Below are 72,089 nucleotides of genomic sequence, written 5' to 3' on the forward strand. Positions count from 1 at the left end.
CGCAGCCTTGAACAACAAATTTTCTTATCTGCGAAGAGAAACAGCAGTATTTTACATTGACGTTTGAGAAGAGTGTATCCTGATTTGTTGCGCAGAATTTGCTGTTTATGATTGGATTTCCCACAAGCTTGAACGGGAAAATGTTTGCTTTGGCTATTTCATTCATTTGGTATATTTCAGTGCATGTTCCTCAGTCTGTTGGGCCAGAGACAGCTTCATAGATATGAACAACGAATGTGGTTCCTAATTAGTTTCCTTGAAGCAATTGCACGTGTTATTAGATTAACAATAAGTATTCTTAATTGAACGAAAAGAAAAGACGTGATTATTCATTATTAAAATGAGTAAAAGGGATGCATAATGAACACTCAATTTCACGAAAGCACGAGATAAATTAGAAACCTTTTTCCAGGCAATAATCTATACTAAAAAATAACGTTATCTGATAATCCAACTAGCCTTTGCTCTTCGATGTGTTAGCTATAAACTTCAGCAGTTAAATCTGGCGAGCAATTACATTTTGTTTCGAAGTTATTAGGTCCAAAGTTGGTCGTCGAATTTTGCCGCAATGACCTAGGTCAGGTTACCGTAAAACAACTCCAACTCTCGGATCATTATGAAAACCATTAGTGGAGCTGCGCTATTAAACTGGATTAAACTTCAGCCATTACCGTCAGCATATCCATGCTTCATTACCATTCTATCCCTTGCCTTATCCACCTGCCAATTAAGTCTCTGCTACAGGACAGTAGAAAATGATACTCTCACGGTGGTGCTACTTTTCTCTCACCAGCGGCTGCCAAGACCTCCTCGGTCTGTCGATGCAGGAGTCGAATTTCCAATTGTCTTTCTGGTTAAATGTTTACTGTTAAGTCGATACTTATATAATATAAATAATTCAGAAGTAATTAAGATCAGTTAATAAGTTAAGGAAATATTAATTATGTGACTTTCGTGCGTAGAAAATTATAAATTCATTGTTAACTTGCTGTTCACTTGCTCTGAAATCAATAGTTGTGCAAAAATTTAAATTTTTTGAAAGCAGAATTTATTAGGCTTTCTTCAAATTCGAAAACAATCATTTGAAAATATTTTCAACGAATACGTGTATGGAATATCCTCTTCCATTCAAAACTCTCGTTATATTGGATCAATAGTTTTGAAACTTTCATGCAATTGGATCAAGAGTTTCAAAGCTTTCATGCCATTGTAAAATTGCAATAAATCCCAGCCGTTATACTACCACGGAGCAACGCAATCTCCTTTGAGATTCCGGCAAAAGGTTTGTGCTTCGAGCCACGATCTGAAATAAAGCCTGGGAATAGGGAAGCCAATGAAGCATAGGCCGTAAAAAGCTGCGCAGCTTGGGCTAGAGTGCTGTGTGAGGTGCAGAATAAGCGCTGTCGTTCCTCGGCTTGCCGTCGTTCAGAGAGAAATACGAGGCGCTACCACTTGCTAGGCTTCGATTAAAATGAAGTTTATGCCCAACTCTGACGTGATACGGTAAACAGCTCTACAAACACCGTTCCAAAAATTTGTTAATTTATTGGCTATCCGCGCGAATAACATACTAACACTATATTTATGGTTAACTCGTAATATTAGATATTACCGAGAATTAATTATTTTGTTACAAACATCAGGTTGCTAGATGAATAGAAAAACAACTCATACCGTTTTTGTCTGAATTTTACGTTAATTTCTATATAACATATTTTTTGCGGAAATTCGCAAGAAGTTATTTGATAGAGAAGCGGAAATCGATGCAGGCACGCGAGCTGATAGTCAAGCTGGGACCTTATCAGCAGCGCGGGCAGGTTTTGGAGAAAATTATTGGAGGGCGAGTGCCGGCCGTTGTGTGGCCTCCTAAACGCCAGTCAAAACTTTTATCGGTAGGATACCACAAAAGTTTGGCTCATAAATACCGAACTTATACCAGACCGGAGCCATCATGATGTTGATGAGCATCTGTTCTGCCGGAGAGGCACATGACTGCACAGAATCTGTACACTGGTAGCAACACGACGCCAATTTATGATCCATCGAAGAGAATAAAATGTGCAAGCACTATTAAGACTTACGTAAGATATTGAGCGAGATATCTGAAGCTCATAAAGGCAACAATGATTTGAGTCATATTAATTAATTTGATGTGAATGTGACCGGAAAGTTTCAGAGTGAATCACTAAATCAGACCATATTCAGTAAGTTCCAGCTAATTCTATGAGAATACAATTTTTGATGTAATTGTGTCTAATAAATTGTTATATGTTTAACAATACGTTGCCAACTTAGTGAAGGTCGATAGAAATAGCTTTCTTGATCAAACGATAAACTAAATTTAAAAATTATCCCAGTCAACCAAAAATCTATAAGCAAATTTTTAATGAAAATCAAAGGTGACTTGAAATAAAACACTTGAAGACTTAAGAGAAATCAAGCAGAACTTCAGCATTTAGGTAGTTAAAAATGGTGGTCGGCCCAATAAAATCGACTCGTAAAATAATTCTCGTCGAGAACACGAACTCCTTCAATAATTGTGGCCTAGTACGACCAGGAAATAGGAACGAAAAGTTTGGGCGTTGTTCGCCTGGACATTGCAGGCCTGAGTTATCCTGCAGTGTGAGCGGTAGGCATAACATTTTTCCAGGTAAACCGTTTACTAAATTACCGGGTGTTGTCCCTGTTAAGACATGGTAATTTGAACATCAATATTCGCAAAATTTTCGAGGAAACGTGAGAAATGTGTAAATTAATAGGGACCTGGTAATGCTGTTTTCTCTCATTAATATTTTATATTTGCAGGAAAAATTGCTTTGAAATGAATTGTTTTTAATAGATTAAGGCTTTGAAAAATCTTCATGAATCAAAGAGATTTCACGAAAATTCAATTCCGTGATGCGCAAGAGAAATAATAGATTAGTAATCACTGGCAAGCCGATTCAGTTATAGGCCTATTGTTTGAACTCCATTTCCAGCTCTAATTACCATCTCTCCGGAAGAAAATCAATTCCTTGCCAGCGACCGGAAAATCAATTCCTCGACTCCTGCGGATCGCGGTGTGATGTCAACAATTTACGGAACGCCTAATTGGAATCTTCAAGACTCACTTGAACCCGCCGCTGCGCAGTGAGAGCGCAGTGTTTGGACTTATCTAACCAAGTAATTCCCTAGTGTTTGTTCACGTCTGAGTGCAAACTTGGACCAACGCCCAAAAGTGAACTCTACTACAAGAAAGAACGGACGCCAGAAAAAAATGGCCTAAATTCGAAATGAGCTCAGATCCCTGATTGCTAGCGCAACAAATTTCGAGGATATTTTTGTGCTCTATGGGAGTTACAAAAAATGAGGCATATGAGTATCAGTGATAAAAATTCTGATGTGAATTTATTACAAAAAATAACAAAAATTCCCTCATTCCAGGAGCTACATGAAGAAAACTCAGGAAGTAAGGCAACGCACTGCATCCATTCCATCACCTTAATTTATTGAGTTCCAAAACCTATTCAAGATTAACTTAAAAAATTTAATAATAGAATGAAAAAATGTGCGTGTAAGACATTCAAATCCCAATCGATTAATTATTAAACAATGTAAAATAATAGCCTTCTCGACTAGCCTTTCCATCTCTCGCACTAACTAACCCGAGTAGCGTGAACATGCTTACAAAAGAACTGAACATTTTGCGCGTCGCGTCATATTTATGATTATTTAGCTTCTAGTTCCATTATTAATTTTGCTCCTAGTTCCATAATAATTATAATTATACTGAGTTTTAAGGCGCGGTCATCAGCATGCATGCCAGCGGACCAGCTAGCAGCGGTACATGGAGATTTACTGCTGCCTCGTGACAGCCTCCCCGAGAAAGAGCGGAACACAATCCCAGTTTTTCACTGAGACTTGCCAGCCCTGAATTTGCTAATGGATGATGCCTAGTCACACCTCAGTTATTTTTTGTCATTGGCTCACTCGAAGACGATAATATTATTGACACTCCTGGGTAGGCAGTTTATGCTGCACTACACGTGTAATGCCTGGGCCATTTGTTGTGTGCTGTAATACAATAAAAATACTGTGATAATTTTCCATGCGAGCTCATTGTCGATCATCACCGAAATTTGTAGATCATTCGATTCCTTATTTTCGGTTGCTGGTTAGTCGATCAGTGTATGAACTCTGCTCTGTAATAATTCTCAAAACTCTGTTTTGAGAATTATTCTCTTGGGAATTTCTATTGAAAATTCTCAAAACTCAGTTTTGAGAATCATTTAAAATGATTGAAGGATCTCCTTCATGAACAGACACGGGCCTTCCATTACAACTAAATTTCGGCCATAAGTCAATAACTGATAACACACGAACTCTGAAAGTTGAATTTTACGCACAAACTTTGTCGTCTTGTGTTCACGGTGAAGGAATTTGCACTATGCCAGCAGCGCAGGCCTTCAACTCCGGTCATTCTCATGCTAATCTCAGGCGCCGTCGGCAAAGCTCTACACTTTCTTTTTAATTTAAGACGACCGCGACAAAAAACTAATTTCGTTCGCGACGATGAAAATTAATACCGAGAGCTCCTGCTATAATGGATATGATGATCCGCCTCATCCTTCCCTGTGACAAAACTTTCGTGACAAATATCCGTGATGTACATGAAAAAGGGAAAAAATAATGTAAAGAAGAGAACTGGTGAGTTCGATTTTAATTCTTTCAGTTGAATCACACAAACAACCTTGCCAAAACCATTCATACCACTATCATTTTAAAAATCGTCATGTTGTTCACAAACATTTGCAAGCATTAAACACCATATTTATTTGAAGTGGCAGTCAGAACATCCAAATACTTTTCTACTAACATCAACAATACATTTCCATGTAAACACCACCGCTGGGAAGTTCCGTGTTGGGATAACCGAATTCGCGGCTTGTTGGGTCGCATTAACAGCCTCTGTTGCATCCGCGAATTGGCTTTGGCGTCAGGACCCGGACGGCAGCTCCGGACGGCTGACAGTCACAGTTAAGAAAGCTGTCCTAATTTATAGTTGATATCCCGCTAGCTAATAGTTTGTGAGGGCCTTCGTTTCAAATTTATAGTTCGAAAAGTCTGTCGCGTGTTGAAAATTACTGGAACCCTGCAGTTATATTCCTTACACCGAATCTTGGGCCGTTGAAACTATGGGTTTAGTACTTTTTTGTGTATCGGTAGAATAGTCATTGCACCGCATTCCATGTCTCGAAATGAATTGAGAATCACATGTTCATAACCTTCTTGAAGACATCTATGATGCTGAAAATAAGCCAACTAAGAGTGATCATCTAAACATTTTCATTGAGTGTGTATAATCTTTTTCCTATAAAGTCATTTATTTGATCGAAGTCTGCAAGTGTTTGCAACGAAGTAGTTTTCAATGCGCTGAGGCAAGAGAGACTTGATAACATTGTCAAAGGTCGTTAAACTGCTGTTAATTTTGATGAATCGGGCAAATATCGGAAATTTTGGCCTCGTGGCCTCTTATTCTATGCATGAAAAGAAAATTTTTGTAACACTTTGTCCCAGATAAATAAATATCTTAGGACGAAGCTGCGTTACGAAATGTTGAAAACCTGGGTGTAAAAGGCCTTTACTAGTTTTAAGCCTTTACGATTTGGGTACATAGTGTGTCGCCAAAATATTCCCATGAGGGAGTCTTTTGGTATAGCGACTGTGGTGCTCATGTCAGTCATGTGTGGACAAAATGCTGCTGTGGCTTATGCGTGCTTTGCTTCCTTACTTATCATTTGCAATAACCTCTTTCCGAGGTATGGTATTTTATTTAATTAAAATTAAACTAAGCCTAATTGAAAACAAATTCCTGTCAGAGTTTGTTCATTAACTCAATTGTTAATACGAAAACTGATGATTCAGATTTTGTCCTCGCATCATCCTTGTGCTACCATATGGTACCAGCTTCTATTCCTTCTAATACAAGTCAAATATTTTTTTTTTCAAGTCCATGAACAGAGTAAATACATACCTAAGACTTACTAATAATGTCAAATTCAAATTAATCCAACAATTTTTTTCGCGGCGGCAATGGGTTAATTTAATTTATTGTGTATGGTAAGGTGTGTTGTTTCACTTGTATAATAAAAATATTGTCTCTAATAAGTTCTGAATAACTGGCACTGATCATAAAGCTCAGTCTATGTTAGTATACTTGTGGTAATGAATGTCCACAGAGCTTTTGGAGCTTGCGCCGATCATAAAACCATTAAAAAAACTCACATAACTGTATCGCAAGGGGATTTATTTTTGACCCTATTTGCACCTGTCAAATTTATATCCATATGTATAACGCAGAAGTTAGCATCTTCTCGTATTAAAAAATAACGTTTACAAAATAATTTCTTCATATGTTGATGCTTTGATAAGTCGAAACTCAGCTCTCTCAAAAAGGCAATCCTGGATGAGACGCGCCATAAAGAGAGCGATGCCCCCTGTGCACCATGGATGTAATCATCTTTCGTAGAAGCAGCGCGTTGGTTCTAAGGAAACGTCCCTAGGCTGGCAACAGTCCAAGTGGACTGCTAAGTCCTCTCGAGTCGATATGTCGACCGAGCTGAAGATCGGTCGCGCTCCTCAAACAGCGAGCTATGATCAATGGTAACGCTGAATGTAGTGTCAGCAGATTCTCAAAATAATAGCAAGCAAGGCATAGGTTACGGATTCTGTTTGTAAACATGCTTGTTCTCGAGAAAGCAGGATGGTTATTGATTGATTAATTAGCGAGTGGAATAACTGCCTCTTTTTTTATGTTCCAACCTCTAGAACTGGACAGGTTCAGTTCCACATTTTCAAACCTTAGATGTGTTGAGATCAAAAAATATCTATTGTAAAATTTTCTTACCGGATTATCGTTCATCTAACTATAGCTCATGGCCTCATAAGGATATTGCGCAGTCGAAAATTAAAATGTAGCGAGATTATAACATGAAAAAAATCAAGACTTCATTTCATTTAATCACAACACATAACCGGCGAACCTGTTGGTGCGAATCAATCGGTAATATGCCATGGAGATAAATATCAGTTGGCAGTAATTAGCTGGCACATCTATTAACATCTGTTATTGTTTACCTTGACTTAGATAATAAATGGACATATTTTAAATTAGGGATAATATACGAGTATACTATAACATTTATCGGCTCTCCTGCAGATGCTTCCTTGTCTAGTTTGTCATAACTGTACCATCGCGATCACCTGATTTTTTTCAGCGGTGTTATCTCCAGTAAGTGTTTTTTTTCAGTTAAGTTTTTGTTCAGTCAAGTGTTTTCTCGGGTAAAGTGTTTTCTTCAATAAATTGCTTTCTTCAGCAAAGTGTTTTTCTACTGTAAAGTGTTTTCTTACGTGAAGTGTTTTCTGCAGTAAAGATTTTTTTTCACCTGAGTATTTTCTTCCAGTAGAGTGTTTTTATACTGTAAAGTATTTTCTTCCGTGAAGTGTTTTTTTCGGTAAAGAGTTTTCTTCAGTCAAATGTTTTCTTCTGTCAAGTGTTTTCTTCTGTGAAATGCTTTTTATTCAGGCAAGTGTTTTCTTCAGTTAAGGGTTTTCTTCATTAAAGTGTTTTTCGTCTCTGAAATGTTTTCGTCTGTGAAAAGTTGTCTCTATCAAAGTGTCATGCCACCCCCCTAAGCAGCGCCAGATTTACGTATAGAAAGGAACAACAGTAACTCGCAAGCGAACCGCCGCGATTGCGAGGTATTTTTATCAACACTAAGCCGGCGACGGAGCTGTATAGCGACTTTGGTATCAACGGCTTGAGGAAAAGGCCGGATCAAAGCTGTTGCTCAAACTCTTTCTTAATTGATGAATAATATGCGGGAACAAAAATATTGAACTTATTCCACCAACTTCCTAACAGAAAACTCGGTAGTTTCATGACACGACTTTTCGGGGCTTTGACAGTATAGCTTAACTTAAACGTCCCAAATATGATCATACATTTGGATGCAACGACTAAATATCAATAAATTCGGATACAAAAAACATTGTCATGAGTATTACCTGCAGATTTTACGATGCAATGATGGTTTTTCAACATTTAAAACCCCTCGGTAACCTAAAAATTATTTATAAAACCCCTTGTCCGTATTGCGTTTGTGACCTATATACCTGTGGCATATTTCCTTCTGAGACTCCCGCTAGGGTAGTTGATAATTTACTAAATTAAAAACAAACAATTTTGTAAAATGTACATTTTTTTCCATGATAGGAATTTGAATGTTACAAACATGCAACAGAAATGAAGCTTTCCCATTTTCTGTTTGGCCACTGAGTTTAACGCAGCATAACCCCATATGAAGGTTTAAGCCTGGACTTAAGCTTGCAGGCGAGGTTTTATGCAAATGTTACAGGTTTTTGTAAAATTGCCATGCTCTATACTGCAAAGGTTGTATGACTGCCGGAAGATTAGAAAAATTCGAAGGTTTTGCAGTCATTCTCTGCAACATAAATGCAATAAAGAGTTTCTTACTTTAAAAATTTAATTCTTCATGCATAATATCGTGTAATTTTTGCAGGTAAATACCTTTGTTCCAGAAAATTTCATTATGTCAGTGCCGCTGAGAGCTTGAATGTTCTTCTTTAGAGCCCTTAAGGCTGAATTTTGAGTTCAATTTATTCATTAGCGTATTTATACAATCATTATTAATGAATTATTATACTTTTTCTGATTTTCTGAGGGTAAAATCTACTTGCAACCTGAGCATTATCAACAGTAAACTCATATTATCCTCAGCTCCGTTCCCCCCTTTATAATTAGTTGCAATTGTTCCGCTAATTATTAGCGATGGGCTGGAGAACTTCATGCAAGATAGTTCCAGATTCACGAACTCTGCCACTCATCTCGACTTCACCTCCAACTTATAAGCTATAACAACTGAGACTGACACGAGACGAAGATGCTCGCTGAAATGCCCTTACGAATTCTCACTAAAATGTTGCCGCGAGAACAGTGGAAAGTGATCATTCCCTTCCAGACGGTAATGGTCGAAAGAAGATCATGATCAGATTATTCATTCAGGACTAAACTCACTTATAAGCGGTTATATTTAAAAATATAAAATATAAGCAGTTATATTTTGATCATCACTCTTAATGGGCTCTCGTTCGTGAATGTATACGAGATTCCACGAATAAAAATATACTACGTATTTTTTACTACTTAAATATGGTATTCACTAAATAAAATTGCGGAACATAACAAAAACCAAATTCTAAGGAATTGTTCATTAAGTGACAAAATAGCAGGTATCTTTTATGGATAATTAGTAGGACAGCGGACCGGAGCTTACTACGTGCGTGGTATTTCTTGTGGGTTCTTAACCGTAAGATTCCATTCTCTTCTGAAGTGTCTCTCTTCAGAGCACTTCTCGACTATAATGTACGTTAAGATGTAATGCTAATTTGTTCGCCCGTTAAATAAATAGTGTTGGAACTTTTGTGATCTATTCCCCTGAGTAGGTTATGAACAGCTGACTGGAAGAACCTTATGAAGGTTATGACACAAATGTTTTATCAAAGACTAGCTTATATGAACCGAAATAGTGCAAGCTTCACTGGAAATAGTGCAAGCTTCACTGGGAATAGTAAACTCACTGGAAACAAACGCTAGTCAACCCACCATGCAAATCCCAGAGATCACGGCTTGTGGAAGCCGGAGCACACAGTGCCGCCGGAATATCCGATACGCACTCCGGCTAATAGAATCGCGAGCTGTGCAGCAGGCGACCAGAGCGGACAACTTTCACGCACCGCGGTGTTAACTATCGCCTGCACGACTCTGCGTTATATCGTGATCGTGGTTTGTTATTGTTTTGTGAGGAAGCGTCCGAAAATGCTAGTAAAAGCCAATAAAACAACAAAAAATAAAAATGGAATGAAATCAAGTAAATAGTGTGAAGAATCTCGTTCTTTCGTCCATTATAAATAATCAGGACTTCTTCATAGAGAGCCAGGAGAAAAGGCAAGCAAAGCAGCGTTTTAAGTACAGTGGCAGGAGAGCGGTTGATGATCTCGTAGCAGCGTGCGACTTTATTTGGCTTTGCTTTGGGTATACTTCCTATGTTCAGTGCAATGAAAGTCGGCACCTGCAGAGGTATGGTTCAGATAATGTTCTACTGCATATTTAATGTCCTACTGTGAGTGTTAAGGCACATAATGTATTATTGGTAATGTAGTTCTGTGGGAACGATGCCTTTTTTGTGTTATTGTTTTGTGTTACTCGTTACCTATCTTGCCGCTCCTCTGCTACAACTAATCAGATTCAACTTTGATTTTTTTTTTAGATTTGCTTTAACTGTTATACATGTTGTTCGCCTTGCTTGTTCTTCATTCTCGATTATAAATGTTAAAAAAAGTCAATTATTTAACCTCTGCACGAAAAATCGTATGATGTAAGGAGAAAGATGCGGCATTATTTTCTTCGGGTGAGTTGGAAATTTAAGTAATTATTTTGTAAAATTGTGGCGGTTGAAGATCTAAAAAATTTATATCGTAAATTATTGATAAACGCCGTTAAATAATGATTGCTGTTTTTTATCCTTTTTATATATTTATCCCCCGAATGAAGTTTTTCCATCAGTACAGGAGTCATTTGGCATAAGATCTTGGTCTACGGAGCTTGGATAGGTTGTCAACAAGTTATAAGTGTTAGACATGCCATCAGTTAAGTGGCCGCTGTGGCCACTGGCTGTGGCTGTGGCTGTGTGGCTGTCTCGTGAGCAGCATTAGAAGCGAGTCAACGATATACCAACAAGGGATATTGCAATTGAGTTGCCGCCAATGTTGACGAAGTCCTTTCGTTGTTAGAATATATTTCTCATAACTAATCGTAATAAAATGCGGTAACCTAAAAAAACTCAAAACTAACGTCACCTGTTAGAAATTCCACGTAACTAAAATCTCATCCCCAATATTTACTCAATTCCAATTACTTTATTATAATGATGTTACGATTCAGTTCAATCCTGGCAAATTTTAGAACTAGTTTAAACCATGTGCAAGTGATAGTTTATATTTGTGAGGCAAGAATACCATGTTGATTCCTTTGAATTGTCAACAACGAAGAACAGTTCTGAACAGCAGACCTCAGCATCTGCTCCAGACAGACAATATTTGTTTGGTTAAAAATCCGATAAGTTGAAGACGCGGGGCAAAGTTTAGATTAAATTCCGATGAGCTATGACCATATTATGCCAAATATATAAAGGCAGCAATAAATATTTTATCCATGACGGCAAACGGCTCGTGCATGAGGCGATAGCTTCATTAGACCCTCAACAAAAGTCCAAAATTTACTAATAAAAAAATAGGCCCGTATGAGATTGCCATGACAACGTCACGTATGGCATCTCCGAGGCCCTTGCATCAGAGGCCGCTCATTGTACGACGCCACAAAGAAGCACAAAAGATGTCGCTGCGGCGAGCCTCCTCATCTTATCCCTGAGCATCGCCTCCGAAATCTTGCATAGCAATATTCGAATAGCGACCGAATAATCTGACCCCGACCGATGCGTATCAGGTCTGTCATTGACCTTCCATGAATAGACGTGAATTGCGCTTTTTATATGAATGATTTTCTATTCAGTGTTCGAAACGTGAATAAAAACCGCAATCCCAATGGTCCGATGTAAACAACATCACGGCTAAAAAGAATATTTGGACGCGAGAATACGAAGAATCTTTCAGACCATGCGACAACCTGGAAACGAGCAGCCGGACAAATACGAACTCAAACGGGCTTAAATGATAAACTTGGTGATAATAATTCTCGATTCGATCGAAATTCCATTGTTATTTAATGTCAATTTACTTGGCGCGAATTAATGCTATAGTCATGCATGTATCACTTACCATAATCATTTCATCTCCTGCTACCGGTTCATGCACGGACAGTAGGAATATTTACAGACCAAATATTTCAGCAATTAGTCTTCTTTTTAAAAAAAAGTACCCAGAAATTATATTTCACCGAGCCTTTCCATCACTATGCATGTGGACATATATAAGGGCTTTATAAAGTGCGATGAGCTGTTGTGTGGACCAATCTTTTAAGCAAAGGCCTTATATTGTCCTAGGCAAAGATGTTCTGAAGAAGAGACATTGTCCGTAGCAAGGATATGTTAGTTTAAAAAATCGATATGGCCTTAGCAAGGATGTTTTCTGTGAAGCGACATTCCCCATTAACTCAGCTGTAATAGGAAGTAGGAAAGAAGTACGTAGTAAACTGCACCAAGATGCACTGAAAGCAGAAAAAAGCGACAGTAAAGTGAGCTAAAAATCGGAACCGTGGCAGCCCAAACCTGTTCTGAAGTTGCTTCTTAAATCATATGCAACTATATATATGAGCTCCTCAACCTCAATTGAGTTTTTTCAGTATTATGAGCGCAACTCTCGTTCTGAAAAGTAAGTTTTTTTTTCAATTTGGCAAATTTAATGAGATTTATTCTAAGATCTAATATATCAGATAAGAAATCAAATGGAAGCTATAAATTGATAATAATATAAATTACGACATTAAGGTTAACTAATCCCGTACAGAATTGTACTGGGCTGCTCGCATGGTGCAGCATAAAACCTTTCAGCAAACCTTCAAATGCTTAGAATTACAAACTGAACCATTTCCATTAACTTTCAACTTCCGACTGGAGTAAACTAATAAAATAGTTCATGAACTAATGAATTCACGAAATAATGCATTCATGAACTAATAAAAACAATCATAAAATTCTCCCAAAATGTTCTCATTCAAAGCATGCTGGAACACAACAATTCATTTTACTAGGCATCAATAGCTATTATTTACGTTCTAAAAAAAGTCTATGCCTGGTTTCAATGGAGGGAAATGGAGGGAATTTTTTTCATGCTAAAAACAGTTTATGCCTGGCTTCAATTGATGAATCATCTATGAATGATACATGAACAATTACATTAATTACTTTATACGACTGTTAAAAAATCAAAAGTTGATTTAATAAAATTCTTATGATACAGAATGTTTGATAACGAGTGATCTGCCTGTGCGGTGGAGCCTTTGTCTAGGAATTAGCCGGACAGTTTATATCGTAAATAAAACGTAATAAATACGACCAAACTGAAATGAATGTTACGTGGAATACGCTGCAGGTTCATGAGACTTCATTTGGCATTGAATAATTTAGCAATTCGTATTATGTCATTTCTTCAGTACGATTTATTCCTGTAATTAAATACTACATGTCAGTTCATATTTTTATTGAGAATCTCGATTGCCTAAAAAGCACCGTAAGTAATGAGGCATTTAGTTAAAACAAAATATTATAATTATCCGTAAATTGATCTCGTCCGCTGCTCAATCATTCCTGAATTTCAACGATTCCGCTGGTCAAAGCCGATGAATTTCGCGCTGGCAAATTAAGCGCATCATCAATTGAGAGAACGCAAAAATCAGTTTGTGATTGTTAATTAGCGATCACATTTAATTGGGGAATTCGAGAGAATCAATGGATTGATTATGCCAGCTGCCCGGGTAGTCAGACTGTAAACTTCAATTAATTAACTTAAAATTTTCCGCTAATTGATTGCGTGCAATTAATTGGGCACAGCGGCTTCTGGCCGTCGATAAATAATCACACGACGTGAGTTTCTGTTTTTCTAGTGCTAGCTTCAGTAATACTCAATTAAATTACTATCGTAAGTCTAGAGTATCGTTACACTGACACATAGATTATATCAAATCGGAGATTCAAGTGGATAGATTAGTGAACGTTTGAAAATAGATTTAACGAATTGAACGCAAATATAAGAATTTAATGTAAAAATTGCAATAAAACTCGAGCAGTACCCTTCTGAGTTATTCTGATATCCCTTCCTCGAGCCGCTTCTATTAGCCTAGCAAGTGATTGTACAGAGGGAAATGAATAACTCGTGTTTTCCTCTTTGATCCTCAAAGTTGCTTGTGTAGATGTGCATTAGAAAGATGAGTTCTTTTACAGCTCGTAGCACTGCAATATACGACCGCCATGCAGACCGCGTCGTGAAATACAACGACTATATTCGTTAAACGTACGGTTAAGAAACAGTTTTCGTTATTCTTCAACACCTTAAGAAATAAAATGAAAATCAGAAGCATTAAATCACCACTTTATTCAGACTTTTTTCTACGTGATAACACAATGAAAACTATAAACTTAGAATCTAAATATCGAACGGAAAGTGTCTTCGGCTTATGTTCTTCCAGCTGAGATAACGAAAAATTCCATATTTTTTATTCAAGGGAGCCGGTTAGAATTGAAGATGGTTCAGTGGGAGCTTAAAAGTGAAAATATCAAGAAGAAAAGACATATCCCAATACGAAATATTCATACGAGATAGGCTAGATGGCAAGAAATTAGATAGAGATACTAATAAATAACGGTATGTTTTGAAGAGACTCATTATAGGAGCTAATGAGGCGAAATTGGAAATATAAAGTTTCATGCTAAAAAAGTCTAATTAATACATATATACTAACAATGAGGTTCATGAGTTGGAAAAAATTGAAACGTATCATCAGTCCCTGTAATGTGCATCAGAAATGCAAATATTTCAAATGAATGTATGTATAAGGGTACAAATAGGGTACAAAATTGCTCTTCCTGAGTCGCTGGAAGTTTTGAATGAGTTATAAATCAAACCTAACTTATACCGATTCTCAAAATTTATCAATTGGTTAATTGTAATTGCCCCCCTCCCCCGTCACTGAATTATTTCATGCTCTACTCTTCACGTGAGCACCACACGAGCTGGCCTTTTTGTATAGTAGCATCTCTCTTGCTAGATGGCCAGGCAACGACAACTTTTCAATTTTGCAGTCTAAATTTACCTTGAAACTGGAGTAATTGTTAAAACATAAGTATGTTGAAATTGGTACTTATAGACAACAATAAAATAAGTTACGAGTTTAATTAAATGGATTAAAATTGGAATAACCCCTCCGAGAATATAAAGTGCGGCAGATTTTTTAGATTTTCCTTGAAATAAATAGATTTCAAAGTCCACCATATGAGGGCTGATCAATTTGCCTCTTCTAGGCGAGCAATTTCCTCTAAGAGATTAACTAACTTTCAGCTACCTTGACAAACTTCCGCACTGTGGAAAAATCCCTTCAAAAATTCCTCCTAAGTCGCTGGAAGTTTTGAATGAGGCCAATCATTTTTGAAGGATACATTGAGAGTGTTTTCGTCTAAATAAACTTCGACTGCCTTCGTAACTGGCGCTATTTAACTCCCAGTTTCGTAAACAGCGCAGCGTTTATCGGGAGCGGTTGCTGCAGCGCTTTCACCTTAAGAAAAATAACTGATATTGGGGCCACGGTGTACGCTGACGATCTCATGTTGTTAATTAAGAATTAGAGGAGATAAAATGTTTGTTGCGCATCTCCTTGAATATGCCTTGATTGCATATCAATTACGAAATTATTTGCATTTAGAGCATAATTAATGCTTTAGATTTAATTTGTTTCTTCAGTAGGATGTGCAATTAACGAACAAACTCGCCAGCAACACAGAAATTTATGACAATTCATCAACCATTTTCCGTGAGCTTGTAGAAGAATGATCAGGTTGAGTTCTTTGAATAAGCTTTAAGAAGGACGTGAAATTCTACCCTTTGAATATGATAGAGGCGAAAGATAAGATTATATCTTATGAATAAAGTAGCAGATGTATATGAAATTGAATCCTGCATTCTCAATAACTTAATGTTTTTTGAAACTATTTATTTTTAGCGTGACTTGGAGTCTTTGAGAGCACGTAGCAATTTCTTCGTTGGTAGCATCAAAGTTTGGTCCAAGTTGGATTTTTTCAACCGCTTTACTACCAGTGCGTGCTTAACGTCACTAGTAATGATTCTAGCAGCAAAAAAGACACATGTGTCCATTAGTTGATTACCAGTGATACTAGGCGTCTCGTATGCTTGACTAGGTCGCTCACTGGAAGCATAGATTAATTGGGCCCGTATATGCCCCACTAGTCTGTTAACAGAGAATACTAGGTGGGCCCGTATGCCCCACTAGTCTGTTAACAGAGAATACTAGGTAGGCCCGTATGCCCCACTAGTCTGTTAACAGAGAACACTAGGGGGGCCCGTCTGCTAGTCTGTTAACAAAGAACACATAGGTGGGCCCGTAAGCCTCACTAGTCCGTTAACAGAGAACACTATAGGTACGTATGTATTTATGACCAGCTAGGCTGTTAATAAAGAACACTAGGGGGGCCCGTCTGCTAGTCTGTTAACAAAGAACACTAGGTGGGCCCGTCTGCTAGTCTGTTAATAAAGAACACTAGGTGGGCCCGTATGCCCCACTAGTCTGTTAACAAAGAACACTAGGTGGGCCCGTATGCNATCAGAAGAGCTGCCGACCACGTCGAGCTCGAGTGCGTCAAGAGCTTCTCGCCCGCCACCGCAGAGCCTCTCAACAACTGCTGACAATGAAGCAATATTTGCCTCGCACCTCACAGTCATGCACATTCTCGTCTTCATAGGAATAAATAAATAAATAAACATTGTGACTCCTGCAGTCAAGTCATCGGTATTTAGGATGTCAATAGCACATGGGTAATTAATCAGTAATATTTGAGTGATAATTTTACCCTTGATATAGATTGTAAAATCATGCAATAACTTCTCATGGTTAAAAAAAGGCTCAAGGCCGGGCGATTCTTCTATAAAGGAGTAAATTATTCAAATGAGTTCTTTTTTGAACTATTTTGCCACTGACCAATTTGGGTAGAAAAATTCGCTAAATCTTATATATCGAAAAACTTAAACTTACACGCCGATGTGATATTTATTTGTTAAGGCAATTGATTCTTTTATTTGAATCGGTATAAGAGATTTATAAAAGGCTCAGGGAATAGGCTCAGACTCATCTCCACATCTTGCATCTTTCTGGTGAAATAATTCAACATAATATGGTTTTTGCATGATGCACCTCTTAATTCAAAGAAACTTTTTGTATTGGGACGCAGGCTATCAACGTGAACAGATAAACCAATTCTGCTTCTCACAATAATGAAAATTGTTTGTTGAGTTGTTCTGGTTGAGTGAAGTTCGAACACAAGTATAATTTTACTATTGTAATACACCTTCAAAATTATGTTAACAATATACGCGTAATATATAGCAATAATAATATATAATAAACTATACAAGACGTGTTTAGTCTTCGTCACAAATGAGTCGCTCGTCACGACATCTTCATTTCAGTGTGTCACTACACGCGGCTGGGAGAAGCGCGCGGTCGCGTGGATGCCTTTTGATGCCTCAACGAGGTCATGGGGGCGTCTAAGATCAATAGGCGTCAAGGCTTTCGCTGAAAACTAGTTCAGGTCGTCATGCAAACTATTGCCGGCATCAAACACGATGCCGGTTCCCTTAACAAGCAAAGGTCTTTTCTAAAAAAAGGTTTCCCACTCGTTTACCAAAGGGGGAGTATAGGAATAATATTTCGAGACGATGGACATCTGAGGGGGAGGTAACTCTGGGGGAATGCTTCAACAGGTAGTTGAATGTGTTCATATTCCTGCAGAAATATGACGTATGGCGCACTCGCTGTATGACGTGTACGTGAAGGCTTAACGTGTGCGAGGATCCGTGAGGTGTGATGGAGAGTGTGGTGATGCAGGTGCGTTCATGTGATGATTGCGCTAATGTTTGATTTTTGATCGAAAATGTGACGTGTAATAGCGTTCATGTAACGTGTGCGAGAATCTGTGATGTGAGATAGGAAGTGCGATGCAGGCGCGTTTACGTGACTGTGGCGCGAATATTCATATAAGGTCTTTTCGATTTTGATTCAATATTGATTCACAATATTGAATTTAAAAAATAAGTGCTGATAGAAACTACGAATGCAATGAGTTTCCTACTGCTTCCAGCTGCTGCCAGATGAATTTGTTACAAATTTTTTTAATATTAATTAATCTTTTGTATCACATTTGTTGAGCCGATGCCGGTGCCTTGTGGCACTGATACGCACGCGGTACCAGACGCTAGGCTTTTGAATATTTCGATCTTATAACAATTAAATAATATTAGAGAATTTAACGTTCGATTTTGTTCATAGCGATTGCAAGTGCTGCACGAATGGGTACGTTACTTCGTGAGGCGCAGTAATACGTGCCAGGCTGCAAACGCTACACGAATGCATGCGGGGCAGCGTGTGCTACACGAATGTGCTTGGAACTGCGTGCGCTCAACAAATGTGTGCGTGACTGCGTAAGGTAAACGAATAATTGCTGGGCTGGGGGCGTCGCACGAATGCGTGCGGGGCAGCGTGTGCTACACGAATGCGCTTGGAACTGCGTGCGCTCAACAAATGTGTGCGTGACTGCGTAAGGCAAACGAATAAATGCTGGGCTGCGGGCACCGCACGAATGCGTGCACGCCCGCACACGCAGGTGCGCCGTTAAAGCGGACCGTCCTGTCGGCGGAGGGAGTGGCGGAGCACCTGGCGTCTCCGGTAGACAATTATGGCAGGATTAAGGGCGGCCAACCCTCAGCCTTGACGACCAACCACTTAGTGCATACAGATATCAATACAGAGATATAAATAAAATATTTTGTTTGATATGTATACAAGATATATATTAAAGATATGAAAAATATTCTTAAGTTCGATTGCACTGGCAGTGACTCCGGGAGACAATTATGGCAGGATTAAGGACGGCCAACCTTCAGCCGACCACTTAGTGCATACGGATATCACTACAGAGATATAAATAAAATATATTCTTTGATATGTATACAAGATATATATTAATGATACGAAAAAAGATTCTTAAGTTCGATTGCACTGGCAGTGCACTGTGCAGTGACTGTTCTTCTCACAGCCGCACGGCAGTGCAGTGGCTGCCCCACCTGCCACCGCATGGCAGTGCAGTGATTGCACTGCCACTTACCTTGCCGATGAAAAATACATACTGGTCTGCCAAAAAAATCTGAATTCTGTCCTTTAAATTTTTTCATTCATAATTTTATCCGACTATTCTGTTGCAACTCGAAAGTATCATTCCATTATATAGCAACTCAACGATTATACCATCACGTTGTGAATTGAAGTCATGAAAATTATTCTCTCCTCGTTAATAGATAACTCAAGTATCGTCCAGAATTAAATATTAAACCAGACTTTGTTGTAAACTGCAAATACAGTATATGTTTACTGTAAAACTTTCTCCGAAGTATCTCATCCTCGCAGAAGCAGGAGTTAAAAAGTACACTATATAAGGAGACTGTCAAAAAGTTATTTAGTTAAGTAACTCAAAAGCTATTAGGCTGATTACACAGCACGTTTTTAACATGTGGTTACACTGAGTTATTGAAACAATTATATTGGGTTCTTTGATTGAGTCATATCATTGACTTTGATTGAGTCTATGATTGAGAAATTGAAGTCTGAAGAAGCACGGAAATTTTGTTTCCACTCAAATAATTCAACTGATGATAGATTGTCGTGACTCACGCAGAATCCAACAACAAAATTCTCCGTTGAACACGATCAGTAAGTTGTCCCATCTTTCCTGTATGTCAACTGAATGCCGAAATATAGACTATATCTGGACACTATTCGTCACACGAATAAGTTATTCAAGCTGGCGGCTAGTGAGGACGTCTCGATATCGATACTTCTCAGCACATGAATCGTGTGCATCATCAGGGGAAACAATGAAATAAAATTTAATAAGGCTAGATTTTATGTTCTACTTTGGTTATGAAGAATTTATGTTTTAATTTGTTGTTAAAATCTGTGTTTCGTATAGTAACGTCAATTCTCTCAGTCACATTAAGATTTTCAATGGGATCTTAATTTAAGGGAAGCAAAATAATATAAATTATGAAACAAATGTCACGGTTATCAAAAATGAAGTAATAACCTCATTAAGAGGTTCTATGCAAAATGTTCCAGCAACAATTCCCATCAATGTATCGTATGATTAATTTTCATGAATATTTTGTTGTAGGCTCTATGGAAACTACTTGCTATAATACATGCTATTTTTTTACTCGTTTACCATTTAATTAGTAATCCAATTTCAACATTTGGTGGTCGATGAAATTTACTAAACCAATTCCGAACTGAAAACATGAGTTGGTCTTAACACGCCGAGGAGCAACTTTCCTAACAACTTCACCTCATACGGACCGCCAGGCAACTGGTGATGGTGCCCAGCCGCTCAGGTATCGCGCTGCCTGAGTTCCTGATGTCGACAGCCCCAGCAAATTTATTATACGTATGAAGCAAAGTTTAGTAAAACATCGTGTTGAATAACAGACATTCTTTTAAATTACCTAAAATAACGTGTTTGATAGCCCTGTTCAAGTATTTAAACCGAATTTTTCAGTGATAAGAAGGCAACAAATCAAATTTGTATGTGACAGGTCGTAGAATTTCCTACGATTCTGCTTAGTGATTGAATTATACAAGAAAAGTGTGCTGAAAATTTCCTCGCGCCATCGCGGAAACCATATCACCAGGGAGCAAAATAAAATATAGTAATATTTTTTTTCTATTCCTTCTAGAAGCAGCGAGCTAGTAGCTACAAATAGAATTCTTGAATAGAATAGAAGGCACTGAAGAAATAGACCCATTGCTTGTTGCCGATTCTTGTAGTTTTCGTGACTTGATTCACGAGGGATCCGGCCTTTTGAACCCAATCTTTCCAAACTGACGATTGATTGAGATAGCTGCTGGACCTATTGCCAGGTCCCTAAGGTGCTAAGCATTTCAGGACTGAACATATGCTCCTGCATTGGCAGCATTACATTGTCTAGTCTGCTCTTGAACGCGTTCATACTCGGAGCGTCAACGATGTCATTAGGGAGGCTGTTTCACATGTCGGTGACTCGAAGCGAGAAGAAATGTCGCATTGATGTGTCACAACGCAGTTTCTTTATTAGCCGTGGTCCCTAGTGTTGGTACTTTTAATTTGACATTTTGCTAACCTATTCATCAGTTTTTTTAACACATAAGGTAAAATTTAAAATCGTATCCATCTTATGCCCTAAATTTATCGAGCGCACGGCATACTTTAATTATTTTCGAGAAACTAAAGCGGTGATAAATTTCGACAATACAAATTTTGACTAAGTAATCTTAATATAACCGTAAAATTTCATGATGACATGAATTGGATGCCTGGTTTTGACAGGAAATAAAACATCAATTCCTGATCAACTTAATAAAATTGCAAATTTTACCGCTAAATGTGTTCAACCATGGCTGAAATGTAACTTCACATTTCTTGCGGAATCCGGAACATTGTGCGCGTTGCGGCTGAAAAAGCTCTCTCCACTCTCCACGAAGTTCAAGGTGATTTGGTATCGTTTTTTTTTTAACATCAATCGTCATAAGATATCGGCTACTCTAGGAGTAATTAAAAGTCACTTTTACTATTCGAAGAAATGGCTGAAACACGGGGTCGCCGAGTTTTGCCTGAAGACCTCAGCAATGTTGAGTTTGAAACGAGTGAAGAAGTTGAAGTTGTCCCTACTTTCGATAACATGGGACTGAAACAAGATCTCATTCGAGGGATTTATGCCTATGGTAAGTTAGTAACACATAGGATTATACGAATAGATTGTAATGGAAAGTTGTGTTAGCCTAACTGTTTGATACTTTCTCATCCCTACAGGTTTTAAACAAGAATTTTATGTTGCCATTGTCAGGATTTTGTGTTGCCATTGTCTATTCATTCATCAAACCTTAACATCAGTTAAATTTGAGAGGATTAACCACCTGCCAATCTCAAAATGAAAAAAAAATAGACTAATCACTGCAGAGAGGTAGCAAATAGCTAAATCTTTTTGGCAACATATCTGTATCAAAATCCATATCAATTTGGAATGTTGGCCCGCCGCAGTGTGGAATTCCAGAGGGGTAATATATTAACTGGTAAACATAGCAAATCGGAAAGCAGGACCCAAAAATCGGGAATGTCCAGCACACTTCCACTTTCAGTCCATCATCATCACCGATGAGTCTCTGCAAGATGCCTCAGCTGTTTCATTCCATGCTAGTCTGGAAAAGTCCTATTTTTGTCTGAAATATCGCGGCTCTAATATCATATAATTTCAGTAGGTATGAAATCTCGTGGCTCGAATGTCATAAATTTTTGTTTGATTAAAAAATCGCAGTTTGCACTTCGCAAATACAAGGTTGCATGCACGTGTTATCCCAAATAACTAATTTTACCATAAAAACAGTCTGATTGTACAGCAAGTGTCAACTGAACATGCGATGATGCAGTCTGACCGCTCTAATGTGACCGCAACTACATTTTGTTTACATTTTTTGGCGGGAACTCATTGCAACTGATTTCCTGACAAGCTTTACTGCATCCTGAGCCATCCAACGTACTGGAAACCTTACTTTTTTTTAAATAGTGTGCCAAAGACTGACCCAGGGTGCAGAATATGGAAGCAGCGTTGCCAATATATGGGTTTTTAAGCCCAAAGCGTCGCCGACCATTTTTAAGATGCGTCGCCACCCGCCGGGTACTTTTTAATGAAAAGCCATTTACGCTGAGTAATGACAAACTATTTACAAGCGACGAACTTATTTACAAGGTTGCATGCACGTGATACCCCAAATAACTAATTTTACCCTAAAAACAGTCCGATTGTACAGCAAGTGTCAACTGAACATGTAATAAAGCAGTCTGACCGCTCTAATGTGACCGAAACTACGCCTNTTATGATCAGGATTACCAACTTAACGAAAAACATAAACAAAGAAGGTAGCAGGCCACAGGGACACCATCCATCAATATAGGTACTCATTTGAAAAAAATTATAGATACAAATTCTTCTATATTACAAATTTATCAGTAACTGGCATTCAACAGAATGGTTTAATAACCTTCGTGAATCGAAAATGTTATACATGCAGAATCAATCGTGTGCAACAGCCAAAGTGGCGGGAACGATGGTTAGTGTTTACTGTCTACTAGTTAGTTCTCATTAAGCAATCGGTGTGTGAGGTAACTGAATTAACTGCAGATAAAGCTACCAAACTTGGAGATGATAATTTAGTGAAAACTTTACGTGATATATTGTGAGCCTTCTAAAGTTTTAATAATGAAGAAATCACAAGGTTCACAGAATGTAAAGGTTTGAATGCTAAATTTTTGACTTTCAAGTACTCTTTTGACTATTGAGTCAATTCTAGTCAGTCAACTGTGAAGTGTCATGTTGTTTGTTGTGGCCTTTTCTTTCAGAAGTTTCTCCAACTGCCGATGAGTTTCTCCTCAATTTGAAAGCTGAGGTAACAAATAGGTGCCATAAATGTTTTTTTTATATTTAATTTGAAACTATTATGTTGAGAGTAAATAGTATTTCCTTCTGTAGATCCATCCCTCTTGCTCGTCTGTAAGTGACGCGTGCAATTAACAATCTTGCATGGGACCTTCTCCGTGTTGCCTGACTTGACGTTCATACGATCATAGCTACCATAACCCAAGCCAATTTCTGACGGCCTGCAAACCTGTTTCTAGTTGCCTGGAACGTTTTTTTTTTAAGGCAGAATGCTTTTTTTATGTGAACCACGAATTTTAGAATTCCAGCCTGACGTTGGGACTTGGGATTACAGGATGGAATTCTAATATTGACGGTTCATATATTATTCCCGATACACATACACCAGTTTTTCGATACAACATTATTTGAGGCAAAAAAATGAACTTCTTATAGGCTTAAAACACGTATGGGTATGCTAAGTTTCTATAAGGTAATTCACTTGGAAATGTTGCGTGCCAGCATCCCAGCAAGGCTGCAGGTGCAGCTTTCACTCAACAATTAAAATTATACAAAGTATTAGTTTGTTAAAGATTTGTCTCTTAATATGACTGCAAAGAACTAAACTTGATAAAGTGATTAAAGCTACTGTGAGTGACTACGCTGTAAAGTTTAAAGCAGACTTTTCCATGATGCACACACTAAACACGCAATTCATGGGAGCGAGACTAAATAGAACAACAAAAGCAGGCGCCCGGCATGCAACTACGAAAACGAATGTTGATCGCGGCAGCGGCGGCACGGTTCATAACGTTAATATACCTACTCAATGCAAGAGAATGAATAATTATGATATTCCTGATAGAGGTTTGAAATATTTTTGGAAGCCTAAAACTATAACAAATTATTTCGTTACTTTGACATGGTTGATTTCAAAATGAATATTTTAATGCGAATTCATGAAAAACATTTAAAATGAATTGAATAATGTTCATTTATATCTATAGGTGGGAGTAATTCGAGTACACAACTACGAATTGATTTATTATCCTTTAAATAAGAATCCTTGCATTGAAACTTCTGGAAGATGTGTCCACCGCAATATTTGTACAGTGGTATCAAGAGTCAGAGCCGTCAACCGATCGTTGGATGGCCGCAAATATGTCGCATCGTTCTACCTATTACAGTCAATAGAACCTAAATAAACTCTGCTCATCAAAAGGACAAAAAGCTTATGTATCAAACATACTGTACGTGGTAGTACAATAAATTTTGAGATCTCCAGTCATGAGACTTAAATTCATAATCATAGGTGATCTTGAATTTCTGCACTGCATTCAATTAAACAATTTGTAAAATCATAAATTTCAAATATGTACCACTTTTTCAATTTAATTCTGAATGAGTTGCGCCTGTTGTATTCTAATAGGGATCATTAATTTTTGCATCGTATTTCTGAAAATCAAGTATTGCATTTCTTTTAAATTAAAAGCATTCTTTTACATCAAAACGATTTTTTTCTTACAGCTTCTTTGATAATTGATGATCTCACTCATAACTTTATATTTTAAATTTAATGATTTTGGCATTTCGATGACTAAACTTTCTTTGGTTCATTAAAATAAAATAATTACTGCTTATAAACAACCAATGTTTTCTAAAAGACACAAGACGTTCGAAAACTCGCCATGGGAGACAAAATCATTCAGGATTTGAAGTGAAGTGAAGTTATTAAGACAAATTTGACATTATAGGGCAAAAACATGAATAAATTCATATTTAGAAGCGTACCGTAAACTGGGGTAACTTAGACTCCCGGGGTAACTTAGACCACTTTTGGTTTTTTTAACAAAAACCCCCAAAACTCAAAAACTATTTGACATGGAAAAATTCTGTCAATGGGCATTAAAGGCCTAATACTGAGGCTACGTAACACAATAGAAAGATTTAAAAAGTTTGCATATCTAATAGGTTAAAAAATTAAAAATAAGACCCATGAAAAAAAGCTATTTTTCAAAGCCTCTCAGAGTACCCCCTCCAATTTCTTTATTTTTTAGCAAAATAACTCCAGGTTTTGATGCATTGTAGTACAACTCTTCTAGTTACATATGGAACAAACAAATTTGAGGAAAGTCTCATAGTTTGCAAATGGGGGGCGCCGCCCCCCAATGGGGGAACTTAGACCACCTAATGTCAGCCCTGACGGGGTAACATAGACCAGCTAATGTTGCCATACGCCGTGAAAGATTAGCAGTTTATCCCATCATTCCGTGTGGATTCGAGAACTTGGTTGGTATCGGTGAAATCGTGAGAATTTTCTGCGAAAGTTTACATAATTTTTATTTTTATTTTGGAACACATCATTACAAAAATTTGTTGACACGGATACACCACTAGTGTAGGTATGTATTGGAGGGAAGAGTCGCCTACTTTTTATCGGTTTTTGAACCACACGCAAGCGAGTTAAAGGAAGTGCAGCTGTCCGGGTGTCCGCAGTTTCTGACGAGCTCAGTGTAAGAGTATATCAATTGTCACTTCGGTAGAAGGTGTAAGGTGGTAAATTTTTCGATACATTTTGTTTTGTAAACATGATAATATATTACCTATACAGAATTCCATACTGCTTGGGAAGAAATTTCCTAAAATCTTGAATTAAAACCCATCGTTTCACCTGTGATTTTAAAAAATTGCGTGTGAATATAGTATATACCTAGCTAGGCTGTTCTTCAATGAAGAAATTCAGAAATGGCCCTAACTGGAAAGTTGAGCAGAAGACACTCACAAACCAGGGTGCAGAGGGTGGATGCAGTGTTGCCAATATATGGGTTTTTACCCCCTAAGCGTCGCCGGGTAATTTTAAGATGCGTCGTTGGGTAATTTTTCATGAAAAGCCAGTTACGCTGAGTAATGAAAAACTATTTACAAGCCACAAACTTATTTACAAGGTTGCATGCATGTGTTACCCCAAATAACTAATTTTACCCTAAAAATGGTCCGATTGTACAGCAATTGTCAACTGAACATGTGATGATGCAGTCTGACCACTTTAATGTGACAACTACATTTTGTTTACATTTTTTGGCAGGAACTCATCGCAACTGATTTCCGGACAAGCTTTACTGCATCCTGATCCATCCAACGTACCGGAAACCTTACTTTTTCTTATTTAAATAGTTGGCCGAAGACTGACAAATACTTTAAATGCAAGAATTTCAATCTTAATGTGTCGGCAAGATCTTCTGAAGGCGTAAATTTTGCTACTGAAGTGTCACCAAAGATCTTGCAATATTCATGCACTCTCTGTGCAGTGGTCCTGGAGTACTGGATAAAAACACAATTAGGTCAGTCAATGTTTTTATCCACTCTTGATATGATACTAAATGGCTTGCAAAGACTCCTAAGTTAGTATATTTCTTCTATAGTAGACTGTCTTCCAATGAATGTGCAACTAAATAACAAAGACTAACCAATACTAATACAGATATATCTGATATGCTGGGGAACTGCTCCACATGGTCAGAAAGACTGCGTAGTAATATTTGATCTTGAAATAAAATATTTGATCTTCCAGGTTTTGTAATATGCCTTGAAAGTTGTAATAAAAGCCAATAGGACATTTAAAGTCTGTTTCAAGTCTATATCAGTGATAGGCCAGTCTTTGGGCCACTCTATTCTGTTACTTTTCAAACAAATGATTTTCCTATTACCAATAATTTTGAAGATAACATGAATGTCACTATTATAATAGAAAAATTCTTTCGAAATAATTCTGAAAACTGTATGCAAAGGGCGCTTGTTAAATATTGATACATGTGTATTCACTTCTTGGTTTGGTCCAGCCTAAGTATTATAGCTGTTTGGATGCACTTGCTTATTGTTGCAAAATTTGCCATAATGCTCTTATTCTGGTGACCTGGTGAGCAAACCAGCTTCTAATTTCATCAGTTACAATGTGAATACTTGGTTCTTTATCTTATCTTGAACATTTACTACTATAACAAATTCCACAAGTGCATCATCTTACTATCTTTCTTTATTAACCTTACTTTATTAACTTTACCTGCATTAAACTGCACTGAGAGGCTGTTTTGCCACTTTCTGAATACAAATATTCGAGGAGTGTAAATGCGCAATTATTCAATTTATCATGAAAGCAACTTGAATCATATTTAATTTGTCTAATATGGAATATAAATTTATTTTTACAACTCTAAAGCTAGGTTTAATAGTCAATTTATTGCTGCTTCTACACTTTGTCACTTTTAGCATATGATTCTCTAGAAGGTCTGTAAATTTACTAGGTCATGACAAAACATGTTTTTCCAAAGCTGACTCATGAACTTTCATATTTCCTTGTTATTTTATTTACTAGAGCCTACCATTTTATTACCTAGCACCTACTGGCAACTGCTGTCTGCTCACCCATCAATTTTGGTGTTCTGCTCACCAATCAATTTTACCATTTGCTCACTGATAAATGTTGGCATCCATTATCTGTATGGGTTTGCCTTGGAGTCTTTAGGTTAGATGAATGGCATCCTCAACCTGTGTTGTGCCTCACTTTACATTACAATCTTGAAAGTTTTGTCTGATTCAGTTCTGGCTTTTGCCCAATTTTTCACTTTTGTGTCTTTACTCTTTGAGAAGACCTTGTGGCTTGCTGACTTATTTGTATTTAAATACCATTTTACATGCTGTTGCCACGTGTCTCCCGCGGGTGAGGCAAACACGTTGCCTTCTTCTACTTGATAGGTTGGCAACAACCTACTTGGGGTGCGGATAATGATGAGACTAATCTTGATCTTTTATTACTGACAAATGAAACAGAATTTAGATCACATTTCAATTAAATGGCTCTTGGTTATGAAATGAACACATGTGGTGCATAACTGAGTGAAGAGTATAGCATGCTCCATGCTCCTAGTATAGGAGCATGGAACTAACAAGAATAGGAGCATGGACAATGTGCATAGGAGCATGGAAAAGATGCATATGTGATCTGCCATAGAAGAAAGTAAAACTTATTAATTTTATGCATCACAGCCTAGGACTATAAGATAAAGAATTGGATTAAATATGAACAAACAATAATTAACAAGCAGAAAAACAGTAATAATCAAGAACCTTAATAATGACTTCTTAAAGCAACTGTGTTGCTTATGGATACAGAAAAAGTAATCAAGCAAACTTATATTGCAGCAAACAGCTTAATGAAGAATTAATGAACACCAAAATATATAGCTTGCAGAATTAAAACTCACTGAATACAATTAACAGAAAATCAAAAAAACAAAGCAAAATCACAAAAATATAAGCAATTTGTAATACAACATCAATTGAGTAATAAATGAATATATGCAATAAATAATCATTCACTTCCTCTCAAGTGGTGAGTTAGCTTAGGGTCCCATACTGGTGCAGTTATTCATTGGGATTTTGCATTAGGATTATGCTTGGCTTCGGAATTTACTTTACATTAAACATTTTACATCCTTGTCTGGACTAGAGAGAAAAAACAGAAAAAGAAAAATTACTTTAACAGTTACATAATGAGAAAACACAGCACAGACATTAAATAAACGAGCATGAAAGCCAAAGGGTTGGGCTAAAAATTGTTATAGCTCCCCCTGCAACAATGCATTTTGGGCAAGGAATCTTGAAGTTTGATGTAGTTTTCTTTCTTCTGAAAACCATTCTGGAATATTGGACAGAATTTTTAGAAAATTATTAAGGGCAAACTATGTACAGTACTTGTTGAACTCACATTTTCATAATCATCCTTTTACCTTTAATCTTGCATAATATACAGAAGATCCTTATGCAAGTATATATAGTATTCTATATGTAACTTTACTCCTATTAATGCTGCAGAGGTACCATATGTGACAAAAATTATGACGAATTGGTTTTCTATAAGCCAGTGATTATGCTTGTGCAGTATTATGTGCATAAACAAATCTATTGAATGTAAGTGTACAAATTTGATACATTCTGCTTGTGTCTGCTTTATTTGTGTCTACTATATGTATATTGTGATTCATCATTTCAAGGTCTTATTATTTGGATGAATTATTGCAGGCTTAACTTTCTGCACAAATGAGGATATAAATACTGTCAGTAATCAATTTGCAGCTTAAAGCTTAATGAGCCACCTACAGCTTGATCAACTTGCAATAATGTTTTTAGCGCATTTTCTCATTTATGGAAAAAATTCACTATTGTGCTCGCCATGTCCGTCTGTCTGTCTGTCCGTCAATCCATCCGTGACCTCAAGTTTTTGTCAACGAGAAAATGCGCTCTCTGTCACTCACTGCAGTGAGTACTGAGTTATATTTTTTTAATCGCACTTACTTGGAACCTTTATAGAACATTACTCATGGTCTCTTCCTACGGAGGAAAACTTTCACAAGGTAATTTAATTAAAGCAATTTATTAACTTTTTTCAGGGTTTGAAAAGCCTTCAGCCATCCAGCAGCGTGCTATCCGCCCCATTGTGATTGGTCGAGATGTTATTGCTCAGGCTCAGTCGGGTACTGGTAAGACTGCTACGTTTGCTATTGCAATTCTTCAGGCCCTGGACATCAGTGTCCGGGAAACTCAAGTCCTCACCCTATCCCCAACAAGAGAATTGGCTGTTCAGATTCAAAAGGTCAGTGTAAATATTAAGCTCTTGCAGTGATAGAAGATGAATTTTACTGATACATAAAATAAATGTTCCAGACCTTTACATTCTTTCATTTTGTGTATGGTTTTGAATTGAAAGAAATTTTATTAATTTTTTTTTCTCATGCCCCTTAAGCATTATTGATGTCATTACAATTTTCAGGTTGTGCTGGCTCTTGGAGATTACTTGAATGTTCAGTGTCACTCATGCATTGGTGGCACAAACCTGGGAGAAGATATCCGCAAGTTGGATTTTGGTCAGCATGTGGTGTCAGGAACTCCTGGCAGGGTGTTTGACATGATCCGTCGCCGCACTCTGAGGACGCGCTCCATCAAGGTGAATACTTTCTCCCTCTCATTGATTGATATTAATGCTTCCTTATCACAACAAAATGCTGCATATGAATTAAATAATGCATATTAATTGAAGATTTAAATATTTTAACATTTCTATTTTTATTTTATATACTGTTATATATTGTTAGTTGGCCAGTTTGCCTAAAAATCACTAACTTGTTTGTTTTACAGATATTAGTGCTGGACGAGGCTGATGAGATGTTGAACAAAGGCTTCAAGGAGCAGATCTACGACGTGTACCGCTACCTGCCACCCGCCACACAAGTCGTGCTCATCTCCGCCACGTTGCCACATGAGATCCTTGAGATGACCAGCAAGTTTATGACGGATCCTGTCAGGATTTTGGTCAAGCGGTACGTGTCAACTAGGCTTCTAGCTGTGAAAAGGATTAAGTTAAGTACTTCTAAGTATAGATATAGCTGGTTGAATCATATGAAAAACATTATAATGGCCATCTAGACATTGTTTGATATAAAAGCTACTATCACTTGCGTTTGGTTACCAAGAATATGTATTTCAGTCATATGAATGTTGAATCAGTCTGTTCATTTCATGTAAAATCGGCTCGTTTTATAGAATTTTTAAGATTACTCTGGCTTAAAAATTGTTGCAATAGGGTGTCAATTTACAGTAAATATTTCCTCTAGTGATGAACTGACGCTGGAAGGCATCAAACAATTCTTTGTGGCTGTGGAGCGCGAGGAGTGGAAGTTTGATACTCTGTGTGATCTCTACGACACCCTCACCATCACGCAGGCTGTAATCTTCTGCAACACAAAGCGCAAGGTTATTCTCACCAGAAATTTTTTCTCATACATTAATTTTTTGTGTAGATATTAATATAATAAACGGTAAAAAGTATTTTCCTAATTTTCGTTCATGGAAGCAATTTCTATTAACATATTTTTTGTATCATTGGTAAGGTATTAACATTCGTACTAAAAAATTTGAAAAACAGCAGTGTAAAGTTGGGCTTCACTTCGAATGTAACTAAGGATCATATGTGATAAAACCAGATCTTCAAATAAGAAACTATGCCACCATAGCATCTTAGTGTTTGGAAGATATCGTCTTTTTATAATACCTCTGACTTCATGGTTTTAGGTTGACTGGTTAACCGAGAAAATGAGGGAAGCAAACTTCACGGTGTCATCTATGCACGGTGACATGCCGCAGAAGGAACGAGATGCCATTATGAAGGAGTTCCGCTCGGGGCAGTACAGAGTCCTGATCACCACCGATGTCTGGGCTCGAGGCATTGACGTGCAGCAGGTGAGTGGCGAAAACCTGTTATATGCACCTACTCATAGCTCTGAGCACTTATGGTCGTGAATATTGAATATTGCTCGACTTGAAGTGCCAGTAATTATGGCTTCTGAACTAAATAATGCGAATGAATGTCATGACAGCTGTGCTATGAAGTAGTGTGATATCATGTACAAGTCCTGATGAATCTCTTGAGCTAGTGATCTGGTTGCAAATTAGGTGTAGTGGCTGGTGTCATATATTTGTATTACTCCCAAGGTTATGCTTTCCATGGCCTAAATATCTATTGATGTTTTCTACACTAGTTGATAATTATCTCTGGTGTCCCTGAAATGCTTATATATATATACAGTGGGGGGAAATAAATATTCGTACACTTGAAAAATCGTATTTTAATGTATGTAAGTACACAAACTGAACAGGAGAAGTGATTTAAATTATGTATAGAGNCAGTAATTATGGCTTCTGAACTAAATAATGCGAATGAATGTCATGACAGCTGTGCTATGAAGTGGTGTGATATCATGTACAAGTCCTGATGAATCTCTTCAGCTAGTGATCTGGTTGCAAAGTGTAGTGGCTGGTGTGTCATAAATTTGTATTACTCCCAAGGCTATTATGCTCTCCATGGCTTAAATATCAATTGATGTTTCATATATTAATTGATAATTATCTCTGGTGTTCCTGAAATGCTTATGCCTTCCAGTCCAAGGATCATGCATGTTCCTGATGTCTCTTAGAAATGTAGCTTTTTATGCAAAAATTGTTGGCATTTATATTAAAATTTGATGAGAGTAGTACGGTAGTACTGATATTAAAGAAACAATCAAGAAAGTTTTGTACGGTCAACACCGTACAAAACCTTTCAGCACCAGTTCATTTCAATTCTATCCAAATTAAAATTCATGTTTGATACTTTAATATACTCTAAACCTGCCAGTCTCGTGCCTTTTTAGCAGAGCATCGATCACAAGATATGAAACATTATTAAAGTTTAGAACCCACTTGCCTCACGAGTAAACATAAATAAACAAACTAAAGTTGAATTTAATGAATTCAACGTATACTAAGAATGTTATGGCTGACTCATCATGTTCGGAATGTATCGGGATTGAAAGTCATTCAATGGCTCAATTTCAAGAATAACTTTAATCAAACGAGATAGAAAATAATTCTGTTCAGATCTGGATTATGAAAAAACATAAAAAGGCGGACCATAAAAGTCTCAAGCTTAGGCAATTTTGCACGTTTCTAAATACTGTGTGTGGTGTTCAGGTTTCACTGGTGATCAACTATGACCTGCCAAACAACCGTGAGTTGTACATCCACCGCATTGGTCGCTCAGGCCGTTTCGGACGTAAGGGTGTAGCCATCAACTTCGTCAAGAGCGACGACATCAGAATTCTTCGCGACATTGAGCAGTATTACTCTACACAGATCGACGAAATGCCCATGAATGGTGAGTCTTGCACTATAATGTCATTTTGTAATAGAAGTTTATATGAGATTAAACTCGAAAAATCTTGGTTATCATTGCCGCATTTTACAACTGTTTTTTTTTTTTTTTTTGTTCAGTGCAAGCTTTAACAGTAACTGCCCTCTCTATACATTATGGTGAACTTGTTGCCTCAGCGTGAACATTTTGGTTGTCACAAACTTATTCTTTCTATGATAATAAACTTGTTTCTGTAAATAATATTTTATTAACGATGCGTTCTTGAAAATTTAGTATTTCATGTATATTAAGCAGAAGCAAGCGAATCTCATCTCGTTTTGGCCATGAGCATGCCCTTTACTGACCTTCATTTCCTTCTTTTCCAGTGGCTGATTTGATATAAGGAGAAATATCGTCCGAAGACTTATATTTGACACGGAATCTTCACATGGCTTTTAATAGTTTGGTCTCGTGCTAAATTTTTAGTTAGCAAGGCAATATTTTCCATAATGGACACTTTTTACAATGCCGTTTCAATTTCATTCCCTGAGTGTAGTTATGACTACATTTTGTTCGTACCGTTGATCTTACGTTTGCAGTTTTGTTGTTTAGTCAACATGAAGGTCTGAAAAAATGAAATTTGATAATTAAACGCCCTGTTGGTGTTTCTATTGGTTTGATTAGAGCTTCATATTGTGTGAATAAGAACTCTTTTAGCTCCTATGTGCTAGTACAAAAATGTAAGAAATAGTTGCTTCTGCTTAGATCTGTACTTTTCTCTACAGGGATATTTTCTAATTGCCTGCGCAATCGTGATTTCTGAGTATACATTTTTGATAGGTGCTTATGTCTCTTGCCTAAGCAGTTCTGTGTTGCTACTCACATTTCTAAAAAAAAAGCACGGACGAACACGATTTTATTCATCCTATGATTCCCAGCTGGGTCCGACTAGTCATGAATAAGCAAATTTCTCTGTTCGTTTAGAGTGTTACATTTATTTAGTTTCGGAAAATCTACTTTAGTCTAAAGCTAGAGCTTTTAAATGGCTCAAAACATTACAAATACTTATTTTTTTATCTGTTGACAAATATTTTCCATGACCCTTGAAACTGTTCGAGAACAGAAGAAAAAAAACTCCTGGATTGATTTGTGAATCTGTATTAAAGTTTCAGGTTTTTTTCGATTAGGAGCATTGGAAACGAATTCATGTAGCCCCTTATAGTGGGGCTTCAGTGCAGGCACTGTAGCAATACGGGGCTTCTTTGTTTACCTGTCTCATTAAGACACAAGTGGACCAGTATAATGAATACCAGCGCTAACATCATAGGATTTTGAATGAAATCGGAAAATTAACTGGCTACTAAAAAATGTTTGTCGCTATGAATGAAAGAACGTCATGGAGAAGATCACGCCCGGGAAAATACCACGCTGGGAACGGGGAGGGTTTCTGAGGACCAACCAAACCTGGTGACGCCAACATCTGGAAGCCCTAACTGCACCTAGTGTTACCAACTACATCTGGGAGCACCAATCGGATAGAATTTTCTTATTACGATAAGAGAGCTAATCAGGGCCTATACTTTCAAAAAAAGTTGAGAGATCGTAAGTTCATCAGCCAATCATTGACGGCCTTTCAAGCAAAATTCACCAATCGTAGACAAGAAAATATATCGTAAGTATTTACGTTTACTTAACGAGTTTTGAGAGTATGGCCCCTGAGCTCAGCGGAATCAGGCTTTATTCGCAAATAGGCACCTACGCCAGCACAACACCTCGAAACGACAGCACATCACTTCTGTTGGTTCATGAATGACAATCAAGACTTGGCAGCCGGCTGCTGTTTCAGAAGCTTGGCGCATGGTTGAACTAATATAAGGTTGACCCACGGCGATGACGATTTTTCGCCGTTGTGCGCATCTCTAGAGTGACGTCACTGTGAGCACAAATGTAAATAGTTTAAATCAACACATTGTTTTTATGTCATCTATGAAAGCATTTAAAAAATTTACCTTATCGAAATGCCCCAAGAAAATTTATTTACTGCATGCAACTAGTCTTATTTTAAGCAAAATCGGTGTTACAAATCTGTTTGACGTCACAAGAGCAAAGGTGACGTTACAGTTAACAAATGACATACGCAGGGCGCAGCTGCACTATGGAAAACCTTGAATTAGTTCAACCATAGACATAGACTCCATATTTCAGCTCATTGTTACTTTTTTAAGGAACGCGTTCCTGATCGAAGCTTTCCGTGCCTCAGGAAACGGTAGCGTACTCATAAAAACAGCGCGCTTTCCAAGTAGTTCAAGATTTGTTCAGCGCGCAATACAAACGCCTGAAACGGCTCCACCGCTACCGGTACGTACTACGTAGCTGTAGCTCTATGAAGGTTCTGTAATGAAAAAGCTAGTTGATTATGTTTCCAGCACATAGAGTTGAAGTCCGTAGTAGGCTTAGTTTAAGTCTTAGTCCTTGAAGTTTTTTGAGTTGAAATAATTCATTGTGGCATATGTTTTTATTAATTGAGTCTGCCTGGGCCTGAGGGCTGAGCCTGTCTGAGATGCTGAGTGCCTGTGGCTGACTGGCTGTGATGTGACTTGTGTCCATTAACCTGATTAAGGCATTGACCATAGTGGCGATTTGCCACTATGGTCAATGCCTTAATCAGGATGTTTTCTTGCAATTAGGATGTATTCTCGCAAATCTCTGGTTTGCCACTGCCCACTGGCAAACCAGAGATTTTTTAGAAGCAGTTCATTTTTAATTTCCTCATCCACTCAATATTTCATATATTTGAATAAATTTCTCATGTATGATAACAGATAAATGATAATGCTGGTTTCTAATATACTAGATACCTAGTAAGTTACTAGTCTACTTAATACTTATAGTTATTTATAGGACTCAAAAATGAATTCGATGAAGGGCAACAAAAAATTTTCTTCTTAGTCTATTGCAACTATGCCTGTGGTGCCTGTGGTGAGTGGTGACTGTGAGCTGTGGCAGGCACTATCATACTATGATTATAGCTTATTGCTTAACACTCTACAGTCCATAGGCATAGACGCATAGTGGCATAGCAGAGAGTTTTTTTAGACTCTTTCTCAAGTTCATTTTTTAGTCCTATAACTTAAGTTGACCACCAAAGAGTCTATACTTGTGATACATCATACAAGAGTAAAAAACTGCTTTGATAATATTGAATACCCTAACCTGTCAGCCTGTCAGGCATCAGCTGTCATTGACATTGCCTTTCCCTCCTTGGCAGTTGGCATCAAGGAGGCAAATGTTTTTTAATTTATATTTTTCCAAGCTGTGCAATTTTATATCTAAACATAGGACACTTTCACATTGATTGTGCTGTATCCTGTATGCATATTGCATAACCAATTAACTATACTATTTCCTTAAAAGTAGAAGTTTTCCACTGATAATCTTGGGTAATGGGTATGTATGACTCAGTATGAGACATTCATGTCAGTAATGTCACATCATCACACATGATAACATCCTAAGTTGAAAGTATGTCACTTTGTACTTGGAGCCATGAAATTAGAGTATTAAGCAAGTTACTCCATAAATTACAAATAAAATTCCTCCTTAAATTACAGTATTCCATTACTTACTGGAATACTGAACCATAGACTTTCAAAATGGAATGCGCACATTGGCTAGCCTGATTAGGCTGATTTTTCTATTTGATGGAATTATTTAAATTGATGTTCACATTGATCCACCATCCACCTGAGATATTGTAGTGTTCCAGTGAAGGTAAAGTGTGTGAGTGTAGGGAGGCAATATGGATAGAATTGGCTAAATTTTAGAATTGGAAGCACAATTCATGATTTAAATTACTACCAAACTAACAAGTTACTTTGCTGTTGTTTAAAGAAAGCAATTGCTTTGCTGTTGTTAATGCCAGTTGTTTTAACAACAATTTGCTGCCAAAAAAAACAGACAACATATTGATTTCATTTTCATTAGCTATGTACACTGATATGAGCTTCTAATATATTTGGTCAGTGTTTCAAATTTTCATTCTGATGAGTATCTGTTTGAACTTTGAAATTTCAGATTCTTTGTTGACAGCAGCAATCTTCTGAAAAATCATGGTACGCACCAAAGCTGATGCTGGCAGCACTCGAGTGTCAGCTGCAAAGGCACCAAGAAAGATGACTTCATCTGCTAGTGCATCTCCTCTTGGTAAAGCTGGTTCTTCTAAAGAGAGGCAAGTCATAAAATTTGTTAGATTTTAATCAACATCCCTGAATTTTCTTCTTTAAATCTGCCCAAAAACTAAACCATTAGTTTCGATTTTTTGATTGCACTGGTGCTATCTTTATTTCAAAATAAATTATCTTTACTTGTCACACTTAACACTTTGTTCATGAAATTTTTATGATAGTTGTGTTCTTTTTAGCTGTTACCAATCTTCTTAAATTTGTGAGCATATTGTTGTTTGTTGGCTAGAAATAGTAAATAGCATGAAATGATTTCTGAACAGTTTTTCTCTCATTAGAGGATCAGGTGGGAACAGCTACAACCCCCAGCCTACTCCCTCATGGCAAAAAGGAATTTCTCGATTCTTCAAACCCATTTCTCCATCGAAGGAAAATGTCACCAACTCCAGTGATCATTCCTGCACTCCAAGCCCCACCAATGACAAAATGGATGCTGATGCTGGACCGTCATCCAGCAGTACCTCAGGATAGAAATTTTTTTCATTTGACCTATCTATATCTTAGAATACGTTTTTTACACTGTAGCTTGTTATTCACTCAAGACTTATCTACTACACAGACAAGATATTGTTCCTGTTTTGTAATGCTAGCCAAAAAGCAATAATATTTCACATAATTTCAACATTGCCCTTGATCGAAGTAAGAAGTAAGTCTTAGAAGTATTCGCACCATTTTTTATATGTTTCTACCAGTAATAAAAAAGTTCAGAAACAGGATTTGTATTGCTGTGTAATCTGTTGCGAGAATACATCCTCATTAACTTTATATCTAAATTGTGTTGTTTTATTCTTTATATCTGATCTTTATAACTTTCTATGATTTGCTCCCAATCACCTAAAATTTTCCTTGCATGAAATTATCGCAGTTTCAGAGCAAGAGAAGCAAGGCCCTGATACTTCATTGTTACATCTCTCATTTAGTAATTTCTTCGTATCATGAGCAGAAATAATTTGATCGGAACTTCTATTGCCCTGACTTGTTATGAAGATAGCATGAATAAATGACACAATGAGACGGTTTGAAGATGCCGTTTAGTTGCAAGATTTTCACTCGAGTACAATTTTAGTAGATAAGCATTAACTGTGTGACTTCAGCGATAATTAATGAAATGTTGTGAAGTGTTTCATTCATTGCCTGCTTACCTAATAAACACTACATACTTGAAATGGCGGCCCTCCTGACGCCCTTCAGAAGATAATGTTGCACGTTTATTCTAAATTGAAATAGTTTTGGCTTAAGTTTAATACATGCATGCTGTCGTTCAATTGTGCATAATAGATAATTTCGTATTTCATTGTTTTTTCACACTACATCCTAACTAAGCGACGGAAATAATTCATTTTCTACTTAGGCTCACTAAAACGCAAATAAAACTGCATCCACTGCGATATTGAAATTTGAATGGACATTGTTGTACGTGTTGGAATTGACTTCACCGCACTCAATGCTAGTGCGTTGTATGTAGGAATCAAACTTACTTGGCATCGAATGCCTTTAATAATAATAATTCTTAAGTCATTTAGCATTGATTGAAAACGCCATTGGGTGGGCTTCGTTATTAACTTCAATTCTAGTTTGAAGTGAGTTCTTTAGGCGTAGCTTATTTGATTTTTCGTCCAAATTGAACCTATGTATTTCCTTTTTGTGGATCGCAGCAATGGCTCCTTCAGCTTTGAAAAGGAAATTGATTGGTTCCATGGCTCATCAGCAATTAATAATGTTCTGATACGCGCTAGCCTCTCAAATGTCACATCACAGAGAACACTGGCGACTCACTGCTGATAAGCCTGATAAGATACAAGAACTTACAGCAACTTCTTGCATCACTAGTGACTCAGTGCACTAGTATCAATGAACTGATACGATCTGTATTGAAGACTGCTGACTTTTTAAGCATAGTCGACGAGAATTTCAGTTTCAATAAGTTTTATTTTAGAAGTTTTTTGACAATATATAGACGTTGGTACACGTATTTCTGTAGTTTTAAAGCCTATTAGAGCTTTGTCGTCGTTTTTGATAGGATCGAATAGAAATCCCTGCACTCGAAATGGGTTGCGTTACCAACTGCTTCCTTCTCCTCATCAACCTGATTGTCCTGGTGAGCAGGCCAAGTGGGCTTCAGTTCCATGGGATTGTTTTCTCGAAGATGCCTTTAAATTGAGTCAAAATATCTTGAGTGTACTTATTTATTTGTGTGCGACAAATTATGGAGCAATATTTTGTTCCCAAAAATGGGGTTCTTGTGGTTCAAAAATCGCAGTTCGAGCCTCTACAAGTCGATTTACGAACAATGAAAGTAAATGTTAAAAAATTAAAAGCTATACATTGGATAAATCAGCCAAAATTTTTTGCTTGCTTTGTAAAGTGTTTAAAATTGATGAGAGCGAACTCTTAATATGCGTTTTCGGATGTTTAATACTTGCCGTAGTGGGTTTAATTTATTAAAATTAAATTTTGAAAAAATTTATCTACGGTACAGGTGGGTGGTATTCATGGTTGATAACCAGGGCAGGGTGGTCCAGTGGTTAAAGTTCAGAGTACCAAGATTGGCGCGACGGGAGGCGCAGGTTCGATCCCAGCTCAGTGCGCCAGTTTCTGGTCAGAATCGGCGAGGAGGCCGGGCGGTTAAGCAAAGCAAAATTGTAGCAGTGAGTTGCGAATTCGAGACCGCAAAATGCTGTGAATGTTCTGCGATGTTAAGAATCGGCGACAGGCCTACGGCCAACATAAAAACCATGCGTTGATCTACACAATTTACATTTTGTGCCCACAATGACGTAACTCTAGAGATGCGCACAACGGCGAAAAATCGTCATCGCCTTGGGTCAACCTTATATTAGTTCAACCATGTGTGTTGTTTGTATTTCCGTTATCGCTCTGCCATACGTATTCAAGACGTCCGTCACGAACTCTTAACATTAGCTTTTCAGTGTTAAAGACTCGTCGGTTTCAAGTTTATTTATCCAAATTTAATTTGCGAACTTTTATTTCCACGTTGCAGATGGTTGGTGTTGCCGTGATTGCTCTGTCCTCTTACGTCTTGAAGACATCCGTCTCGTATGACGTAATCTTCATCGAGAACATGACGATGCTGCCCATGTGGACCCTCATAGGCGGTGTCTTCATCACCATCCTGTCACTCTTCGGCGCATGCGGGGTCATCATGAAGTCCACATGCATGCTCAGATTTGTAAGCATTGCTCATATTTTATATGCACCGATTAGATTAAGATCCAATAGGATTTTGCTCTTGTGGTTGAATTGAAAAATGAATGTCAATCGTTTAGATTAGCAAATATATGAGTTTAAACTTGAAACAAGGGAAAACTTTAGATGCCTTCCCTTCATTACCAATAAAAAACCTCACCTTGTAGTGGACTCAGGTATGTTGCGTAGATGCATGTACAAAGTTGTAAACGGCGTTTAATACATTAATGCATTTCCATTTTTATTACAATAGGAATAATTGAATATTAAAATTTTAGAGTTAAGCTGTGATCATTTTTGTGCAGATTTGTGATAAGTTCTACTCTATTTTCAACAGTACGGTTCGTTGGTGCTGCTATTCGTGCTGATGGAGCTGGTGTGCGGCGTGCTGATCTTGGTGTTCCGGGAGCAGGCGGGCGACATCACGAAGGATAGGATGTTTAAAGCCCTGGAGCTCTACAACGATAATGACCAAACGACACAGGATGCCATCGATGTTGCCCAACACGATGTGAGCAAAGTGGACAAGAGAATAGATCGTAATTTTTCAAAAGGGATCATTAATTACAATTAGGAAAAATAATCCTGTTTCTCGATAATGGCGCCATTTACACAATGGTTAAGTACTGTTCGCACACATTACCCGGTGAATAGTTGCAATTCACGAATTATGCTTTCAAAATTGAGTTCATGTCTAGAGAATGAATGCCTTTATGCTTAGGATTGGGCAATCATTTTCAATTATATCGTTGGGAGAATTATATCGTTCACGCAAATGTTGCGGCGTGAACGTCTTGTTCGCAATAAGAAAACATTTTTGTTGACAGCACAAATGTTGCGTCGTTAACGTCTTGTTCGCAATAAGAAAACATTTTTGTTGACAGCACAAATGTTGCGGCGTGAACGTTTTGTTCGCAATAAGAACACATTTTTGATGACAGCTGCAATGCTGCGGAGTGAACAGCTACGAGGATTGGTTCTACATCCTGAACGAGAACAGCGTGACGCCAGGCTGCTGCAAGGACAACTCCCCGGAATTCTGCTACAAGAATATCAGCGCCCTCACGCAAACCCAGCTACAGGAGACGCTCTACACCAGGGGCTGCTACGAGGCTCTCATCGACGACCTCTCTCAGCAGCTCCTTGCCCTGGGCATCTTGGCACTGGTGCTGGTCACGGTCCAGGTCAGTGAGGGTTGTAAATTTGAGAAAATTTGCAGTTTATTCGCTATATAACATTTTATTGCAATGTTGATGGTCATTATACAAGGCGTGTTTTTGGACTATGTACTACTATTTTTAAATTACGTCACCGCATCGCTGCGCCGCCCCTTAGCGCATTTTCACCACGAAGCAACAGACGCGAGTACGGAACCATCATCCCATCGCGTGTACATCTGTTAACATGATTTTAAATTGCCTCCCTCCACCTATTGAGAATCTCGCCAACTGGTGAAGTACTTGGGTTTCTCTGTGCTCGAGTTTTCAAATTAGTCAATATATAATAGCCAAATCAGCAAAGCGTATGGTGAAAACATTATGAGCGATGGAAAGGTGCTGTGATATATGTTAGGGCCTTTAAAAATATCCGCACAAACATTGATTTGAGGAACGAAGTGGGAGACCTTCGGTCATTACCGATTATCTGATTCCAAAAGTAGACGTAAAGTGAAAGTGAAAAATTACTTTTGTTCTCAGCTGAAAAGTTTCCTGATGTCTCAGGAATTGTTCTTTACGAAATTGTCTAATAAGGTTGTCTAATCAGGCGGCAAGATTCTTTGACGATGGCATACAACAGCTGGTCCCAAGATACTTTAAATGCCTCTATATTAATGGGAATCATGAAGAAAAGCATAGTAAAACCTGGCCTTTCAGGCGAATAAGCTATTTATCGAAGAAATTTACCTGTTTTTTTTATATAAAAGATGGGACTTTAAGAACACGACTCGCAATCGAATCGTTAGAAATTGTTCCTTTTCTGTCTTGTCCCTCTCATCTACTCCCAGTAAAAATGAGACGGCCAAAATAGCTTAGAAGACACCCCATAGTATTGTGTACGTTTATCTTATTTTTTCACACTTTTATTTTTCAATGATTATCTCAATTTTGAGATGGTACGCTGCATTGAAAAGCTTCTTAATATTCTTTAATTTCTATAAAATTTTCAATAATCCCCCTGAAATTAAGGTTTTTCTTTATCTATAATGTTCATTTTTTTTAATTTCTTCCTCTGTTATAGCGAAATGAGAATGAAATTTTAGTGTATTAGCGTTTTTCCAAAATTGGTGTTTTCCCTCTATTTCAGTTGTTCTGCGTCATCGGAGCCTTCTGCAGCGCCAGCAGCATCGCCAAAGAAAAATACCTCCGTTTGTATCAAAGAGCTATGTAGGTCAACATTCGCTGACACATTTTCTGCGAATAATGACCCCGGCACACGCGATTCTTTTTATAATAATTTGTTTATTTATCACAAGATAATGAAACCTTAAAATATCAATCTAAAATGAATTCTTCAAATCTTGTAAAAAAAATTCTTTCAGACACCACCCGCTTCCCGTTAGTCACAAGAACTCTTTGAAAATTGTAACGAACATTCGTTTTCTTGATGGCCTAAGGGTACTGATTGTCAATCTAAAAAAAAAATATTGAACGATTCCAGCTTCTTTTCGTCGATAACTTTTAAGTTTTCTCATTTGAGTCATATTGGATTAAAGGATGCTCAGTTCCGATTTAACCCTCTACCGCCTGACACGAGTTACCGGTTAATATTGTCACACCAAATAATATGTTTAAAAATTACTTTTTATTAAAGAATTCAGTGTCTCCAATGTTACAGATGTTCAATGAATTTCTCATTTATTTTCGAATAATGAAAAATTAATTTTTCAAATTTTTTAATACTTTTTTTCAAAATTATTTATTCTGTCAATTGATTCATGCATTGCCTCCGACGTCACACAAGTGTGCAAAATTTCAGATCAATTGGACAGGTAAAAGTGTGTCAAATATCAATTATAAGATTTGTAGCAGACAAAATAATTTTTTTTTTTTTCATTTTTTTAATATCGAAAAAAAAAATAATTTTTAACATTATTTATTTCGTCATTTGATTCATGCATTGTCTCCAACTTTACGCGAGTGTGCAAAATTTCAGATCGATAGGATAAGTAGAAGTGTGTTAAATTTCGATTATAAGATTTGTAGCAGGCGGACAGACAGACAAACAAGAAGTGAAGTTAAAGAGAATTGGTGTAAAAAAGATACGTTGCTAGTGAGCGCAAAATGACTTGCACTGATGGTTGCCGCCGCATACGACAGCTTTAAAATGTTCTCTGTTGCGTACAAACGTCCTCAGGTTGTTACACTCAATAGTTTACGTATAATTTAAGTTGAAATTATGTTCCCGGAGAATGACATACGGCGGTAGAGGGTTATGGGGCGCACCTTTATATTAATGAGTTCTCGTTAAAGACACCCACGTAATATTAATGTAGATCGTTTGATTCAGTAAAAATTAAGATCTAAATACGAGCTTATTTTCCACTGAACACTTTCTCACATCATGATCAACAGCGATTGTATGGGTCAAGTGAAGAATGTTGCGTCTAATATTAATTTACATTTCATTCACCGACCAGCACACAAAAAAGTAAAAAGTGAGCAATTTTTTTTTCACCAGAAATTGTACTTGGTTTAATGATACGCCTGTCATTAAACATTATGAAGTAAAATCAGGCCCATTTTACTTGTTAGCAGAGGCGTCATGAAGCCTAATCTAGTAGGGTCTTCCACGCCTGGAGTACTGGGGTGGTCTTTTTCCAGGCGAGGTCTTCTACCTAGCGTCGTCTTCACCTTAACCCGGCCAGTAACCATTAATAATAAGACTCAGAGTCATGCACATAATAGCTTCGAAGTTGGCGCAGCAGCCAGGCAACGTTCTGACCTACTGTAAATTTGCCCCCATATTCTGGTCCAAGAAACCGTTCTGAGCGGCACAAGCATAGCTAGTTTTCGAGAGGCTACATGAATCCACTTGCACTGCTCCTTCAATCTAATCTACAATAAGACACAAAGCCAGGTGAGGACACTGCCGTAACACACCTCTTTAGCATTATAGCCTCGTGTACTGCTCGACAGTGCACGACCCAGTTGGAGATGCAACGCTGTTTGGTTAACAGCGCAACGTCGTTTTTGTATTACAGGTCTAATCGTTTTCAAGTTCTAAAATTCCGGAAGCAAATTTGAGTAAAATTTTAAAATTTGTTCGTCTATCACTCTATCTCAAACTCATTCAAATTGTTGAAAATGAGTTCGTAAATATGTTCACGTTAAGAGATGCAAGTTTCAGTTTAAAAGAGGGTTGTGTGATGGTATTACTTATAATGCCGGCTATAATTGAATCGCCTTTAATGATCCTAATTTCATGGTTCATTTTGGAGCATTACGTAGTGTTAACTACAATTTATTCAGCTGTGTTTCTTATCTCAAATGATTTCAGAGGCACATTCAGGTATCTTTTAATATTATAAATCCTGGTAGACTTTTATAAATCCTGGTTGGAATAATTACAGTGCATGAAAAATGATACAAGGATAAAAATTATAGCATAGATTATTTTTTTGCAAAAAACGACATGATGCTTTTAGTTCCCACAGCTGACCGAGCGAGGGCCTTTGCTTTAGCCGATAGAGGCGGGCTCACCTGCACAAGATATAAGGAATAAACTTAAGCGTCACATTAATGAGCCTTCTCATGTTGGCCTGCCTTACTGCCCTTCCATAATTAAGCGGCTTCCAATTCAAGCTGAATGACAAGGCATCACAGTACATGAAATATTAAAAATATCTTCACTACATGCAAACACTATTTTCGAAAACGAAACCACTCCATCAATATATACAATTCAAACAGATTGCCGAGACGTTTACAAAAAAACGACTCAGCAGAACTGTACCTCTCGTTTGGCCTAAATAAAATGTGAATAATTGTTCCGAGATAACTCCTACCTTATTGGCAGCCCCAGGACTACAGGTATAGTCCTCCAAAGGTCCTTCCAATTTAGGCTTTTTCTGGTCCTTTTGTCCCACGGCCTCGTGGGTTGCCTTTTGCTTGACTCCATGCTTGGAAGGGTCGGGAAGATCAAGGGCTACGCGCAGTTTTTCAGACAGAAGCGGTGGCAAGTATTCCGAAATAATGCCATGTGATAGCTGCAAATAAGCCTCTGAAAAATAATGTGGGAAATTTTTTTAGAGTACAAGAATTAGGTTGTTTACTAACTGCGAATGCCAAATAAAAACATTGATAAAGAAAAATAATCAATGTTTTGGTAAAGTTTACGGCCCTAACTATGATGAAGACATATGTAAAAGATACAACAATGTAATATTTTCGTTAATTTGGCTAGTATTAACAATCATTAGGAATTATAGTGACACTGTTTTTAGCGTATTTCTCATTTATGGAAAAAATGCACTATTGTGCTCGCCATGTCCGTCCGTCTGTCTGTCTGTCTGTCCGTCCGTCCGTGACTTCTCGTTTTCGTCGGCAAGAAAATGCGCTCTCTATCACTCACTGGAGTGAGTGCCGAGTTATATTTTTTTCAAGTCTAGTACAAACAAAATTTGTACAGCTACATCATGTATTAAATTAGTACACAGTAATGCACACGTGGACTGAATGCTCTTTATGGCAAGATGAATCCTTCAGAATATGGGAATGAAAAAATCAGGCAATTGCCATTCACTATTCAAAGCAGTCTTTCCTGAGACCAATTTTTCCCGTAGTGCTGTAACGGTAATATTTCGTTCTATCAATTCAATATCAAATTATCAAGTAACTATTTAGTAATAATTGTCAGGAATAATAAATTGAGGTTCAATTCTACTATTTAGATTAATTGATAATTAGTTAAAGCTACCCTTGGTGTGCTGCTGATCCATGGTGCGCACAAAGGTCAATGCCTGCGCGGTAGTTGTGGGTACCTTCTTCGCCATGAGCACTGCTGCCATGTTGCGGGTGCGAGCCTCCAACCAAGATAAAGTCTTCTTTTCGTTGTACTTCCATACGTTCAGGTCAGAGGAACCTAGGAGGTTAGGGGGAAAACATTAGGACACATGAACGAATGCTGATGATTTCTCATTTTGTGAGTAAGCAGACAAAATGAACTCTAATAACGGTCGTATGAATAATTATGAAAACATTCACATATATATCAACATGAGCTAATTTCAAACATGAATTATGTCAAAACTGGCAACACTGAAGACATTTCGTTGACATGGGAGTAGGAGATGAGCTACACTGAAGACATTTCGTTGATATGGGAGTTGGAGATGAGCTACACTGAAGACATTTCGTTGACATGGGAGTTGGAGATGAGCTAGAACTGTATTACTAGAAATTGAAGGAAATTGTTTAAGGCTAACAAGCAATGCACCATGAAGGTAACAATTTGGCAGGTTTTTATTACAGCTGCAATAACAACCTTTGGCATCAGCAACGTTCTTCAAACACAAATTGCTGCATGAAGCTAGCTGGATGGCTGATGGAAATTCTTCATCTTCAAGCAGCTGATCCAATGGGACATTTTGCTCAGCCTGTCAATATTTAAAATGAAATTTCTTCCTTGGCTCATTAAGGAGTATGATTTTCATTTGTAACCATAAGGCTTCCAAATATCTATCTCAAGGTAAAATGTATTCTACAGAAAAAAAATACCTTATAAGAGGAAAGTTTACAAATACAGATCAACTGGCAGAAAAACATCATTTTGCCCATTTTTTAAGAAAACTTTTTGTATTATTGAAAATGGGACAGAAAAGAATTGGCCATCAGCAAAGCTTGAAAAATATTTTTTAATATGAATGTGAAAATTGAAAAATCACACAATATGTAGTGATAAATAAATGACCCCTACTGTACATACAGTGACTTTTATAGTCATTTCTATAAAAGTTTCATCTCCTATCAGTACACAAGTTGTGTACCTCTTTGATACAAAAATTTCCCTCAGGAAGACTTAAAAAAAGAATGAGAAAATAAGGAAGGATGCCAAAAATATCATTTGGCTCAGTGAAGTAGAATGCATCAAGTTAACATCTTCTTACCTTCATAAGATAGGGGAGTATGAGGTACACTGCATTGTAGGGGGTTCCTAAGTAGATCTTACCATCAGAAATAATGCTCTCTCCCATAAACCAGCTCCTGCAATCAGATTATATAGCATAATTTAAAATTTGCACAAAGTCAACAAAGTTCCTAGTTGACACTCATTCTAATTCTGTTTCATACACATAAGATCTTGGGAGGAAGAAGAGGGCAATAGGTGGGCAGTAGTCCGTAGTCAACTTCTGAAGTTTAAACGTCTTTTGGCAATTTGTACACATCACATGCAGCACATGGCTCCCAGCAATGAATTTTTCCACCCAGATTTCAGATTTTTAACCTATCCTGAGTTTCTAGTGTATATTTTTCAAATATTCAAAATCTGGGCTTTTGTGTGTCTGTGGGGGTCCGCTATGTGAATATTATCTGTCTGTGGGGAGTGGGGCACTAGAAATTCACTGGGTAGCCAAGGGGATGCCAGCCTGCAAAAGTTTGGGAACCACTGATGTATGCATAGACATTATTACATTTACATCGAAAATTTCAATAATGTTTTCAGATAATGAAAATCATTTGTAATTGTATGTCAGATGAAACCACTTTTAACTTAGAGGTATGTTGTATGCTTCTACCTATTGTTGTAATACTGAATCAGCTGAATATTTTAATATTGATGAGCTACATATGTTCACAGTTATGAATCTCACAAATGGAAGCTGCTTAGATGCCAAAAATTAAGATATTTTCCATTTCTATAACTAGATTAATTTAAAATACAATTCCAACCTGTTTCCTTCATCAAAAACATTAACTTCAGAAATAATATTCATATTGGAGGAATCTACAGACAGGAAATACATTGCTGCACTGTCAGTGCGGGGATGTCGTAACTGCACTGCTTTGATCCCTCGACTTTTCAACAATTCACCTGGAAACAGAAATTACAGACTTAATTAAAAAGAAAATTTCCATGATATAATTAGAATATTTTGAATCAAATTTACTGACAATAACAAGTTCTAACATTGACCAAACCAAACACACATTAGCAAAATAATACAAGGTCATTATAATCTATAAAGTTAAAACACAATGCATGCATTTTCATACTTAAGATGCAAAGAAGAGCTTTCTAGACATAGAAATTAGTCTAAAAATATACTTTTAATCACCACTAAAAAAGTATATCACACACAACCTTCTGCCTTTTGCCATGGTTTCACTAATCATTCTTTGGTAGGAAAATCTCAAATTCTACATTACCAAGACAGTCTAGGACCTGGTCAGAAAGGAATTGATAGTCAGTGGCAAAATTTAAATGAACATCACTCATATTATTACCACTAAAAGAAATCATACTGTTAACTCACTGTTCAAGAAGAAAACTTTTTGTGCACTCTGACTCTGAGTAGTTGGTCGAGAAGAGATTGGGGCAGCGGAATCATTGTTAATTTTAGAGCTTGATCTACTTTTTCTTTTCTCTGGACTCATTTTCAATTCAATTTATTTGTATGAAAATAAATTAATTATACTCAGTGGAACTGATGAGGTAAGCATATGATAGATCAGAAAAAAATCACACATGACAAATTCACAAGTAAATCTTTCCAGAATTGGAGATTAATGACCAGATGAGCCAAACAGGAACATGAATTGTTTCAAGAATAATATAAATACATAAATAATAACTAATATAGAGCAGTCTGAGAGTCAAGTTTGAATACTGGGCAGCAATTTTCTAAAATCGCAGCCTACAGGTAAAAGAGATTGCATAACTGGTTATTTAAACCATTACTCAATACTTACAATACTCAATACACAATAGCTCAATAGCATAGGCCATTTTTCATATTTTTCCTGGAAAGTGAGGAAAAGGTCAAAGGAATGGGAGAAATTGGCCAGATTCACAGGGGTTTTTATTTTTTCCAATTCATTTGTGGCTTCTGCCCAAATTTAATTTCCAGTCAGTCCTTTGCAATGGCCATAGTCCATCAGCCATACATTGCATATTCATTTGTTATTGGAAAGGAAGAAATGTAGACCAAGTCAGATGGAAGAAACATTAAAGGAGAGGCTAGAGCCTAGAGGGGAGTGAAAGTTCCTGTTAAGGGTGAGATGAAAACAAGGAGAAGAGAAATTCAAGAGGAAATTTAGTTGGTTTATTATTGCTATATTCCAATTATTGCCATACATCCCAATTAGTTGACATTTACATTAGCTATGGGGCCCTCTTAGGCCCTGAATGACTATTTGTGTTATATTAAATTATTATGGTTTGGTTACTCTTATTTTATTATTGCTTTGTTTCTTACAGGCACTGCCCCCCCTCCTGGCCTCCACTCTTGCCAACCTCCTCCTCTCCCTTGCTGGCTTGCCCTCCATGCACTTTCCAAAAGTCATGGAGTATGACATGGAGTGCACTTTCCATAGTCATAGCAGCAGCCAGCAGTCACCCTTGTTGACAAGCCCACTATCATTGCAAATTGCAATATATTGCATTTATCTCCTGTTTGCTCATACATCACACCATCACCCTTCTTCCTCTCATCTAGTATCACTCTCATCTCATGACTCACAAGTCTCATCATTTCTACTCTCTCCCTCTCATAGCATCACACTCCAGTCTCCAATCATCCAATGACTCCATCATCAGATCATTCAGATGCTCCACAGTTTCCCTCTCACCTCTCTCTATCACACATAAAACAAATATTTTCTCTTCTTTCATTCCATCTGTATGTCCCTGCATTCACACTCAAAGCATTCACTCTCACACAGACACAGAACATTAGCCTAATTAGGTCTCCAGTCTGCAGTCTTAGAGTCTCCACCTCCCATGGTGCAGAGGGTGGATGCAGCGTCACCAATATATGGGTTTTTAAGCCCTAAGCGTCGCCGGGTAATTTTAAGATGCATCGCCAGGTAATTTTTAATGAAAAGCCATTTATGCTGAGTAATGAAAAACTATTTACAAGCCACGAACTTATTTGCAAGATTGCATGCACGTGTTACCCCAAATAACTAATTTTACCCTAAAAACAATCTGATTGTACAGCAAGTGTCAACTGAACATGTGATAATGCAGTCTAATGACGTCACCATTTCAACCATCAACAAACGCATGGAACTAAAACAAAGCTTAATATAAAGGAAAAGCTGGAGAGGTGACGGAATTACCTACGATCATAGTGGCAAAGCAGAGACTTTTTTAGACTTTCTCTCAAGAGTCTCAAGTTCACTTTTGAGTCCTACTGTCCTATAAGTAGACCAGTAAAGTATCCTTGATACCAGCATTATCATACTTGAGAAATTGGTTTAAATCTTGAGTAAGTGAGGAAATTTAAAATGAACTGATTCTGAAAAACCTCTGGTTTGCCACTATGCCTACAATGTCGGAATATACCGCGTTTACCCTATGTACTCTGGTGCCGTGAGTACTGTCTCACGCTTTGGAAGTTTGGCATCTCTTTCATATTGTATAATCTCATGCTGTCCTTTTTTATTTCTTGCTTCCATACTCAGTCATAGACAGACAAAATCACTCTCTTATCTATTTCTTTATTTCATTGAATTCATTCTATGACATCCCATTTGATCCCTGTAGCAGGTTGCACACTGTGGCAGCATGCCAGCCAGCGGCATTGCCTGACCAGGACCAGGCCTGTAGCCCTGTACTACCTACTACCTAGGTAGTGTTGGACTTGGACTGTTGGTTAAGTGTTATCATCCATTCGGACCATTCCTCTTTTCGTCTCTTGGTCTATTATTACTTACCAAGGCAAGCAGCGCAAGCCTATGTCTAACATGAGTCATTTCTCCTGCTAGCTAATTTGCATAGTGGCAAAGCAGAGAGCTTTCTATATTCTCCTTCAAGTTCAATTTGAAATCCAGATTATGCATATATCATTAGGCAACATGAAAGTTGAAACCCTGATTATCTGAAGTTCTCAACACTGAACAGTATAGATGAATACTTCTAAAGTTCTAATTGTTATTGTTCAAACAAAAAGGTCTCATTCTTGTTGACAGGTTGAAGCTTGAAGGTAGAACTAATTCCATTCTGCTTTGATCTGACTCCAAATGATCTTGATATAACAATTAGGTAGTCAGTCGTCAAGGATACAAAACTGATTTACACTAATTATTTTCTTTATTTCACTTAAAACTTCAAGCTTCCCAAAAGTTGGCCATCGAATTAATTTTTGCCGCTTGCAACGTTGAAATTTTGCCATCGTGAAATTCGATTTCGACTGAAATAAGAGCTACGGACGGTAAACTAGCCTACCTACGAAAACGCGCTGCACTCGAAAATTTAGAACTCACAATAAAATATTGTGCCAAATATCAAACATAAATTAGACACCACAAACTGTAAGACTACAACGAAATTAAATCTCACAATAGTCAACGTTAGTTTGAGATTTCATAGCTGTTATTACATAAAAACTTGAATCACGCGCCAATTTATAGAACTTCAAACGACGATCCGGCCACAGAATGGACAATGGTACGAACTACGAAAAAAAGAACAAGTGAGGTAGCTCTTTTCAATGATCTGTCAATTTAAAAAGATTTACAATAACAATAACTTGATTTAGGTAATTATTAAGGCCATATTTAATTTACTAGGCATTTTTTTATTCGTGAAAACTCATTATTTGCTATAAATTATAAATCATAACAAACGAGTCGCCGTTGCTTCAGCTGGAATGTCGATTATCTGGCAAATTGTAGGTAGGCTTGGAAATAATTAATCGGGAGGAGAAAATCTCAAATGACGTGGACTTAATTATTAGTAATTGTCAAAACTTATTTGATTGTCAAGATTGATTTTGATTTTAAGACTTGGATACGAAAGAAAATACCTCCTACTCCCAGCCCGAGCAGTACTTTATTTATGTCAGCGCGCCACTATTATCTTGCCACTTCTTGTTTCTGGGTCCAGCCGGTGATAGTTGGGCGAAAGAAAAGGCAAAGGTCAAACAACAATGTGAAGATGGAATCTGTATCAAGATAGAAAACTTGTGTACAGTGAAAATCGTAAAATTTATTCATCTTACAACTAATTTTGACACAATATAGTGCTATGAAGAGAGAGAGGCGATAGCGGCTACTAAACACATTAAAGATTTAACCAATGAAAGCAGGGCAGACTTGGTTTACCGTCACCTAGACACGAGAGGCGAGTTACTGCCGCAGTGCTGCGAGCCTCAGCTCAGCTGCGAAAATTTTCTTGATGAAATTGGTAAGGGGTCTGGCAGTCTAGAAAATGCAAAATCGAATCAGTTTATGACACTTAGTGGTAGATACCCAACGAGCGATAACTTTTGCGATGTCTAACCGTAGAATCGGCGATAGGCCAACCATAGCCTTTCTTATCGTCAACGCAGACTTTATCATATATATTTATAATAATTTTCATCAAAATAACGTGCACCGACATCGCCGAAAAAAAAACTTGAATTGAAACAAGTTCAAGTTATGTAATGGTGTATTGCTTAACGATAGAAGTTAACACAAGCATCAAACACTATAATTATTATTAAATAAAATCCTGCAACACTTGTAGCAACTAAATTCACATTCATCAGGAAATGAGTTACGAGTTCATGTACATTGAACGACTCGATTAACCAGAAAAGCAACACACAATTAAAAAAATTAAGAGCACAACTTTAGCAGTTAGAAATTTTTACGGTAAACCCTATTCCACAGAGCAATTCGAAATGAAGCGTGTTACACACGATCTGGGTCACATTTTCATTCAACCTTATATTTAAATTATGTAAGTACTTATTGATGAAATCGAAAATTGCACACCCTCAACTATAGATAAATTTACTTGTAATAAAAAAATTCAAGTGTAATGATGAATACCTTCCCTCAGATCATCCAAAACCAGGATTAACACTAGCAACCCGAGAAATTTTGTGAGGCCATCGGAGCATTGTTTCACATCGAAACCTGGAAATTATAACACAGTAAAACAATACCTTCAAGAACACGGCATTTCTTTAACTTCATAAACGATCGGCCAAACAAATTCTAAAGAAAACCAAAGGATGTATGTGAATGCCTTATAAGGATGGAGTAATACTTGCTAAAACTGGATAGGGCAAGTAAGGCCTCTCTGGAATGGCGTCAATCAAGCCATTAAAAAATTTTAAATTAGTATGCTAACACTTGTCTATATCATACATATTGTACAATTTGTCATCTTCAGTGCATGCTCTTATCAGAAGGGCAGCGATAATACGACATTATCAACAAGGTACTCATACGTTCACGTTTTGTTGCTTGAATCAATCATTGCAAATCTATGCAACCGTAAAATAAAGAGATTTATTCATGTAACAGATACATGTTAGTGGTTACATACCACTTATCTTCAGTGGAAATGTCGCAATCTCGGTAAAAATGAAAGTAAATCCATAACAAATGAGCCAACATGGGTCTCGTGTCAAATGCCTAGATTCAGTCCTCCCATCGTAAAGTTTTATTACAATGATGAGCGACTGACGGTGAATATTCGGATACAGCAAGACTTATTATCAGTCAAGCAATTCTTCATTATCTTGAATAATTACTGGTAGCAGACGAGACAAATTTACAGCAGCTGAACACCTTACAATTAAAATAGCTTAAGAGTTTAAAATCGCTTAAAAGTAAAAACAATACGCTTATTAGCAAAGACAAAATTTTTATTTAGTTACAAAGAGTATTGAACATCGCACGTTTTTCGGCTCAAGGCGTAACAACAAATTACGACGAATAAAGACAAGATAGAATAAACTCAAATGAAACTTGACAATGAATGCTTGGTCAAAATTTTCTCTAGCTCAAAGAGAAACTTCACTAACAACATCAATGCGATGATAATCGTTTTAAAATACAAATTGCGAATTCGATGAGAATTAAATAACTTTAAAATTATGAATTTAGGAGAAATGCTATAAAAACTTACAGAAATAACTAAGTCGGAATCTCACTCTCTAGCTTGATGGAAAATAACAAAAGTGAGATAACTTGGACATAAGTGACGGTGAGGAGCAGGGATATGGCCACGATCAGCAGCAGCTCATAACTGCAAGAGGTCTGCATGTATGTTCTGTGGGACACACAAGCCACAAAACATCTTGCAAATAATACTTAGGTTCTCTGCAACATGATCACTAGAATTCATAGCACTTCGCGATGAAATCGAAAATTGAATCGAATACCTCAGAGAATTCAACTTACAGTTCACCATCATGAATAACTCAAAGACTTTCATCACTCGAGTTTATCAAGGGTGCAACCTGGAATTTTATTCCTACCAGTTCACCAAACCAATCGTACATTCGACTTACAAAGTTGGATATTCTCAGTTCCTGCAAACACTTTGATAGGAAAGTTTGAGATCCTCAATTAATTCGTACTTCACAAGTACTACTGAATTTAAGTAGCAAAAGTCACTTCAGTCAGTGGCAGAATCACTATTGAGCGCTAAATTGAGCAAAAAAATCAGTACCTTCATATGAAATAAATGCTAGGGAAGTGTTGACATTAATCCACACAAATATAACATGAGGCGTTGAGACAACACTCGCGGCACAATATTTGCAGTACAATTAGTTCAGGCTGCGGTCACATACGCCAGTGCCTTCAATGGATATGCAATTAATGTTCATTTCAGTTCAGCCTAAACCTCACTTGAATGACGCTGGAATGCAACTCTCCCGATGCTAGAGCGATCATAAAAATGCCCAAAGGCAATTTATGCAAGTAGTTAACGGCATGAGCAGAGCTCTTAAGAGAAGTTTTGTACAAATGATTTGTAGTTGAACTTGATGATGCAAAAAGATGTTTGTCAAGTATTTCAAGAAACTTTAGAAATTAAGCAGGAAACCTGTGGAAGGGATTTGACAATTCTATTTACTCCAACATGAATGCAAATATATCGTTTTCATTCTTGTTTAATTTTTCAAATTGATAAGCATAAATGTTGGATGGCAATAATTTAAGAATGACCACATTTGAATTTAGTAAAATTATTCAAAATGTTGAAACAACTTAGAATATTAGTAACTAGATAGAAAAAATGTTTCTAATTTTCTGTGGGAATTGGAATCTAAAAAAAAATTTTGTAGAGCAATTAAATGGAACTTCAAATAGGCACACACCATACATATAGAGATAAATCCATGAATGAACTGGTGTACATGTGTGGCAAGGAAACATGTCTCAAGGGAGAAGTCCAAAAACAAGAGACTAGTTTCTGGACTAACTCTAGTTTGCCTAAGCTATCGCCAAGCTGGACTGCTGTTAGCTGCTCCCTCAACATGTTGGATGAGGCGCTGCACTGTGTCAGATACAGCACCAGGTCCCGTTGCTTCCAAAACTGAATCCAACTCTTCAGGGTTGATGTCAACGCCGTGTTTAGTATCTGCAAAAAATACGTTCACATAAAAAATAAAACAATAAAGCCTTCCAAGGATGAAATTCTTAAAGGCCAATTATTAATTTCATTCTCAGTTAACCAGAATTCTATGATAAACATTCATGTGACAACGAATACGATTTATTGAATGAATTTTACATCTACTCAATCAGGTTATTAGATGCAATGAAATAAACTGATTTAATATTGGAAGATGAGTTCATAAATATTCTTATATCCAAATAGGTATGATAACAATTTGATGATCAATTCACTGTCAAAACTTGCTTCGATGATAGCCCAGATTCTTGCTAAGCCAAATAAGAGTAAACCTAAGGGTTTTGTTCACTCGAGTGAAAGAATGCAGTGTATGATTCTAAAAATGATTTAAAGGATGAAAAACAACATGTGAATAAGACAAACATTCAATATGAATATCAGCAAACTTGCATGAAACAAAACAAGCACTAAAATCAAATTCAATGCAATCCACAGAAATATTGATTTGTTGAAATTGGTATTGTATGAGTGCTAGGAGTAGAGAAAATACCACTTACCTGCATGATTGATGAAGGTGTTTTTTAACCTCTCAAGCTCCTCTTGTAAAAATTCTATTTTGGTTTGTAACTTGTCGTTTTCTTCCTTTAGCACCTTCACTCTGCCCTCCATTTCTGTGGTGCGGCTTTTAGCTTTCATTCGAGACTTCTTTACTGCCTGGTTGTTACGATTGCGTTTTCTTAGAATAATAATTTTAGCATTAGCTTTGGTTTGCACACATATTAATGAGACAACATAGTATGTATCAATATAAACAGTAACAAATAACATTGGGAACAAAATAGTTAAATATGAAAATTTAAGTAAAGAATTTCACTAGTTTAATAAATTCATTTTTCAACCATGACATGGACTAACTTTCATTATGAAAATTTATGAACTTACTCTTTGTATGAAGGGCTGTCAGAGTTGTCTGATGTCTGCCTGTCATTAGAATTGGCACTACGACTGCGGCCTCTGATAGGAGACATCATGAAAAGGTTTCTGTCCACTTCCCAAACTAGTGAACTGGTTACCCCTTCCTGAAACAATCCAAATTATTCAAATAAATTCATCTGTTCTGAAGATGAGAAAGAATTACTAGTCAATTAAATATTTCTGCTATGTTAGACTAGATTTCAACTTGCTTATTAGCCAAAATGAATCAACAAGATCATTTTTTTTTTTGTCAGTAATAAATCACTACACATCCCGGGCAGGGTCAATAATGATTTCCCTTTACATTAAAAATAGCAGACAAGATATCCAACCGCCATTTTGATCAAGATATTGCTCGTATTTTTGGGTCTAACTAGTGACTGATTGACATTTACTACATGATATTCCGAGTCAAGTTGACGTATTTTTGTTTTTTAGGAAGTGACAAATTAACATTAAATAGACAAACCACCATTACTGGAATTCTGGAAATTTGATTGCTCCCAAAATGTAAGATAAACTGCATTTATATTAAAAAAAAGATTGTTCAGTGTACAAAGAAGTATCTCATTCTCCATTTTCAAAGACTTACTGAATAAAATCAGAAACTGCCAAGATAATCTAGATGCAGATAAAATTAGAGCATATATCTACCATCAATCAACTGTATACTAAGAATTAAAATGCAGAAAATAAGTTTACAATCAATACATTAAAATGAATATGGGTTATGGACACCAATTGGCCATCATTTTTGCATATCCATGACAATTTTCAGCAATTCATGCTGTGATGAATCAATTGATATTTTGTGTCAAGTCCGCCTGCAATTAAACATGTGCCAATTTAAACTCAAGATGGCTTGATGGAAAGCTTGAAAAAATGTCAGTTTTCACAGTATGGAGCAGGTTGAAACTTGTGAGTGGTAATGTATATAGGAAAAAGTGCACCTGTCTTAATGGAATTAAAAATCTAAAATTACCTTTTTCTTTAATAGGTACTCCAGTCATATTTTGGACCTAATCAAGTCACCAGGCTGGATCTATCTTGAATATATGAACCAAAATTCATGGAATTCCACCAATGGATGAATTTTTAGTAATGGTTGTTGACTACATCATCAGACTCTGATGATGTAGTGGACAACCATTACTAAAAATTCATCCATCGAGTGTGTAAAATATCTACTTTCTGAGCCATAAATAGAGCTTTCTTGCCATTTTAGAGCCACAAGACTAGTTAGCATTAGATATTATTTAGTGAACTCTTACCTAATAGTTAATAAACTGCTTGTTTGACCCACAAAATTTGAAACTTACTTATAATATTTTACATTGGAGCCATATTTTTTAGTAAAAAGTTTGAATTCTAAAATTAAGCTCATCATGACAGTATATACAAGGTGGAATTCTATGTAATACTTTGAATTAAAATGTATGAATTATGTTTTAGAAACATGAATACATGAACCACAACCAAACTGTCAAATTTGGCAGAAGCCACCCATGAATGAGACCAAACGCCCAAGCTCATGGAAAATTTACCCATTTTATAGACTTGGACCAATATTTCAGTTTGAAACAAGCATTTATACAGCAGAAATGATCGGTCTACATATAGTCTCAGACTATAAAAAAACACATTTTTTCCCATATCCTTTAAAGAATTACACTTAGCACTGACACAATGTGCTTGTGACATTAGAATTTTGTATTGAACTTCACCTCATGAGTACCGTACTACTAAAGTACTTATGTATATACTATTAATTAAAAACAGCTTTTAAAGCTAGTAATTGTAGTTTTCAGTTAAGAGGCCAAATTATGCAACATTAAAAAAGACCAAATGTTAAATTATCATGTTTAATTTATACCAAAACCAAAGATAAAATTAATGTTTAACATAAAGTTTATAAAGGGCTACCTAATGCCTACCATAAAATAATCACTAACAAAATTTGTAAAATGTATTTCTCTATCAGTGGCAACAAAAATTGCTAAAACAGTGCTCAAGAATTTAGACAAAATTTGATAACTCCTAAATTGACTTTGACATGGAGATATCCAATAATTCATAAGGTAAACGCGGTATATTCTGACATCATGGGTAATTCCGACACTTCTTGACTTTTTTCCTTTATATTAAGCTTTTTCTTAGGTTTTTTATTGTTGTTGGTCGAAATAGTGACGTCATACTCTTGCGCGCCATACTATCACCAAAACACTAGGTCTGGGCCGTCTGGCGGGAAAATGTTGAGATCCAAAGAGAGACAGTGCACGTCACCCATTGAGAACATCGAAAAATGAGTCAAAGTTGATAGTTGACCTTGCTCTACCAAATAGTGATAAACTGTTTGTGTAGAAAGAATATTATGGTTTGAGACTTTTAAATAAGTCTGAATATATTAGGAATCATTCAAGTATACTTGTATTTGCTGATTTCAAGTCATAAATAAATTAATAGATGATTAAGTTAAGAGACAGCTATAGACACATAAAAATGAATTCCGACGCAGCTTGGAATTAGACACACACAGCTTGTTTCAATCTGTGCGAAAAAATGAAAATTTTCTTAATTAAAAGCTTAATAGCTCTTAATTAAAAGCCTAAATAAGTAGTGTTCAATATTCAATAGTGTTCTAATTCCAAGCTGTGTCATATTCCAATACAGCTCACACAGCGATTGGAATTTGAACACAAGAGTGTCGGAATTACAAATTAGTACCTAGAGTTAGAGCGCGGCCGGAATTAGGTAGTCTCACAAAATGCCAAATTTAGTCACAAACAGTGTTGCACTGTGACACTGTGTCAGAATATATGGATTTCAGGATTTGGTAGGTTTGCATTCCAAAGACTTTTAAATAAATATGGCAACATTTTGTGATGTTTCATTGTTGCTGGCCTATACGCCACATAGTGCAGTGCAGTGTTTGGAGACTGGAGAGTGACGTAAAGCAAACAGAACTCGAGTTGCGTGTACGGTGATTTTTTTACAGCCATTCATTTTTTGCTATGTCCTCAAAGTGTCGGAAATTTGGAATATACCACGTTTACCATATTTTGCAGGTGATTTTTGAAAACCAATTTGTCATTTTTCTTCATTAGGATAACAAAATAAATTAAGCAACATAGCCAAGGGCTTCATAAGCTGGAGAAATTGTCCAAAAGCACAGGAATTTTTGCCTCAATCACTGTATCACATCACAAGTGGCACTGTGGCACCAGCCTAATTCTCCAGTTTGGTAACAACTAACAACTAGCTAGGTAGCTAAGTTTGAGTATAACTAACAAGTACAAAGCAGAATTCTGAAATTGAAAGCTGTTTGCATCTTTCCAGAAAAACACTGTGGTACACGCAATTCATAGTACCTATGTTTAAAAAATAATGTTTTTAGAATCCTGAGAGCCAGCAACACAATTATACAAGTGTTGCAGCTTGGGCCAATTTGACTTAGGTCTTTGGGCTGTTCATTGTTGGGGGCACACTGGACATTGCACAAGTCAGCAGTCAGGACAACCAAAACATGGTCATGTATGACCGTTGTCCGTTGGGCCTGAGCAGCTGAGCTTAGTTAAGTTTGTGTTGGACTTCTTGGAAATTTGGCATAGAAAGCTGTCATTGTTTGTGCAAGGTCAGTAGGTACTAGACGTGATGGCCGAGCATGACAGCAGTCAGCATGTAAGAGAAAAGTTCCACATTCTCGATCAGCAGTGGCTTGAGTGCAAATACGATTGCATGGGAAATGTGGAATGCGCGAACGAACCGCCGACCGCCAATCTAGGAGCGTGACGCAACATCTATAAATATATTCGAACAAATGAATAGTTTCTAGTTTGTAAGCTGTTGTCAAGATACATGGATTTGAGAAATAAATCTCATTTGAATGCCAGAAAATTCCTTCAATTTGACTTACTGAGCAATACAAACCTGAGGCTGGTGAAACGAATCCCTCACAGCGTGAAGATAATCTGGCAACACAAATACCCGATCATTGCACCCGCTTAGCGATGCCAGCTCTTAATTTTTATTACTTGAAAAGTTGAAAGAGCCATTTTGATTCAAAACCAAAACCAATTTTTACATATAACGGAGTCGAGTGATCTTTAAATTGAAAGCAGTTTTTATTAGTACATTCAAGTTTTTTTTATGGTAAATTATGAAGATAATATTTCGATTATGAAATAATATTCACATAAATAATAATAATTTTATTTTCAACAAAATTTTTATAGCACATAAAATAATATAGCTACTAAATATCTTACAATCTTGCATGATAATCTAAATTCATGAGAACGAATAGTTAAAAACCTAACGAATACACCTAATCGACGATGGCCCGTATGCTAAATGGGGCACTAGCACTACGAACTACAAAGTAGCACTACGCACTACAAGCCGTAGTGCGGTACTAGTGCGACATGGAACACTACGGTTGGCATGCTAAATAGGGCACTAGCACTTTGAAGTAGCACTATGCACTACAAGCCGTAGTGCGACATGGAACACTACGGTTGGCATGCTAAATAGGGCACTAGCACTTTGAAGTAGCACTACGCACTACAAGCCATAGTGCGGCATGGAACACTACGGTTGATAAGTTAAACGATTTTTTTCAAGTTCTCAATCAGATTTTAGCCCATTTTCTTATTTATGGAAAAATGCACTATTGTGCTCGCCATGTCCGTCTATCTGTCTGTCCGTCCGTCTGTCCGTCCGTCCGTGACCTCAAGTTTTCGTCGACGAGAAAATGCTCTCTCTTTCATTCACTGCAGTGAGTACTTAGTTATATTTTTTAACCTCTCCTGGGTTTACATCTCGGACATATTAACGGCCGGACTCGCGGTCAATTTCAAAATTCAATGATCAAGGAATATCTCTCAAACTAATAAACTTAACTCGATGAAACTTAGTACACGTATTCATTAGGACCTAACGATAGCGTTTAGCTCGTGAAAATTGTTGGAATTTTGTCATCGTTTGTTTTTGCCATAGTTATATGGAAATACGTGCCGAAATTCACAGTGATCAAGTAATTTCTTCCAAACTAATGAACAGATTCAAACGAAATTTTGAATTTGCAGTCCTAGCCATGGTTGAATTAATATTAATTCAACCATTATTCTAACTACCGAACGGTAATGTTCAGCAAGAGAAAATTTTTTCGATTGTGCGTGCCTTCGTTCGCGATTTTTTTTTTATTTCACCTTCATTCGTGATTTAAACAGCAATACGTGTATAAATTCGCAGTAATCAAAAATTTTTTTCCAAACTGCTGAACAGATTTGAACGAAACTTAGTATTTAAATACATAACCTCAGCAACTTTGATGTTTAGCTCGTTATAATTTTTTCGTTTTGCCTTCGTTTGCGAGTTATTCGGATAAACGTATACGGCTATACGTATACGACGGCTCTTGGTTAAACCGGCCCCTGGAAAAGCCGGTCGTTTCTCCTATATCTGTATAACACGCGAATGAAGGCAAAATAAAAAAAAAATGTCACGAGCTAAACATCGCCGTTGAGAGGTTAGGTATTTATATACGTTTCGTTGAAATCTGTTCTGTAGTTTAGAAGAAATTTCTTGATCGCCGCGAATTTAAGGGACAAATTACCCGGCGATACGGGCCGAATATAAGGAAGTGAGAAATCAAGAATGACGGTGAAATGAAAAAAAACTCGTAAATGAAGGTAAAATCGAAAAAAAATTATAACTAAAAAAATCACCGTTTGATAGTTAGGAATGTATATGCAAAATTTCGTTCAAATCTGTTCAATAGTTTGGAAGACATTTTTTTATCACTGCGAATTTCGGCCTGTTTCGCAATATGCGCATAACTCAGGAATGAAGGTGAAATTAAAAAAAAATGTACGAGCTAAACATGACCGTTAGGTTCTGATGAATTCGTGTTCCAAGATTCATAGAGCTGCGTTCATTAGTTTGGGAGATATTACTTGATAATTGAATTTGGAGATTGGTCGTGAGACCGGCCATGAGTCCGGCCGAAATTCGCCCGAGACGTCCTAGGTTTCTAGTGCTGAAACAGTTGAAAAACATATTGATTCATTAAATGGGGTTCTATTTGCGAAACACGCAGACGTCGATAACTGAGGCTTGGAAGCTTCATAATCTTATCAATTAACATAATCAATTGACATAATCATAATGTCAATTGATTCATGCATTGCCTTTAACTATTCGCAAATGTGCAAAATTTGAGATCGGTTGGACAGGTAGAAGTGCATTAAATATTGAATTTAAGACGACAACATGCAGTAATGTTAGAGAGAAGTGTGGTAAAAATGAACTAATTCTAGAAAATTCGTGGTTTTTACACTATATTAAATTCAATATGCTTAATCCGTTCTTGGATCTAATTCGAGCGAATGTCCCTACCAAATTAGACGAGAGTTTCTTCAGTTATTTCAATATTGCTGTTTGAATGTGTTAGTACTTGATCTTTTAAGGTTATCTGATAATCCTATTGTTCGAGAAAAAATCACAAATCAAAAGCGTCTGTAAAAAAGCTACAATAATATTATTGAAGGCATGCATACAACTCAAATGATTATGCGACTTTTACGTAAACTTTAGGTACTGTAGACTTTTATCTAGGTCATTTGGTAGACTCATATAAAGGCTTTCAGCACATAGGCATTAGTAAAATAAAAAAGAATGCTAAAAAAACGGAATAATTATTCGCTGATTTGTAATTGTAAATTGTTAAACATCAATGTGGATATGGTAAGCCCCAGCTGTTGAACGCTTGTATTTAGAGTCGAATTGTTCGTCCCCAGCACTGCTATTCACGCCTCTCTATTTTCAACTGCCCGCCGGTTGAGGATGGGAGCGCAGCCGTACGTAACAAAATTGACTCGTAAACAGGCCCTGGGCCCAACGCCAACCTATCAGCATGAAATATTTACACATAGCCTCAGATCAATGAGCTGTGGGTAACTCCGGCTAACAGTAAATCCGCTTTGCACAACACGGCCACTGCTTCACAGAGCCGGAGCGCAACAGGCCCTACCGCAACAGGCGGCGCAGGTTAGGTTAGGGTAGGCTACGTTAGGAGTAGCTGGTGCGGTATGGCCTGTTACGCCCCGGCCAGTTGTGCTCCGGCCTGTATGCGCTCCAGCCTGTGACTGAATGGCGCTGTTGTGGTGGGCGCTTTGTGTCAAAAGCCGTGAAGATGCCCGGCTGCGTTACGCTCGGGAAGGTATATGAATCGCACTGTGGACTTGGGCTATGCTGAACTCTAGCTATCCACCCCTGAGGATGCGCTGCATTGGTTGAAATTCAAAGTGCAAAGTGCAACTTGTGCGTATTGTAGCATATATCGCTCATATCCATACTACGCAGCCGCAGCATAATTAAATAATAATATACGTTTAAAAATTACTTTTTAAAGACAACACTTCTAAAGAATCCACTGTCTCCAATGTTATAGATGTACAATGAATTTCTCATTTTATTTTCGGATATTAAAAAAATATTTTTTCAATTTTTTAATATATACAATTTTGTTTCAAAATTATTTATTCTGTCAATTGATTCATGCATTGTCTCCTACTTTATGCAAGTCAGCAAAATTTCAGATAGATTGGACAGTTAAAAGTGTGTTAAAAATAGATTATAAGATTTGTAGCAGACAGACAGGCAGACAGACAGACAAACAGACAGACGGAATAAAATATACATATGTTTACAAATTACTTTTTAAAGACAACACTTCTAAAGAATCCAGTGTCTCCAATGTTAAAGATGTACAATGAATTTCTCATTTTATTTTCGAAAATTAAAACATTTATTTTTCAAAATTTTTTAATCTATAAATTTTTTCAAAATTATTTATTCTGTCAATTGATTCATGCATTGCCTCCGACTTCACACAAGTATGCAAAATTTCAGATCAATTGGACAGGTGGAAGTGTGTGAAATATCATTTATAAGATTTGTAGCTGACAAAATTATTTTGTATTTTTTTTTATTGAAAAAAAAAATTTTCAAAACTATTTATTCTGTCAATTAATTCATGCATTGTCTCCAACTTTACGCAAGTGTGCAAAATTTCAGATCGATTGGACAGGTATAAGAAGTGTGTTAAATATCGATTATAAGATTTGTGGCAGACAAACAAACAAACAAACTAACAACAAGAAGTGAAGTTAAAGAGAATTGTTGTAAAATGCATTCATTTCTGATAAAATTTTAGCGAGTGTCAGCTGCCATACTCGGTTAACAGCGAGTATTCTAACAATAAATGCTTTCCTCACTGAAGTCCGTAATTCTCAATAATTTGGCGACATAAAAAAATTCGCGATAAACATTAGCAGTGTTTCAATTTTTGTTGGCCGCGCTCGCATTCTCACATACTCCCTAATAACGTTTGCTATTTCCATTCGTGACAACTGTCACTTCTCCTGCTGACAAGCTTCATATAATTTCATTCCTATCATCCCCTGTTCTTTCATACACCATCCCTTTTCATCCAGTATCATCACTCTCAGCATCTCAAGCCTTTCCCTCTAATAAGTTTCACGTAACATCAAAATGTGTTTCACAATTGCTCTCGCACATCAATCACATACGAAACAAGCACACCCCCTCTTTATATTCACCCTGTATGAGTGTATATTTGCAAATGAGGCATTTACTTTCACAGAGAAATGTAGGTCCTTCCTCAGCCATTCTGGTCAAAATACGTTTGGTGAGCACGAGCATAAAAACGACTACTGGACTTGTGAACTTGCATTGCAAAATTAACTTAAATTGGGGTTTCATGGACAGAACCATGACAGTTACTTAAAGAAATAAATGATTCGTGAACTTGAAAATATTGAACCGAAAAAAAATCAATGCTATAGTGGTTGTAACGAAATTATACACCCGGTCATACGAAGTACGACGCAAAAGAAGTAGTACAAGCTGTGCAGAGTACATGATAAAGTATGTGGACAAGTCACAAGTCTTTAGTTCCTGAGCTCCCGTAAATTGTCAATTGAAAGCAAAGTATAAGTTAGGTTTCAGTTCAAGGCCAATCTTAATATTATTTGCTGACTTTCTATTTTACTAATTTCTTAGTTTACATGACGCTCCGTTATTCGCTTACGAATGTTGGGAACGTTTTATAATGTGGGGCACATTAAAATTTATATTAGAAGGTTACGGGTCCTAATAAAAACTTTACATTGGCCGTTGTTATCTGTGATATCATTTGACCATTTAAATTTACCTGTTCGTTTAGTCTTAGATTTTCTTATAAACAGGGAAGTTTGTGTGTGTAAATGAAAAAAAATAGATCCCTATAAATCTATAATAATATAACCTGATGTCAGTTTGATGATCATGCAGCATTCATGCTTTGCAATAGAGAAGAATTTCCTAACATTGAAGCTACAACGCACGCTTTTTCTTACACAGCAAGAATTCTTCCTTCAGCCTGCACTCGGCGTCCGTCCTGCGTACGTGCATGGACTTCGGACTTCTCCTGTGAGCGGAGCTGACGCGTTTATGCATGTGAGTAGAGCTTTTAAATATTAACGCTTTATCTGAATTTGATCCTCGAGATTATCGTAACAAGTCCCGGTTTCCTGCAGGATTGGCGATTAGTCAAAACTCAAAAGTTTGGCTGTGTTTATTGACAACCAAAGATTCCCTATACTGCCTGCAACTGCGAAGTTCTTACGATGCCTTCATGCATCACAGAAACCCGTCGCCTATCGATAGTGTTATGTTCCAGACCTCGGTCGCGATAGGTGAAATACGTGAAGGGGAATAATTGATCGACAGATAATACTAACTCTAGTATTATATTGTAATTATTTGGTAGGTTTTCATCGTTTTAACTTTTAAGGTAAGATTTGGTTAAGGTTTTCAAGAACTCTTCACACGCTCCTATTGACGATCGAGTTCTGCGGGCTGTTTAATAGACCGTTCGACCCGCTCAGAAGAACACGACCCATGGAAGAGCCTAATCTAATGATTCTAATCAGTAACATTTCTTGAAAACAGAGATTGAGTGCATCCGCGGTACCGTAGGTGAAGCGCGGTATAGCGATGGTTACCGCATTGGAATTTCAATAAACCATCTTCATTCTTTCAACGATCATTCCAAGGTAAGAGCACCGAGATTTTATAGTACAGGATTACATTATTTTAAATCGAAGTTTATATATGTAAATGAATGTCCATCCCGTACATAAATCAATTACGATCGATTGAAATCGATCGGCCTATCCCCAAAGAATTTCTCAATAACTTCTTGCGTCGTTTTCAAGAATTAATACTATCTCGTACCACCACCCAGAAAAATATACCCGTTCCTCATAATTCTAGCATTGGCCACCCTCCTCTGCCTGCCGCCCTAATCGATATAGAGGAGCTGGCTGGCTCATATCCGGAGTGGAGTTGAGAGTCAGCGAACTCGGCTAGTGTTTCCTGTGGTGGGGCGCGAAAAAAGAAGAACTGGAGGCGGTGAAGTGATCTTAGGCTCGGTGGTAATATAAGAAACTTGCCAACGTGGATGACGAATTTAGCGTAGTGCCCGATGACTGTAATCTGTCGATAAATTTCCTTTGAAACAAAGGTGTGTAAAAGGCTAGTAAAACGTTCTGCGGGATTTGTTCCCCATAAGCATTCATAATATACATTAGTACTAAGCCATAATTGATTTTGAATTATATTCATTGATACGTAAAGTGTCCTACTTGTATGTTAGAATATTATGGAAGGTCTGCTACAATTTACTCGTCAGGAAATCGTCACAGGCCTACTTGTCGGCCATGCAAATTGGTTCCTCTCTTTGTCATCTCGACGATAAGTGGGGCTAATTGATAAAAATAATCAAAAATAATTGAATTGCTGATTCCTAACCATTTGTCTGCCAGTTTGCGATCGTAAAGTTTCGGAAAACAAATGAAAAGATTAAGAAAAACCTCCGAATCCATACAACTGTTTATCATTTCTGGGTTAACTAAGACATTAAGTATTATATGGATTATATGATGTGTAAAAAGACGAATCTATTGTAGCTGCTAACGCTATACGTAAACGTATTGTGCGTATTATGCGCAGAAATATTTTTGTGCCTGAAAAAAAAGCTAATCAAGATCGCAACTCTCACCTAACATTTGACGTAAGTTGATAGTAGCGCTTGTATAACGCGCATTTAAAACTGCAACGCTTGGCGTTACTTATAACGCATGCAAAACTCGCATTTGCTCCAGATGAACATAAGTCTAGTTCGTCTAGATTGTTATAATAATTTTGCTACATTACAGTTCTACCGTGTAAACTGTAAAGCATATTTTGGTTCGGCACTATCACGGAACCCAAGGTTTGTGATATGAACAAACTACATCCGAGAAGGGCCTACGAGGGTCAACGTAAATCGAGCTCTATTAAAAATATTTATTTAATACAGCTCCGTTAAAGTCGAATCGACACTTCCTCGGAATAATTAGTAGACGTTAGATACCTCGGTATGCTACTAATATATTCAAAGCTTTCTTAAAATTCAACCAAGATCTTACGTGAATCGTTCAATTTTAATAACAGCATATAATTATAACGCATTCCAAAGTCTTAATCGAAAGAAACTTTAGATATGATCATATACCAGCACACACTTTCTTCCGGACGAAAACGATACGCCCGAACAGGGACTCGAACCCTGGACCCTCAGGTTAAAAGCCTGATGCTCTACCGACTGAGCCATCCGGGCCTTACAATGTTATAAAGTTCAAATTTATTAATTCTCGCTAGAAATCCGAGGCCATCCCTCATGAGGCCTATGCAAACTTTCAAAACGAACAAAAATTCAAACTGGAAAATGCCCCGGTTCACATTTTAAAATTTGTAGAGATGGACTTCTCCTGAAGTGCTACTGCGCCGTATTTCCGCAGTCAGAGTCAGACAGTCACTGTAGCTGCTTCTGTTCGATCTCAACAAAAAAAAATATTTTCCGGGCCTCACCTCAGATAGTCAAATTATAACTAGGCAATGCGGACAACTGTAATAATGCATATACTGATATACGACAGTAAAATTCTAAAAAAAGGAATTTGAATTAAGCTTATAGGCTAATCTGTCGAGGATTGTCTCATTAACGCAAAATTTCGAATTTTGGATGCCAGTAATATGAAATTTGCAACTTTAATTGACGATTAATCATTAATGGTTTTTATATTCATATTCATGAGGCAGGCTGAAGCAGAATTAAAATTTGTTCTAAGAAAAAAAAGGATAATAATTTAAATTAATATATCGTTTAAGGATTTATTAATTAACGTTTAATCAACTTTCCGCCCACAAAAATTTTCACCTAAAATTTCTCCAAGTTAGCGATTCCAGACAATGGCGCCATTCCGATGCAGTGGAAGCACGCTGCCTAAATCCTAAAATAGAACAGTTATCCCAGTATCTTTTTGAAAGAGTTGTATGGTTGGTAGTTTTCTCTTCATTGATAGAACGACTCTGTTAAATGTAAGGTCTTTTACAGCGGTATAATCCACCGCTACGAATTTGATGAAGGTCGAGTTGATTATCTGGTGGTTGTCCGTTATTTTGAGGATGTGGAGTCGTCCTCTCACGGCTCAAAGTTGAATGTCTGAGCGAAATTGTACGAGATGCATTTACGAGGAAAATATCACACGGTTTTAGCAGTTTGGTTAAACGGCTCAGTCCGCTCAGAGCTTTCAATGAGCAAAAAAATAGCATCGTGAGTAATTGGGAAATACAATATAAATAGAATACTCATTAGTGACTCAATGTGAATATTTCTAGTTTTAATCGGGAAGATTCTACCAAATAAATGCAACACGCGTAATTCCTCACTAACCAATAAAATATTGTACGGGATTACAATAGTGATTTTTTTTCTTCGTGATTATTGTTTCTTTCCAAGTTTATCACTTTAATAAAAAGTTTTTGCGAAATTGACATGCACGCATTTTAAAACATTCTCTTAATTTAAGATTGGAATATTACAGCAACATTGAAGGAACATTAACCGTGACACGCAACGGAAGCCAACAAAGCCAGACGACTAACATTTCACAAGAATAAAGTTGTGAAATTTAAAACGTTACTCGGCAGATCTGCCGTTGATTCGAGCGCAGGATTTCGGCTTGATGGCTGGTCGAGATGGGTTTGGAGCTCTTAGATCCTCTCAGATCCTGTGAGTACGCCGACCAGATCCTGTGAGCGTAAAATTAAGATTTCACCGAAAAAAACGGAAGGTTTTAGAGCGCGCAGATTCGCTATCTGCACCTCTTGATCGCAGCCATGTCTTGCTTTAGCTTTACAATTCACACTTCAAAATCATAGCAAAGCTCTCGCGTGGTCTCAATTCAAAAATTGAAATTCACAAGTCTGCATTCCTCAACTTTTTTCTTTGGATTTTGCCGTTAATGGGGATATCTCTGTAATAAATTATTGCAGAGTGCACATCTTGTAAACCGATAACACCCAGCTGCAAATAAACCACAGCAAAATCAAGGGTGATTTTTAATTTTAAATTTGTTTTGTCATTTTTTTTTTAAATACCAGCAAACAATTCAACACTGGCGCAGTAATGTTGTCAGTAATATTATTGTTGTACGGTACTTCCCGCAAATCATTGTACCGGCAAAAAATCAAACGCGCATCAATTAATAAAGGATGCAGATAATTCGGAATAAATTCTCTCCTAAAAACGATGTTTTTATTTTCTGCATTTGTTTTCATAAAATATATCCTCAAGCAAAGTCGCTCCGCATGAACCCTGCGTTGCTGGTGCGTTGGACGCGCGTAATGCCCGCATGATCCGGTAGATCACTCGTGGAAGATTCGTCACCAGAGTTGCCTAAACGTGCCGATTACAGCAGTAAAATGTCAAAAATAACTTGAAAATGAACCAACGGAAACCTTCTATCAAACTTTTGCATGGTGCTATCACTGTGCCGTATTGGCCCATCACTTACACTAGAAACAACCTAAAGTTATAAGCGAGAAACTCTTATAGAAGATAACATCCGACCTGTCACAAGCGCAGAGTTGGAATAGGGAAATGCAAGCTTTATCGAATGACAAGGTGACACTAGTTAATCAAGAACATATCCCTACCCATATATCCCTACCCCTATGCGGTTATTGAAGTATGTCGCTTCCTTACTTCACTGTAGTAGCCAGAGGCGGTGGCCGCATTTCTATAGAACACTCAGTACTCCATGCATCAGCTCCGCTTGTTATGCCGTCTGAGCAGCCGGACTCCTTACTTTGAGGTTCAGAGCATGTCTCCGAGTTTGACTTATTTAATTTGTCGGGTGAAGTGAGCGTTCTCTTTCCCCCTGGTCACGTTCGACACTCATACGCGGAGCTGGTGTGTATGCACGGCGTATTATTCTATGACGTATAAAACAACAATTGATTTGCGAAGATAATTTTTCAGACGAATTCAAATTTAGTACTGTTATTTTTATTAATGGTGTTCCGAATTTCTGTTGAGCACAAATGTCAAGCATAAGTTTTACAAGAAGCCAGAAATAATATTTCAGAAGGACGTAAATTTATTCGGCCGTGCCATCATTCATCCCTGACGCCAGCGTCCATCAGCTCCAGCAAGACATCATCAGCTTTGCTGATGCTGGGATAATATTTGTGCCGCACAGAGCACAATTGATGATAGTAAATATATATTTTTAATCATTTCTACAGTTATCTGAACTAATCTCAACTTATTCCTAGAATTGGACGTCTCTCCAACAGCCCTCACGAGCGGTGGGAATTACACAAGGTAAATGGGAATGTGCAGCGTCCGTGTGTGGGGGTTTGGAGTGGGGAGGCCGTGGCAATATCGTAATGGCAGAGCAGGATACAAACGCCTCCCTCCCCATCCCAAGAGGGGAGATGGGGGGAATTTAGGGAGAGGAGGAGAGAAATGCCCCGACGTGATTGCAGCAAAAGTGAGGGAAACTTCAAAAAGAAAAAGTGGAAGCGTTAGCGGAGGAGCTCTGTGCTTCGGATTAGCGCCCGAGAACAGTGTTAGTTGCTGCCACTAGAAGCGTTTGCTGGGATAGATGTAATAAATTGGAAATTATAAAAAAATCTTTCTGTTACACTAGAATTTTGGCATAAGAATTTAGAAT

At 37.2% G+C, this 72,089-nt stretch overlaps 5 protein-coding genes and 1 non-coding gene across 6 annotated transcripts; 3 read left to right on the forward strand and 3 right to left on the reverse strand.

Annotated features, from left to right (window-relative positions):
* Window positions 1–21,316: 21,316 nt before the first annotated feature.
* Window positions 21,317–33,925, forward strand: LOC108676144 (eukaryotic initiation factor 4A-III). The gene is made up of 8 exons (XM_018164188.2): window positions 21,317–21,607; window positions 29,742–29,944; window positions 30,122–30,295; window positions 30,487–30,668; window positions 30,963–31,101; window positions 31,420–31,587; window positions 32,857–33,040; window positions 33,403–33,925. The coding sequence occupies exons 1-8, from the start codon at window positions 21,466–21,468 to the stop codon at window positions 33,417–33,419; spliced, it is 1,209 nt and encodes a 402-aa protein (XP_018019677.1). The 5' UTR covers window positions 21,317–21,465; the 3' UTR covers window positions 33,420–33,925.
* Window positions 33,926–37,090: 3,165 nt separating this feature from the next.
* On the forward strand, window positions 37,091–38,551 carry LOC125178757 (PCNA-associated factor-like). Its single transcript, XM_047883276.1, has 2 exons — window positions 37,091–37,244; window positions 37,536–38,551. The coding sequence occupies exons 1-2, from the start codon at window positions 37,126–37,128 to the stop codon at window positions 37,726–37,728; spliced, it is 312 nt and encodes a 103-aa protein (XP_047739232.1). The 5' UTR covers window positions 37,091–37,125; the 3' UTR covers window positions 37,729–38,551.
* Window positions 38,552–38,705: 154 nt separating this feature from the next.
* Window positions 38,706–43,293, forward strand: LOC108676133 (tetraspanin-9). Its single transcript, XM_018164174.2, has 5 exons — window positions 38,706–39,355; window positions 40,259–40,447; window positions 40,802–40,975; window positions 41,406–41,648; window positions 42,769–43,293. The coding sequence occupies exons 1-5, from the start codon at window positions 39,305–39,307 to the stop codon at window positions 42,850–42,852; spliced, it is 741 nt and encodes a 246-aa protein (XP_018019663.1). The 5' UTR covers window positions 38,706–39,304; the 3' UTR covers window positions 42,853–43,293.
* A 1,765-nt stretch (window positions 43,294–45,058) lies between these two features.
* On the reverse strand, window positions 45,059–49,236 carry LOC108676131 (ribonuclease H2 subunit B). The gene is made up of 7 exons (XM_018164172.2): window positions 48,938–49,236; window positions 48,354–48,495; window positions 47,570–47,666; window positions 46,948–47,059; window positions 46,381–46,545; window positions 45,470–45,684; window positions 45,059–45,164 (listed from the first exon to the last, which is right to left on the reverse strand). Exons 1-7 carry the CDS (start codon window positions 49,056–49,058, stop codon window positions 45,075–45,077), a joined length of 942 nt encoding a protein of 313 aa, XP_018019661.1. The 5' UTR covers window positions 49,059–49,236; the 3' UTR covers window positions 45,059–45,074.
* Window positions 49,237–55,849: 6,613 nt separating this feature from the next.
* On the reverse strand, window positions 55,850–57,014 carry LOC108676143 (CCAAT/enhancer-binding protein gamma). The gene is made up of 3 exons (XM_018164187.2): window positions 56,929–57,014; window positions 56,544–56,722; window positions 55,850–55,992 (listed from the first exon to the last, which is right to left on the reverse strand). Exons 1-3 carry the CDS (start codon window positions 57,012–57,014, stop codon window positions 55,850–55,852), a joined length of 408 nt encoding a protein of 135 aa, XP_018019676.2.
* An 11,599-nt stretch (window positions 57,015–68,613) lies between these two features.
* Window positions 68,614–68,686, reverse strand: Trnak-uuu. The gene has a single exon. It is a non-coding gene; the product is annotated as a tRNA-Lys (tRNA).
* Window positions 68,687–72,089: the final 3,403 nt, after the last annotated feature.

This window comes from Hyalella azteca, unplaced genomic scaffold (assembly GCF_000764305.2).
Source record: "Hyalella azteca isolate HAZT.00-mixed unplaced genomic scaffold, Hazt_2.0.2 contig12444, whole genome shotgun sequence".
NCBI lineage: Eukaryota > Metazoa > Arthropoda > Malacostraca > Amphipoda > Hyalellidae > Hyalella > Hyalella azteca.

Coding starts and splice junctions, on each gene's coding strand:
- LOC108676144 (XM_018164188.2), top strand. CDS start 21,466: ATGGCTGAAACACGGGGTCGCCGAGTTTTGCCTGAAGACCTCAGCAAT. Junction 30,669..30,962: donor GTCAGGATTTTGGTCAAGCG/GTACGTGTCAAC, acceptor TATTTCCTCTAG/TGATGAACTGACGCTGGAAG. Junction 31,102..31,419: donor TCTGCAACACAAAGCGCAAG/GTTATTCTCACC, acceptor TCATGGTTTTAG/GTTGACTGGTTAACCGAGAA.
- LOC125178757 (XM_047883276.1), top strand. CDS start 37,126: ATGGTACGCACCAAAGCTGATGCTGGCAGCACTCGAGTGTCAGCTGCA. Junction 37,245..37,535: donor GCTGGTTCTTCTAAAGAGAG/GCAAGTCATAAA, acceptor TTCTCTCATTAG/AGGATCAGGTGGGAACAGCT.
- LOC108676133 (XM_018164174.2), top strand. CDS start 39,305: ATGGGTTGCGTTACCAACTGCTTCCTTCTCCTCATCAACCTGATTGTC. Junction 40,976..41,405: donor TCGATGTTGCCCAACACGAT/GTGAGCAAAGTG, acceptor TTTTGATGACAG/CTGCAATGCTGCGGAGTGAA. Junction 41,649..42,768: donor TGGTGCTGGTCACGGTCCAG/GTCAGTGAGGGT, acceptor CCTCTATTTCAG/TTGTTCTGCGTCATCGGAGC.
- LOC108676131 (XM_018164172.2), bottom strand. CDS start 49,058: ATGAGTCCAGAGAAAAGAAAAAGTAGATCAAGCTCTAAAATTAACAAT. Junction 47,060..47,569: donor TACTCCCCTATCTTATGAAG/GTAAGAAGATGT, acceptor AAATATTGACAG/GCTGAGCAAAATGTCCCATT. Junction 45,685..46,380: donor GGATCAGCAGCACACCAAGG/GTAGCTTTAACT, acceptor ATTATTTTTCAG/AGGCTTATTTGCAGCTATCA.
- LOC108676143 (XM_018164187.2), bottom strand. CDS start 57,014: ATGTCTCCTATCAGAGGCCGCAGTCGTAGTGCCAATTCTAATGACAGG. Junction 56,723..56,928: donor GACAGCCCTTCATACAAAGA/GTAAGTTCATAA, acceptor TATTATTCTAAG/AAAACGCAATCGTAACAACC. Junction 55,993..56,543: donor CACCTTCATCAATCATGCAG/GTAAGTGGTATT, acceptor TATTTTTTGCAG/ATACTAAACACGGCGTTGAC.